Source organism: Artibeus jamaicensis, unplaced genomic scaffold (assembly GCF_021234435.1).
Source record: "Artibeus jamaicensis isolate MK-2021 breed Jamaican fruit bat unplaced genomic scaffold, CSHL_Jam_final scaffold_1283, whole genome shotgun sequence".
In the NCBI taxonomy this organism is placed as follows: Eukaryota; Metazoa; Chordata; class Mammalia; order Chiroptera; family Phyllostomidae; genus Artibeus; species Artibeus jamaicensis.
Genome location: NW_026522028.1, coordinates 354,069 through 426,157, shown reverse-complemented (window position 1 = coordinate 426,157; position 72,089 = coordinate 354,069).

The window sequence follows — 72,089 nt, the reverse complement described above, 5'->3', positions numbered from 1 at the left end:
CCTTCTTTTTATGGCCAAGTACTGTACCATTCCATTGTGTAAATGTACCACTCATCTACTGATGGGCACTTAGGCTGTTTTCAGATGTTGGCAATTGTAAATAATGCTGCACTGAACACAGGGGTGCGTTTATGTTTTTTGAATTAGCGTTTTGAGTTCTTTCAGATATATTCCCAAAAGTGGGATCACTGGGTCAATGGCATTTTCTCAAAAAATTAGAAATGGAGCTGCCTTTTGGCCCAGTGATCACAGTTCTGGGAATAATTTTAGATTTTTATAAATTCTCGATGTATGGGGCACTGATTTCTGGTAAATTCTAACCTCTTCAGTGTTTCATGTACTAAACCAAGTTTTATATGGGGACTATTTAAGAGAGTGGTCAATAAAAACTATATAATTCTATCTCCTCCCTTTGCTTTATTTACTTCCTAACATTGACTTAATTAAGTGAAAATAATGGATAAAAAACAAAGAGCACTGGGAAATTCCCTTGGCAAAATAAGCACCTGGGATGATTCAGTGCTTCATCTTCAGTTACACAGATTTCAGAAGTATATGGACTTGAGAAATAAAGATTTTACAGGAGAAATATTCAGGTTCCGGAAGAGTAGAGCTGAGCTCCTTTTGACTATTGCAGTAACAGTGGCATACATCACCCCATCAGAATGTGGCAATATAAGACCAAGGCCAGTTACAACACTAGAATAGCATGGAAACCACACTGATGGGTTTGTGAGAGCTCTTACAGGACAGCTGTGCCCCCCCCTGCTGCCTCTCCCTGGAATGCAAATCAATAGAAAACTGCACTTAAGCATTGCACTCTCGCAAATATTAAATATCAAATGCTTCCCCATGCTGGCAGTAAGTGGGGCACATTGATTTTTTGCCCCTCATTCTACTGGTATCCTGCTAATGAAGCCTGTCTCTGGGGACTTTTACTGTATACAGTGCATGTGAATAGGCACTATGGGAAGAATGCATCCTATAAGAGGCCCAACCCTGTGAGAGCTGTTTGTGGATAAACATTTGCTCTTAGAACCACAGCCCATGTTAAAGTATCTGGTGTAGGAAAGTATGATTCCTGCCACAAATGTATGTCCTATCAAAGTGATTTTGCATCTTTGGAGGTCTGCATGATGGCAGATTCATGTCCATTCCAGAAACAAACTGCTGTGATGGAAGATGAAAGCGATACACCTTGACAAGCCTTCAAAGCAGAGCACAAAGCAACAATTCTCACAAGTGCTTGCACATCAGAGTCACCAGGGGAGTTTATACAATGAAGGCTGACTGGACCCAACCCCCGGGGACTCTGATTTAATGGTGTGGGCTGTGGCCTTAGCATCCAGATTTTTACTGGCCTTCCAAGTGATTCTAGTGGGCAAAGTTGAATGCTACTGATGTGAAGAATACATTCTGTGGTTCAAGTTCAGAGAAGGCATTCTTCCACTGATTTGGTCACTGATAATGATTGCATTTATGTATTTTCTGGCTCACTCACACTCACGTTCACATGCTTGATATGCTTACTCAGCCTCTAGTAGTTATAGTGTATGTGTGCATGTGTGTGTGTGTGTGTGTGGTATGGTATGTGTGTAGTGTGGGATGTGTGTGTTTTGGGGGAGGAGATGCACATTTGGGAAGGAGTGAGTCACTTGGAGTATTTTGCTTTCTTCATACTTAAGTTGCTAATATTTTAATAGAAACTTAAAAATACCAGAAAGTTTTTCAGAAAATTGTTGGCAACAGATGCATATCTCTTTAGACTCTAGGTATAAAACTGAACTTGATTGTCAGGTTGAAAACTAAGGAGGCTGAGCTCTGGCTACTGTGGCTGTTTGTTGGAGCATTGTCTTGTACACTGGAAGGTCACTGATATCAATCCAGGTCAGGTCACATACCTAGGTTGTGGGTTCAATCTCTGATCAGGTCGCATATGGGAGGCAAGCGATTGATATTTCTCTCTCACATTGATGTTTCTATCTTTCTAAAATGAATAAACATATTTTATTTTTTTAAAGAAAAATGAGTAGGCTATTTATTTAAAATATGGTTTAGGGTAGTGTGAAGGGCTTAGTCTACTTCCTGGAATTCACAATATGGGCACTCAGCAGACCACAGAGGAAGGTGACTTAGAAGTGTGGAGAGGCCCTTCCACTCATTTCCAATGCTGTCTGGCCTGCTTTTCCCAGAATCAGAATATATGCTGACCCAAATAAAGCCATAAAAGGGTCACAACTGTATTAGATGATTATTCTAAAACCAAATAGATTGGAGTGGGGTGCAGTAGGGAAGGAATGCAGCCTTCTAGCAACACTCCTTGTACTGCAGAGATGCTACTGCCTCATCATGAGCCATGGGGAAGGATGGTTGTGGAGGGAGAGGGTCCTCCAGGGACACTCCTTAGACCTCCTTGAGCAAAACATGATCCTTCTGGATGCCCCTACTTTGCTCATTCCAACTCCTTTGTCTAGTCCTCTCTCATTCAACAATTGGCTTTCTGTGCTTTCTTTCACTTGCCCCCAAACAAAAAGTACTATATTCAATGGGTGAAGTCAGCCATGTAGTGTGTTGATATTGAAGGACCCATCTTCATTTAATTGAATTACTAATAAATTGCTTGCAATTGTATATGTGTATAGGAGGTAAAGGGTGAAGGAAAAAAACTATGAAATAAAACTGTTTAAAACCACCCACAAGAATAGTCTTTTCATAAATGAGGTCTTTATGGAGAAAATTCACTGATTTTTGAAAGAAACCAGTAGTCATTTTATTAGCTGTATTATATGCAGTACACTCTATAACCCCCTGTATGAAAAAAGAAATGGGTCTAAGAATGTTTCTGATAAATTACTGATTAGTTGATACTGGAAAAGCTGGAAAAGAGTGAAGCACATACCAGGTTACCTATATCTATGTGGTACTGACCAAGAAGCCTGAATTTATGACTCAATCTTAATGGAAGAATGTTTCTTTGACATGTTTTTATCTCAAAGTAACACAGAGAACAAGCTTAGCTGTATCAAATATCTGTTGTTATGATCCCTGCCTTATGTTAGTTATTTGCAACATATAACCAGAGACAACTATTTCTCCAAGGTGTCTGAATTTACCTGCATTGAGATTAAGGAAACCGCCAATAAGAAACTTATCTGATTTGTGATTGCTGTAACTCATCAACATAAACCATAATCCCTACACTCACACATGCATAGAATTTAGGCTAAAAGGTAACAAATTATTAAGGATGCCCTGGCATAGATTGTTGGTCATTAACACTTGATTTGTCATTCTATTCTACCCTTTGAGTCACTTCCAGTAAATGGCATTGAGTCTCAAAATTGGCTTCAATCATACGTTTCTAGTTTTACTTAAGAAGTTATGTAATTACAAAAAGTGAATTTTATGAGAATTAGTTTTCTTCTTAACCAATTTAAATCATAAGAATTAAAACTTCTTAAGAACTATGAATCCAGATAAGGTGGTTCCTGACACTTTAACTTTTTACTGTTGGAGGTTACTTGTAGGGAAAATATGCAGAAAGGAGTATGTTTGGCACCCTACCAGGGAGATATTACCTAGAAGTGTTATGAATGTGTCAAATATTAATAGAGAGATGAAAATCAACATGGAGAAAAGTTGAGGTTACACTCAGAAAATATGGGAGCATGAATAGTAGGAGAAAGAGAAATGAAAAGAAATGATGACACAATGGAGAAAAATGAATTGTTTAGGCAAAAGAAATAAAAAAGAGTTAGAAATGAGGTAGAAACAGAAAATAGTTTGTTCATTTATTCCTTTAACTACTGCTCTGTGTCAAGCTCTGTCTCAGGTATTTAGCAAAACTGAAAACCAAGAAAATTACAGTCTCTGTCCACAAATCCTCGGGTGAGTCTATTATTTAGACTCCTGCTTAGAGCATCTCTTAAAATCCAATGTGGACAATGCATTAGTTATAAGACCTGTTTCTTTCAAGAGACAAAGTGTATATGGGTCACCATACAAGAATTTCTCTAAAGGTGACTTGGCAACAGCAGTCCCATTGGTGACATCCCTTTTATAGTCATTAGACTTCTTTGTTGTGGTGTTGCTGTTGATTTTACATACCCCTAGAGAACTCACCAGGTGAGAAAGTAGAGGAAACAATTTTTCTTTACTACACTACAGCATCCAAGGAGAATTCCCGTGATACAATTCTGAGATGGTCTTACAAAAAGAATCTCTTTCATTGGAAAAAAATATTATATTGAATAAGAAAAAAGAGATACTACATATATTCAAGGTTACAGTGTTCACATTCTTCTGGAAGTTTATATGCTCAAAAGTTCCCATTATTGTTAATTTTAATAATTTTAGGAAGGTAGTACAAGGAATATACTAAGAATAAAATAATATGGTTTTGTTTTATTCTTTTAATCATTTCTTTACATCTTTTCTTCTTCCAAGAAAATCAGAACAATTCTTTGCTTGAAAATAAATTTTCATGATGAAGTACACAACTTTTAGGAAAATTCAGTAAATCTAGACAATTGGTGGTGTTATCTGGGTAGTTGGTCAGTCACTCTGATGAAAGTTAGACTTAGACTACATGCAGAGCAATGCCAGATAGTCCAATTTCCCATATGGCTAAAGCCATTAAAATTTTTCCCAAAGACAAGCACTTAGTATCCTCAACATCGAAATGCCAAAACACAAAATGTGAGATGAGAGTGGAAAAAAAGTTAAAAGTTCCCTTAAGGGTGTATTTCTTCAGTCACCAATAATCAATGAGGTTTGCATTATGAGTAAATTGCTAGTATCCATTTGGATTACTGATGAGTAAATATGGACCAATCATCATTCTATTCACTGCATCCTCCTCAGTTGAATAGTAAGTGCTCATCCCTGCCTTGTCAGAGCTCCACCCAACCTCATACACTGAGATTGCTCAAACTGTAGCCTCGGTCACATCTAGCTTCTGGTCTTGATTAAGATCGGGACCAAGGCTGGTGACATATTAGTCTCATACTCAGGTCTGTCAAGTATATTACCTCTTTAGGCCCTGGCTGGTGTAGCTCAGTGGATTGAGCGTGGGCCTGTGAACCAGACAATCACGGTTCAATTCCCAGTCAGGGCACATACCGGGGTTGCAGGCCGGTTCCCTGCAGGCCAGTTCCCAGCAGGGGATGCATGAAAGGCAACCATACATTGATGTTTCTCTCCCTCTCTCCTTCCCTTCCCCTCTAAAGATAAATAAATAAAATCTTTAAAAAAAAGTATATTACCTCTTTAATTCTTATATCTGATGTGCCAAAGATTTGCCAAGCTTTGAGATCCCCACTTTTTAAAAAACATATTTTATTTACTTATTTTTAGAGAGAGGGGAAGGGGAGGAGAAAGAGGTAGAGAAGCATTGATGTGTGAGAGAAACATCAATTGCTTGCCTCGTATGCCACCTAACTGGGGAATGAACCTACAACCCACCCAGGTCTGTGCCCTGACCAGGAATCAAACCAGTAACCTTTTGCTCTGTGAGATGATGCCCAACCAACTGAGCCACAGTGGCCAGGATGAAATCCCTACTTTGTAGTTTTGTAGATAAGAATTGACTTCACTGGTTTCCTATTTTACATGTTTTTTTTTTAAATAAGGTTAGTTTGCCTTTTTTCTGTTAAGCCCTGATGGACCTTCATTCTAGTTCTCCACAGTCCCACTCCTCTTCACATCTTGCCTACTTCAGTCTTTAGAGAAGAGATGCTGAGACACAGGAAGGGATGCTGAGGCAATTCTGGGCGCCAAGTTCTTCTATAACATTCCATGAAATGACTGTCTATAGACACCCTCCAACAGTCTTTTGATAGGCATATCTGAAAAAAACACTGAGGCAAAAACACCTCACTGAAGAGTCAGACAAAAGGACAACACCTTTATAGCCTACCATCAGTTTATGAAACACTTGGGGGCAGTATCCAAGATTGAAGATTTTCTACACTGTACTTAATTTGCTTCATTTCCTCATTGCTGAGTCTTTCCCTTCTCCTTTGCTCTGACTCTGCATAACTCCTCCAAGGTATTTTCTAGATTTCTTTTGTACCTCTGAGCTTCTATTCTGTTGTTCTGATTCCTCGATTTTGGCTCATTTTTTTCTGGTACAGCACTTTAGGAATTGAAACTACTTGTAGCAACATGCAGGCAGCAAGCCCTACTTCCTCCTTTTATTCCCACCATCAGAGGCAGTTTCTGTCACAGGAAACTCTGGTTTAGAAACTATAGTTGAAAAACTTGGAGCTTGAATTGGGGAAAGCTTCGTGGAAAAATTAGATAAAGTTAATGGTTGGACTAAACTACTACTAATTTGTTCAATGGATTCTAGATTCTGTAACTCTAAGTACAGAATTGTATTCTTAAAAGAAATGGATGGTCCTAGCCAGTGTGGCTCAGTTAGCTGGGCATTGTCCTGCAAACCAAAAGGTTGAAGCTTTGGTACATAGTCAGGCCATATTCCTGGGTTGTGGGTTTGGTCCCCAGTCAGGGCATGGGAGAGGCAACAGATTGATGTTTCTCTTCCTCTTCCTCCTTTTCCCTCTCTCTAGAATCAATTTAAAAAATTGAATGAGGATGTTCTGGAAATAAATAGGGAATTGTGCCTATAAATTTGTGATGCTTATTTATTCAGAGTTGAGGACGAATGTGTTATTAACACCTAATTTTAGGTGGCAATGTTGAAGGTTAGTCACAAACTTACATCCAACCTTGGGGTGCTCCTAAATTGCTGTGAGCAGCAGCAGAACTTATCTGAAATGGAAAGTGGAAAATTACTTAAATTTGTGGCTCCCTATGCTTTGGTTTAGAGAAAGTCAGAGACAAGACTTAGTCAAGGAACGTGGTATAAAATCTAGCATTTCTACAAAGTAAGATGACCAGATATGGCAATTGGCTGTTCATGTGATTATAAAGAAATTAATGTAAATATGATCTCAGGGCTATAGAACTTAGGACATCTTTTTGTAGGTGGTCCCTTGAACGTAGAGAGTAGAACATATAATAATAGCCGATTCTAAAGCTGCCTTTTTGTTTAAAAAATTTCTCCCGATATTTAATGTGTTCTCTCTGTGTGGCAGTTATTAATGAATATCTTAAAATCTACATTGTACTAAATAATGACAGCTCAATTTACACAGATTATATTATCTGTTTGCTTATCACCTTTGTACTAATGAGAATATCAGATAGACTCCCAGAAGAAGAGAAAGCCTCTCTCAAAAGGTTAAATTAAGCCCTGGCTGGTGTAGCTCAGTGGATCAAGCTCGGGCCTGTGAACCAAAAGATCACGGTTTGAGTCCCCGTCAGGGCACATTCCTGGGTTGCAGGTCAGTTCCCAGCAGGGGATGCATGAGAAGCAACCATACATTGATATTTCTCTCCCTCTCTCCTTCCCTTCTCTTATAAAGATAAATAAATAAAAAAATTTAAAAAAAGGTTAAATTGACTACAGTGAGATATCACCTTACACTCCTTAGTATGGGTACTATCAATCAATCAATAAATACATAACAAATAAGTGTTGGTGAGATTTCTGGAAATACATTTTAAAAAATGAATGTAGGATTTTGAAAAGATATTTGCACATCTGTATTCATAGCAGCACTATTTACAGTAGCCAAGAGGTAGAGCACCCAAAATGTCCATCATGGATGCATGAATAAATAAAATGTTCATTCAATGACAAGGAAAGATTACTCCACTTACCTCTTGAGCTACAAACCTTAAGTTGCTTACTGATCACCTGCACGAGTCATTTGTCCAACATACACACATATGCACAAACCTATACATGCACACACATTTAAGGCAGCTTAAAGTGGTTAAACTCTGGCTGTATCTCTAACTATAGGAACTTAGCCACATTATCTAATCATTCAAGGCCTCTATTTCCCCACTTAATGAAATGGAGATAATGCTATATCTACACATGCAGTTGTACAAAGGATAAAGTAGTTAATGTATTTAATATCTAAAACTGATCTGCCACAAAAAAACCCACTTAACCATTATTATTGGTATTGGTACTAGAGGTATTTATGTGATTATATGCATAAAATGTTAATATTGGTTAACTGAGTAATGAAGTTATGAGGTTATAGGTACATCTTTTAACTTTGTTTTTCTGTCTGTAGGTTACATAACTTCCCTAATAAAATTTGTCTATATAATCATGAAAAATCAATGTCTTATTTTTTTTAATTCTGAAGAACCACTCATTAAGTGGTGATCCCCCCTTGGACTCCAACACAGTTAGTTGGATCTATGATAATACATAGAAGAGTCTGAATGGTCATTTTGGAGGTAATATTTGAATAATTTCCACACTGTGGACTCTGCAAAAAGACACAAAAAATGGGAAAAATCACAAAATCCAAAGGCAGACACCATTCTATTTTTGATGTAACATAATTCCAGTGGTTCCTGTGTACTGTTCACACCAGGGTTTCCTGCGGTGTTGACTTGATGGAGGCAGTGCCTTACCCTCAGGACTTTCCAGTCCCATCTCCCAGAATTCTCTCCTGCAGGACTTTATCAGCAGCAGTGGGATAGTGTCTTCAGGCCAAAGAGGGAAATTCTTTCATGCTGCTCATTTCTCAGACTTCTTTTTTTACTTTAAATATTTTTTAAAATTTTAATTACAGCTGACAAATAATATTATATTAGTTTCAGGTGTACAACCCAGTGATTAGACATTTATGTAACTCACTAAGTGATCACCCCAATAAATCTAGTGCCCACCTGTCATCATACATACTTATTACAGTATCATTCACTGTATTGCCTATACTGTACTTTGCATACCAGTGACTATTCTGTAAGTGCCATTTTTATGGTTGTCAGGTAGGAGGGGGGCTGGGGGAATGGGTGAAAAGGTAAAGACTTTTAATTTATTTTTTAAATTTTATTTTATTTATTTTTAGAGAGAAGGGAATGAAGGGAGAAAGGGAGAGAAACATCAATGTGTGGTTGCCTCTCATGCACACTCTACTGGGGACCTGGCCCGCAACCCAGGCCTGTGCCCTGACTGGTAATTGAGCTGGCGACCAAAATACTGATTTGGAATCAAACCAGTGACCCCTTGGTTCACAGCTGGCGCTCAATCTACTGAGCCACACCAGCCAGGGTGGTAAATACTTTTTAAAATCAATTTTCCCTCATTCCATTTTCCTTTCCTCCCTACCTCTCTCTCCTCTACCTTGATCTCTCCATTTCTTATCTCTCTTGTTCTTAATTTCTTTCCTTTTTCTCCCTTCGAGCTAAAAGAATAACAACCCATTATTAAGTAAGTAAATCTCGTCTTCCAGACATTATTTAAATTAAATTTGAAAAATGTTAATACAACACAGTATCTACAGGGGGGTGTGTATGTGTGTGTGTGTGAGAGAGAGAGAGAATTCATTTCAGAGAATTTTAGGGGAACAACTGTTTATTGGTTGGAAAAAACTGTGGACAGAATTGAGATTGATGCTGCTCTAGTAGAAATTTCACAGTTAACATCCTTTGAAAAATCTGTCCTCTATTATAGTGAAATAAAATTCTACCCTGGAAATATTATACTACAGAACTCTGAAATATTGGAAGAGGGGATTAACTGCTGCAGATCAGGTCAGAAAAGGGCCAGGACACTGCTCTGCTTCTTGAAACTGGAAAGTGTCCAGTACACTCGGAAGCCAGAGTCTAACAGCAATAAAATGTATATAATGAGAATTCACATTTATAAAGAAGAAGGGGAAATGCATTAGCACTGTGCTGTTTTAGAAGGCAAAAAAGGCATTTGATCAGATGACTGATGCTCATCTGTCATGAAAAGCTTTCTTATAAAGAAAAAAGAATCTTAGTATATCTCTAATAGTAAAATGGCTGAATCTCATTTCCTGCCTAATGAATTATTTACATACTTTGCCCAAGGCCATTTATACTCAATGCTCCAGAAGATGCCATACTCATTTATAAATCTCTGCTTTCAGTATATACTCTTCATTTACTCTGTGGAAATGTTAGTGTGCTCCACCTCAAAGATGAACGAAGACACATTTTACCACACATCTGCTCTTCTATGATTACAGAGCATAATAGGTGAAGTGAATTTTTTGTGAGGATGCCTTTATTTGATTAATGGAAATAAACAGAATAGATAATTCAAGACCAAGCAAGTAAGAGCCATTACAATCCAAAGGCACAGCCCAGCCCTTTATTCAGGATGCTTTGAGTCCTGTTGCCATTTCCTGACTCAGGCTCCAGGGGCCTGCTCTCTGACCAGCTTCTCTGGACCCTAGCAATCTTTGACCAGGCAGATGTTGAAGGGAATTTGGAAGAGGTGCCATTCTTTAAACCAAGGATTATGCTTTAAATGTCTTGGGAAACCTTCCAAGTGACGAATTGGCTATTATGTTTAGGCTTCCTCCCTTCCAAACACACGTGTTGACAATACCTTGCTCATTCATATTATATATACAGCAGCATGCTTTCCTCTCACAAAAAGGCCTGTTTTTGCTCCACATGGTGTGTGGCAAAAAAGATGTGTCTTGAAAGATCTATAGGTGCTTCCAGTTTGCTTTTTGATACAGAGATGACCTGGGAAATTTATGATAACAGTAGTAACGGCTGTTCTCCAGCCAGAGGTCCCAGAGCAACAGGGTAAATACAAGTGAAAATGCAGACCAGCTGCCTCTCAAAATACATTGTGTTTCCTATGTCATGTTGCTGGCACAGTTAATTTCCCTATTTACACATTAACTGAAAAATGTTGATGAGCAACTGATTTTGGACAAATTTCTTAATTTTAGAGTGCTACCTCAGTTCCAGTTATCAATTTGATATAGGCATTAAAACAAAAAGCATCACTGTTTGGAGTCAAGGTATGACTCTGAAACTAACAGAGAAATATGGCAGCAGCATAGATACTTAGCTGGATTAAAACATTGCAGTAATGAGTTATAGTTCATTATAATTCACTAAAACCCAGGATCTCCTTATAGATAATGTTGGGCACATTTGAATGTGTCTAGGAATGGTAGTTATCTCTCAAGAATTTTACTTTTAATTTTTTTAAAGATTTTATTTTTTTAGAGAGGGGGAGGGAGGGAGAAAGAGAGAGAGAAACATTGATGTGCAAGAGATACATCGGTTGGTTGCCTCTTGAATGCCCCCAACTGGAGACCTGGCCTGCAACCCAGGCATGTGCTCTGACTGGGAATTGAACCAGGAACCTTTCTGTTTACAGGCTGGCACTCAACCCACTGAGCCACACCAGCCAGGGTTCTTGAGAATCTTATTTTAAAATTCAGCATTTCATTGTCAAAACTGACCTTTAAATTATTAAACCTGTGGCTTTATATTAGTAAACATTTTCTGAATGATAATAACCAAAGTTTTAAGATGGTGTCTATAAAGTTTTGCTTTTTATTATCAATAGTAAATTTAATAATTTCAAAAATTTCATTCTTAGACTTCCTGGGCTTTATGAGATAACTATAATTTCTAAATTAATGTTTCTTTAGAAATAAGTACTTCTAAAAATACTTATTGGGGTATATACTATGCATATAGTAAAATGCATGTATGTACAGTTAAAAGATTATAAGGTAGAAGGTAGTGTGAATCCCATCTGAGTAAGAAAATAGAACACCATTAACACATCAGAAGCCCTTTGTAAGTTCACTGCTTAGCATATCCATTCTCTTGCCACTGGAGTTAAATTCTTACTCTTGAATTCTGTCCTCGCTTTTACTTTTGGCATTGCCATATCCATATATATATGGAGGGAGGGAGGGGGAGAGAGAGAATACTATTTAATTTAGCCTGAACTTTATATAAACAGAATAAAGCTGGATGTGTTCTGTGGCCCCTGAGAAAGAAAATAGGAAGGGCCCTTGGTGACTAACTGGGCTAAAACTAAACAAACACAGCCTACCAGCCATTTCTACACAGGGGTCTCTCACACAAACTGCATGTCAGGGAGAAGTCTAAACTAAGCTGCTGCCTCAGTCACTGAACTGCCTGACTACACCGTGTTCCTGCTCTCTGAGCCAGCCTTTATAAAGCAGTTCCTGGAGTCCTATTTCAACCAATAGGACTGAGGCTTTCCCTATCCAATTGGATCTATGCAACTATAATCCCTCATCAGCATCTTTACTGACTAATCAGAGTGGCTCTTTTCTGACCAATGAGGACACTGCCTTTTGGGCCAATCAAACTGTGAGTATTTGAAGTCCCCATTTGCTTGAGAACAAACCAATTGAGGACCAGAGGTCCATTATTTCTGTCTATATGGCAGCTCCCCTCTGAGTCTGGGAGCACACTCCCTTTTCACTGAGACTGAAGACTGAGAGCTGAAACACTGAAGATGTCTCACTGAAGCAAAGCAGAGCAGTGCAGGGCATAGAGGAGCAGACCAGAGCAGAGCTGTCTAGTTGGAGAGGGGCCTGGTCCCAGGGCCTTCTAACTGTAGAGCTGTTTTCACAGCATGCTGTGTCACAATTGAATTTCTTTCTTAACTGCACCCCAAATTGTGAATTCCTATTCATGTTGAATTGATGCTAAGGACCTTTGGTTGACAGTCCTTTTGTCTTGTTTCTTTACTTCAAAATTGAATAATTTATAACTCCCTATGTGTATGTGTATGTACTTTGAAATAAAAAAATACTACATGGAACATACTTATACAAAAAAATTGTTGCTTACCTGAAATAAATTATATTAAAGGTACATATCTTTTCTGGAAGATCTTTTTTACTTTTACTTTTATAAGATGCTTTACTGTGTATATATGTGTACATTGACAGTGGTTTTATTCCAGTACTATAAGTATGTCACTCCATTACCTTCTGGTTTATATAGTTTCTTTTTAAAAAGTGTTTACTGAATTTATTGGGGTCACATTAGTTAATAAAATTATATAGATTTCAAGTGTACGATTCTATCATACATCATCTGTATATTGTATTGTGTGTTCACCACCTACATCTCTTTCTTTAGTCATACTTCCCTGACTATTTTCTGCTCTTTAACAGTTCCTTGTTTTGCAAAATTTGCTTATAACATGCCTTACAGTTACAGTCTACTTATAGTGTAGCATAGCGTCTACACTAGTAACTGCCAACTTATTTATTTAATTATTTTGTTCATTGAAGAATCATTAATAAGAACATACATTCAGTGTTCACATTATTAGCCAGTATAGAAAACATGTACTGACACAAACTTAATACTCTAAGAATTTTTCTTATAATTTAATTTAAACATAACATGACTTTTCCATTCTTCAAGATTGTGTTGTACTTATTGGTCAACTATTCTTTTCCATTATCCACTGACAGAACAGAACAGAACATTGTCATCATTATTTTATCCCCTTCTTTAACAGTACCCATTATAATTTCACTTGTTCCCACGCTGGAAGAATCTGTAGTATTATATATGTGAATAAATCAAATTTTTCAAGCAATGAAATTCATTTAGAAAGATAGTCATGACAAGTGCCATAATGATTATCCACTTTAAGTCAGAGTTTCTTGCCATTCCTAGGCAAAGTTGACCCTTTAAAGAAAAGTGTTTCCCTAGGCGGGTGGCTCAGTTGGTTGGAGCATCATCCCAAGAGTACATCAGAAAGGTTGCAGGTTCAATACTTGGTCAGAGCACACACCTAGGTTGTGGATTTGATCCCCAGTTGGGGCGCATACAGGAAGCAACTGATCAATGTTTCTCTTTCACATTGATGTTTCTCTTTCCCTTCCTTGTACTCTAAAATTAATAAACATATCCTCAGGTGAGGACTTAAAAAACCTTTGACACTTAAAGGAATAATTTTCCATCAATTATTTATTTAACATGTTCAACAAATTCCTTTAAGCAATGGAGTACTTCAGTAACCCTGCTTATCTTCCACTTTGCAAAATCATGTTGCAAAAGAGATATTGAAAAATATGAACAAGAAATAAGTAAGTGTTACTCAATGGATTATTAAAAAGTCAAAATGAAATTCAGTAGGGTTGTTTCTTCATGTCACATGAATTCAGTATTAAAAAAAATAGCCCTGGCTGGTGTAGCCCAGTGGATTGAGCGTGGGCCTGAGAACCAAAAGATCGAGGTTTGATTCCCAGTCAGGGCACATGCCTGGGTTGCAGGCCGGTTCCCTGCAGGCCAGTTCCCAGCAGAGGACTCACGAAAGGCAACCATACATTGATGTTTCTCTCCCTCTCTCCTTCCCCCCTTCCCCTCTAAAGATAAATAAATAAAAATTTTAAAAAACCCTAAAAAGCCATTCAACTGTATTTGTTGAAGAGAGCCAATGTATTTTTGAATGAGAGAAAAATTGAAGAATATTGAATGCTAATAAAATCACAAAAATTATTTGTTAAGCTCAGACAATATAAATGCTGAAATAAGAGAACAATTTTATGCCAATTGCTTCAATGTCAATAGAAAGGATGTCACATGCTATTTGAGTAGAATTGTGAAGAATATGAGTATGGCCAACATTTTCAATAGAATCATTCATGTTCTCCTTCAACTTTGAATAAACTTTTCACCTATATACAAATATCCACCAAACTACAAAGAGCAGTACATTTTTCTTACTAACTGAGAAATCAAAAAGTCTCTGAAAAATGTTTGTTTCTGCAGTTTCATCTGAAGGGATTTTACTGACAATAGCAAGCCTTTTTCATAAGAAAACTATTACACAAGCAAAGGAAAAATGTTTTCCTGCATTGCCATCACTTGCTTCTAAGGCCATGCCACAAAAACGTTTAGATGTTTTAGCATGAATGATTTAGATTTACCATTTTGATCTTTGATAATCTCTGTAATAATAAAGGGGACCATTACATTTTTATGCAAGCACTTTGAAATTTGCTTGCAATTTTGGAATCAGAAAATATTTTTGATAGAGGTACATTCAAACAGTCATTTGAGCTAGAGGACTGATGTCTTTCATACATAGTGTAGAAGGGCATTACAACCTCCACTGTGACTATTCTATCTTTTTGTGTGTGTTTCTCAATAAAAAAGCTATTTTTTCCCACTGTCTTTGGTACTCATTGAGGAATTCATACCTCTCTCGTGCTCAGCTGCTAGTATATGCTGGTTTATATCTGGATTTCCACCTTTTTCTGTATTGAATAAAGTATTGCATGTGGCACAAAAAGCTTGGAAAGGGCTCATTACTCATTTAGTAAATGTCCACCATTCTAAAATTTATCACATTTAAACTTATGCTTGGGCGTTTTGAGGTTCAAATACACACAGAGCTAGATGAAAGCTATCATAATAGGATTTGAAAAGACTGAATTTGAAAATCTCATGACCACAGCAATCAGTATGCCTGACACAAGCCCGAACAAATCTGTAAATAGGGTTTGTTGAATGGTTGAAAGTGTTATGAAACTGTGAATGAAGAATAACTTGAAATCCATATTTGATGCAAAAAAGAGAACTTCTCATTGGGTTGAGGAGATGAATGTATTTATAAGGCACATTGCTCCCAAACATAACCAGAGCTGATCTTTTATGAGGTTTTGGTTAGAGGGTTTGGGGATTCAAGAATGGGTGGACATTTGGAAGTGGATTGTTAGGGATCACCAGACTTTCAGCTGTGTTCCTACAGTTATTAAAATAAGGCTGTTATAAGCCTCAACAAATTCAAGAATATTGAAATCATACCAAGCATTTTCTCTGACCACAAGGGACTGAAACTGGAAACCAACCCCAAAGGAAAAAATCCAAAACACCCAAAATCATGGAGACTGAATGGTATGCTATTAAACAACAAATGGGTCAAGAATAAAATTAGGGAAGAAATAAAAAAGTTTCTGGAAACAAATGAAAATGATCTCACAACAACCCAAAACTTATGGGACACAGCCTAGGCAGTCCTGAGAGGAAGGTTATAGCAATACAGGCCGGCCTAAAGAAGATAGAAACATTTCAAGCAAACAACCTTACTCTACGCCTGCAAGAACTTGAGGAACAACAACAAAAACATCCCAAAGCAAGTAGAAGGAAGGAAATAACCAAGATCAGAGCAGAACTAAATGACATAGAGACTAAAAGCACAATTTTAAGGATCAATGAATCCAGGAGTTGGTTCTTTGAAAAGATAAACAAAATAGACAAGCCTTTAAGTAGGCTCATCAAGAAAAGAAGGGAACAGACACAAATAAACACATTCAGAAATGAAAGAGGAGAGATTACAACTGATAACACAGAAATAGAAAGGATTGTAAGAAATTACTATGAAGAACTATATGCCAAGAAATTTGAGAACCTAGGGGAAATGGACACATTTCTAGAAAAATATAATCTCCCAAAACTCAATGAAAAAGAAGTAGAAGACCTGAATAGACCAATAACAGCTAAAAAAAATTGAGGCAGTAATCAAAAAACTCCCATCACACAAAAGCCCCGGACCAGATGGGTTCACAGGAGAATTCTATAAAGCATTTAAGGAAGAGCTAACCCCCATTCTTCACAGACTATTCCAAAAAATCCAGAAGGATGGAAAACTCCCAAATTCTTTTTATGAAGCCAGCATTATCCTAATTCTAAAACCAGATAGAGATACAACAAAGAAAGAAAACTTCAGGCCAATATCACTGATGAACATAGATGCTAAAATCCTCAACAAAATATTGGCAAATCGTATCCAACAATATATCCAAAAGATTATACACCATGACCAAGTGGGATTCATCCCAGGGATGCAAGGATGGTTCAACATTCGCAAATCAGTAAATGTAATTCATCACATAAACAAAAGCAAAGACAAAAACCACATGATCATATCAATAGATGTGGAAAAAGCTTTTGATAAGGTACAGCACCCATTTATGATAAAAACACTCAGCAAAGTGGGAATAGAGGGGAGCATTCCTCAATATAATAAAGGCCATTTATTAGAGACCTACAGCCAATATCATACTCAATGGGCAAAAACTAAAAGCTTTTCCACTAAGATCAGGAACAAGACAAGGATGTCCACTTTCACCACTTCTATTCAATATAGTATTAGAAGTTTTGGCCACAGCGATCAGGCAGGAAAAGGAAATAAAAAGGCATCCAAATAGGAAAGGAGGAAACAAAACTGTCACTGTTTGCAGATGACATGATAGTGTACATGGAAAATCCTATACACTCTACCCAAAAACTGCTCAAACTAATTAATGAATTTGTCAAAACAACAGGATACAAAGTCAATATCCAGAAATCAAAGGCATTTTTATATACTAACAATGAATCAGCAGAAGCAGAAATCAAGGAAAAAACCCCATTCGATATAGCAAAAAGAAAAATAAAATATCTGGGAATAAACTTAACCAAGGAGGTAAAAGACCTGTATGCAGAAAACTACACAGCACTGAATAAAGAAATCAGGGAAGACACAAACAAATGGAAACATATACCTTGTTCATGGATTGGAAGAATTAACATCATCAAAATGTCCATACTACCCAAAGCAATTTATAGTTTCAATGCAATACCTATTAAAGTACCAATGGCATATTTCACAGACATAGAACAAAAACTTCAAAAATTTATATGGAATCATAAACGAGCCCGAATAGCAGCTGCTCTTTTGAGAAAGAAGAACAAAGTAGGAGGGATCACAATACCTGATATCAAACTGTATTACAAAGCCACTGTAATCAAAACAGCCTGGTACTGGCATAAATACAGGCACATAGATCAATGGAACAGAACAGAGAGCCCAGAAATCAACCCAACTCTCTACAGTCAATTAATATTCAACAAACGGGGTAGTAACATAAAATGGACTAATAATAGCCTCTTCAACAAATGGTGTTGGGAGAACTGGACAGCTACGTGCAAAAAAATGGAACTTGAGCACCAACCTACACCATACACCAAAATAAATTCAAGGTGAATAAAAGACTTAAATATAAGCCATGACACCGTTAAAGTCCTAGAGGAGAACATCGGCAAGAAAATCTCAGATATTCCACCCAGCAACTTTTTTACTGATATGTCCCCTAGAGCAAGGAATATAAAGAAAAGAATAAACAAATGGGACCTTATCAAAATAAAAAGCTTCTGCATGGCTAAAGAAAACAGTATTAAATTAAAAAGACAACCAACTGTATGGGAAAATATATTTGCCAATGTTACCTCAGACAAAGGTTTAATCTCCAAAATATACAAAGAACTTACACGACTCCACTCTAGGAAGACATCGAACATAATTAAAAAATGGGAAAAGGACTTGAACAGACACTTCTCCAAGGAGGACATACAGAATATCCAGAGACACATGAAGAGATGCTCAATATCGTTAGCTATCAGAGAGATGCAAATTAAAACCACAATGAGATACCACTTTACACCAGTCAGGATGACTATCATAAATAAAGCAACAAACAACAAATGTTGGAGAGGTTGTGGGGAAAAGGGGACCTTAGTTCACTGTTGGTGGGATTGCAGACTGGTACAACCATTATGGAAAACAGTATGGAATTTTCTCAGAAAAATAAAAATCGACCTTCCTTTTGACCCAGCAATTCCACTGCTAGGATTATATCCTAAGAATCCTAAAACACCAATATCAAGAAACCTGTGCACCACAATGTTCATAGCAGCACAATTTACAGTAGCCAAGAGTTGGAAGCAACCTAGGTGCCCATCAGTAAATGAATGGATCAAAAAATTATGGTACATATACACAATGGAATTCTATGCAGCAGAGAGAAAGAAGGAGCTACTACCCTTTGCAACAACATGGATGGAACTGGAAAGCATTATGCTGAGTGAAATAGACCAGGTGTTGAAAGACAAATACCATATGATCTCACCTTTAACAGGAAGCTAAACAACAAAACAAACAAGCAAGCAGAATAAAAACAAAGACACTGAAATAGAGAACAAGTGGGCAGCGACCAGAGGGGAGAGCTAAGGGAATTTAAGGGGAAAAATGGGGAGGGATTTTGAGGAACAAGTATGAAAGACATGGGGACGAGGACTGGCGGGGGGGGGGGGCGGGAAGACACAGGGACGAGGACTGGCGGGGGGGCGGGAATGGGAGGGAGGTGGGGAGACGGGGCAGGCGAGGCTGGGATGGGAGAAATAGACAAAAAACTGTACTTGAAAAATAACTAAATAAAATTTTTAAAAAATAAAAATAAAAATATTTATGCATGACAAAATAAAAGAAAATAAGGCTGTTATAGACCCGCTGACTTTCAGAAGTATGGTCCCTGACAGAAGAACTAGCTGATTGTATATTGACTGAAAGTGAGAAGCTATTGCCGATTGGCTGACTTTAAGGAGCAGAGTACAAGGGTGGGGTATAACTGATTGGCTGATTCCAGAAACCTGAAACTGTCATTGATTTGCTACTTTCAAAAGCTTAGTTACTGGAGAGAGGCAGTCATTGACTCTTTCATTATACTTATTGGAAGTTACATGAAATTAATGATGTTGAATTGTTCATGACTTGAGACTGTAGCCAAAAATATTCTTTCTTGAATATTTCCTTTCTTGGATTTAAATCCCCCCAACACCTTGATATTCCCTCAGCCAAACCTCTGGATAGACAAAATCTTTGATTGTGGAGATATAATTTTCCATGTAAGTGATTTAATCATTAATCACTATGGTTGAAAAATATCTCTACTGCTAAATTTGTGTAACTTTTTGAAAAAAAGCTCAATACAGGACATTGAGGGTATCCTGACTAAGTGCCAAGATATAAAATGCAGGACAAAACCACGTGGAGAACATGTTTTATGTGTTCAGGACAGCTGGCAATCCTAGATGAAGTCCATGTCCGAGCAGTGTTCAGGGGTACCCAAGAGTTTGGTGGTTACCAGGGTCCACTGTGCCCTGTGGGGAGAAGGGACTGAGTAGACAGGACTCTGGACTTGTGATCCCCAGTTTACACAGACTGCTTGGCCTTCCTTATGTTCATGGATTGGATTTCTGGGGAAAGCTTCAGCTCAAATAAAAGTTCATGTTTTCATGACCAGTGTCTGGCAGTTCGATACAGAATGCATATAGGTTCCTGGCCTCTAGAGACCTGTGCTCAATATTGCCTTCAGCCCCTTCCTCTGTGTGTGGTGAGGACTTGAGTTACTGGAGAGCTACCAGCTGCCTAAAACAAACAGTAATTATAGCAGAGAAGGGTCTGGGTATTGGTAGCACTTGTATTCTCAGCCCTGGACAAAGGCTATCAAGAGTAGAGTCCCAATAGAGACCTGAAACAGCAGATTTGAGACTGAAAAATTATGTTATACAACCACACATGTCTATAAGCCACAAATACACAGACATAGGCAATATTAGGCGAAGGCACAAGTATATGCTTAGCACAGGAAACACAGGAAAATTTCCTCTGATTGATAAATTTCTGGATTAGTATTTCCCCCTTTTAACCTCTTCCCTGGATTTATTAAGCTTTGTGTCATTTTGTTTTCCAAATGTGTTTTTTGGAGAGAGGATAACATCCTAGAGAATGTAGACAACACTTGATTTTACCCAAACTTATGGCCTTAAGTGATCTCTATTAATACATCCAAACTAACCTGCACCCTGGGCCCCTATCCTGGTAAGTGGACCCATGTTTTCTACTGCATATCACTTGGGCAGCCAGCGGACCCTTAAGTGGTCAAAACTAACCTCAGGTACCACACCTTTCCTCCTCTCTACCACTAACTGAAATTGCCACCAACTCTCCCTCCTCTATTCTCCACCTCAGCTAAGAAGAATAGCTTCAGCCAAAGTCAGCCAACATTTTCATTATAGACTCTCCCTCTATACACACTACTTCAACAGTCCCTGACTACCTAAAACTCTCAACTCTGTCTTCTCGCCATCCTCACACACACAGCTTTAATTGAGTGCCTCATTATTCCCTCTTGTTTTGTTTATTCAGTGTTTTTCCTCAGTTTCTGTCAGGATTTAACCAGAGAAGCAGAAATAATGCAGAGAGATACTATGTACCCTTTACTCAGTACCCCTGAATAACATCTTGCAAATGCACAGTAAAGAAATATAACCAGGATATTGACATTGATACAATCAAAGTCTGGAACATTTTCATCACCACAAAGATCCCTCATTTGTCCTTTTATAGCCACTACCAGCTCCCTCCCAACCCTACCCCTTCCATAATACCACCACTAACCTATTTTCCATCTCTATAACTTTATCATTTAAAAATTTATAGAAATGGACTCATACTCTGCATAATTCCCTGATTCACTTAGGTTGTTACATGTATCAGTAGTTAGTTCCTATTTATTGCTTATAGTATAAATGTACAACAGTTGGTTTAATACTTCATCAGAGTTCTTTTCAGTTTTTGGTTATTATAAATAAAGTTCCTATAAATTACAATGTAGAAGTTTTTGTGAGAACATACATTTCCATTTCTCAGGAATAAATGCTCAAAAGTGTAATTGCTAAATTGTATGATAGTTGTATATTTTGTTTTACAATAAACAGCTTTACCATTAACATCCCCACTAGAATGTATGAGTGATTCAGTTTCTCTGCATCCTCACCAACATATGGTCAGTATTTTTGTTTCACTTTTACTTATTCCAATAAATGTGTAGTGACACTTCATGGTGATTTTAATTTGCATTTCTCTGATGGCTAATGATATTGAACATCTTTTCATGTACTCATTTAACATATGCATATCTTCTTCAGTGAAATGTCTATTCATGCCTTTGGCCTGTATTCTAATTAGATTGTTCTTCTGTTGTTGAGTTTTGAGAGTTTTTAAAAAATCCATTGTAATTACTTTTTTTCTCACAAACATTATTTGGAAATATTTTATTACAGTAGGTAGATTGTCTTTTAATCTTCTTAACAGCATCTTTTACAGTACAAAAGATTTTAATTTTGGTGTGATATAATTCATGATTTTTTTCTTTTATGGACCTTACTTTATGGGTCAAGTCTAAAAACTCCTGGTGTAACCCTAGATCCTGAAACTTTTCTTCTTTCTTTTCTCAATGCTTTAGGGTTTAATATTTCATGTTTAAGTCCATATCTATTTTGAGTTAACTTTTGTATATGATTTGAGGCTTAAGCCAAGACTAATTTCTTTGCCTATGAATGTTCAAATAGTCCAGAAATATTTGTTGAAAAGGCTATATTTCCTACACTGAATTGCTTTTGCAATTGACAAAAATAAGTGGGGCACAATAATTTGGGTCTATTTCTTGGTTTTCTTTTATTCCATTGATCTGTATGTCTATCCCTCTGCCAGTACCACATAACCTTGATTACTGTGGCTATATAATGTCTTAAAATCTGAAAACTTGATTCCTCCTCTGTTCTTTTGTTCAAAATTGTTTTTAGCTTTCTTAGTTCCCATACCTTTCCATATAACTTTTAGGATAAACTTGGTTGGATTTGTATGGAAATTGCAGTAAATCTATACATCAATCAGGGGAGAATTGACATCTTTGCTATGTTGACTCTTCCAGTTCAGGAACACTGTATGTCTCTCCATTTACTTATATGTTCTCTGATTTCTTTCGGAGTTTCGGCATCACTAGTTTTAAGCATTCATGCTGTACATGTTTTGTTAGATCACATCTAAGTATCTCATTTTTAAGCAATTGTAAATAACATTGCATTTTTAATATTAGTGTTCATTGGTAGTATATAGAAATGCAATTGTTTTATTTATGTTTGCCTGTGTCTGGACCTTGCTGAACTTATTTCTCAGCTCAAAGAGATATCATATTTTTTGTAGATTCCCTGGGATTTTATATGTAGACGATTATGTCATCTGCAAACAGGGGTGATTTTATTTTTCCTTTCTAATCTATATTCCTGTTATTGCATTTTCTTTTCTTATTTCATTGCCTAGGACTGCTAGCACTATGTTGAACAAAAGTGTTGAGAGAAGGTATTCCTGTCTTGTTCTCAATGTTAGAGGGAAAGTATTAAGTCTTTCATCATGAAGCATGTTAGCTGTAGATTTTTTATAGATGCTGAAATTGAAGAAGTTCCACTCTATTCCTATTTTTCTGACAGATTTCATCAGGATGGGTGTTTTATTTTGTCATATGCTTTTCCTGCATCAATTGATATGGTCATGCTATTTTCTTATTTAGTCTGTTAACATGGTAGATTATATTGATTAATTTCAAATGTTGTCAGCCATGTGTCCCTGCAAACCTGATTTTATGGTCTTTGAACTGAATGAACCGAACCCACCCAGAGTATCCAGGATAATGTCTCTTATGTAATTCAACTGAATAGGGGCTTAATTATTTCTATAAAGTTCTGTATTAGTAAGAGATATATATCTGGAGAAAGAGAGAGGTTAATTTCAAGGAATTGACTATTGACTCTGGTGATTATGGAAACGGGCAAGAACAAAATCTTCAAGGTGTACTGGCAGACTCAGGAGCTGATGTTTCAGTTCCAGTCCAAAGGCTGTCTGCTGGCATAATTTCCTCTTGCTCAGGGGAGGTCAGATTTTTCTTCTATTCAGACTTTCAAATGATCGGGTAAGGCTCATACACATTATGGAGGGCAATATGCTTTACTTCAAATCTATCTATTAAAATTTTAATCTCATAAAAAAACACCCTCACAGAGACATCCAAATTAAAGTTTGACTACATATCTGGGAACCTTGGCTCAATCAAATTGGCGCATAAAATTAAAACCATAAACTTAACCATCATAAATACCTTAGCAACATGTGTGCATTGGTGTTTGAATAAATTGGAACTGTAGCCTAGCCAAGTTAACTTTTTGTTTAAGTTATTTAGAAAATAGGGATATGTAAATTAAAATAATGCTGTAACAATATTTTACCCTTAAATTTGACCAAAATTTTAAAAATTAACAAAATAAATGTATGAATTTAAAGTATTTACATATAATAATTGGTGAGGATATAAATTGGTATGACATTTTTGGAATGAAATTTTAGCAATATTTATAAAAATTTAAAGTAACTACATTTTCTCCTATAAAAAATTTACTTTGCTATATCTTTAAGAAAACATGTACATTTTCCAAAGAATTCATGTTCAAAAATGGTTATTGATCATAGCATAAAGTGGGAAGTAAATATGCGTGTACCAGTGGAAGAGTGGTTAAATTATGGCACACACTCACTGAGATTCTAGGTAGTGGTAACATGTGAAGTAGATCCATTTGTTCTGTTATGGAAAGATCATTCATTTTATTAGTTGATCATTTAGTTTATTAATTGGAAAAGGCAAGCAGGAGAATATGTACATCACTACCCATATATTACAATATGGGTCTATTCAATATATTTATGAATGAAAAACCTAGAATCAGCTTTTACAAACCAGATTGTTAATTGTGGTTAATTTTGAAAAGGGCCTGAATTTTGGAGTAAAATTGTAAAGGGTGGAATTGTGATTTATCTATATTATTGACCTTTTTTGCAACAAGAATCTTTCAACTCCTACCTTTGTAATTAAAATACTTCAGTAAGTTGAACAACAAGAATAGTAGTTGTATATGAGTAAGATACACTTTCTCCACCTGATAAAACAGACAAAGTCTGAAATCTGAATGGCTAAATACAACAAACATTTATGCATTCTGCACATAAAAGTAGATGAGGATTAGCAAGGACTCTCTGCTATTAGTTGAAGTAGAGATCCAAGCTGCTTCCATTTTGTAGTTTCACAATCTCACAATAAGTTCTCCATGCTTGTTGCTGAATAAAAGATAAAGACATGGAAGTGTCAAAATGATTCTGAAATATGTTAGCCTCGAACTAGAAAACATTGCTTTACTTCTATTTCACTATCAGTAGCAAGCCACATAATCCTTTCTAGCTATGAGTGCACTTGGTAATACAGTATTTCCAAGGACTAGGAAGGGATGAAGGAAGATATGGATGAGCATTTGCTGTCTCCCCAATAAACTGTTAAATGGTATGTGTTCAATAAAGTGCAACTATTACATAATTTGTTATGACATCAATTTTCTTTATTTCTTGGAGAAGTTTCTGCAAAGTGCAAATTCATGTTGCATTTCAACTTTCTGAAGGACCTAAGATGTGATAGGTGCTTTCAAATACAGGATTACATCTAATTTCCAAAAGGACCCTGAAGGTCTCTGAAAGTTTCACTATTCTTCACTTGATGGCCCTTTTCTCCACCGACCTTTTCAATATCCTTTATAGTCTCAGTAGGCAGAGAATTTTCTTCTTCCTTTTGGTGTATGATCAGTATCTAAAGTTGAGAGTCCATGCTACACACTACCTGACTGGACATGCCTGAACACTTGTACAGGTGCCATTAGGCACACTGAAAACTGTTGCATCCTCCGTCACGAGAAACAGAGGTCCGGAGACTTTCAGAATTTTCAAGATGTTACTTTATTGGCCAAGTTTTACCTGCGCAGGGGCGAGCTCTCTGAGTGTCCGAGGACACTATGCTCAGGAGAGCTGCAGATGAGAGCTGCGCCCCTGCGCTTACAGCTATGTCCTTATATAGGGGTATGCAAGCAAGCTTTGAACAGAAGCAGATGTGGCTGTTAGCTATTGACTAGCTCTAAACAGCTGATTGCCATTTGCTTATTAGGGAAATTCAAAAGGCTCTTTGTGTAGTTGGTGGTTAGCCCTTTTAGGAAGTAAAAATTTCCCTGTTCCTGGTCAGCATAACTTTATCTGGGGCTCATTCAGGATTGTCCCTTTTCAACATCTGTTTTGGACCTCAACAAAACCAGCGGGGAAAGTACAGACAAGAGCAAGGGAAGGATGCTGATTTATTTTTTGTTTAAAATTGAAAAATCTTTGCCAAAGAACCTCCTAAAAGGACTCCAGAGTTTTTAGAAATTGAGCTTATTTAATTGTTTGTTTATACAGTAGTCTTTCTTCATCTACCATTCATGGAAGAGGCTTTGATTTTAACCACTTAGCCCTTCTCACTTACAGATACATATATCCAGTTTCAAGTAAAATACTCTGTTAAAGTCCTAATGCAATTATTAGGGTAGCTTCAGAACACCCCAGTCTAAGTTTAGAGTTGTATCCCCTAAACTGGTTTGTCCTATGCCAAATCATATTCTACTAACCAGCCCATTTGGAAAACACCTTGAGTGTGGTGAATAGGCTGATAGAAGGGGCTGTTGCTATTAAAAGGATTCTGTGGATAGGGTCAGGACTGCAGGGAGTTGGAATATTATTAGGGGGACATCAGGTAATGCTGTACTCTTTGTTCCAGCAGGAGCAGAGCTTGGCTTCTATAGTGGGGTGCAGTGAAGAGCTGCTAAGTAGTAGATCAGGTTCCAAAATTGGGCAACAGCCAGGGGAAGAGGACTGTAACACAGGAAATAGCTGGAACTAGACAAAAATGCTGGCCCCTTGGCAGAGGTAGCTCTCAAACCACTAGGTAAACAAAGCCCACAGAAAATCCCTAAGTTGGGTTTCTCATTTTCATCTTCTTTCTTTAGGTATGCTTTTAGTGGTTTGACTGCAGCATCATTCTTTTTTTATTACCCAAGTGATCTTTTGGAGTAGTGATGCTAGTATAGGTAGCTAGTTAGGTATTAACAAAAGAGAAGGGAGAAAATTGGCTAAGCCTCATTAGGTTGAAAAAATATGGTTTCATGGAAACTCCAGGACTACAACATCTGTGTATTCCTGCTCAGAGCTTCTCGGGACTCACAGCTGGACTGTGGCTCTATAGGTCCCCCTCTCTTCTGGGGTGAGTGACCACCATCAGCTCCCATTCAGGGTCCTTGGATTGTCTTTTTGATTAATTACTTCTTTGATTAAGATTCCTTGATTAGGCCCTGACAGGCATGGCCCAGTTGGTTGGGCGTCACCCTACAAAGTAAAAGGTTGCTGGTTTGATTTCTGTAGGGCGCCTGCCTGGGTTGCAGGTTCAGTCCCCACATGGGGTATGAATGAGAGGCAACTGATTGATGTTTGTCCAAGAATATTTCTTGATTGATGAAGGAAGTAATCAATTTCTGTGCACTTGTCAACTCTCATAGAGATTACATGTGAATCACAGGCTACATTTTAGTTGGGGAAACTAACACAATACATGAGTCCAGAACAACTGTTGGACTGTCAGAGTAAACACACACACCTTTCCATCAGAGTATTTATCTCCAGCCAGACTTAAATGCTTGGGACTATTCTGTTCCAAAAGATTTACTTTCTACAGCATAGAGACTCATGTAGACACATTTTTAAGGTAGTTTTGTCCATATCGCTTGACTTCATATAATCATGAAGTGAAAAGTTATAAATGCCAGCATAGGCCCGCTGGGTGGATATATACCTGGCTTTAGATGTCTAATTATTTGATAAATAATTGATATGGTAAGTAGAAAGAACCTTAGATATTGTCATTTTATGGATGGGGAGCCTGGAGCACAGGGAGGTGGTGATTTGTGCCATATTTTACACCTTGTGCCAGAAGGAGGATTCACACTGACAAGAGCTATTTCCATCCATGTTCCTGCAATGACTGGGGCATCAGCGTGAGGGGTGGAGTGGTTTGCAAGTGATTTGTTGGTGATCAGTTAAAATTCTTACTGATCAGTAAGTATTCTAAACATAGTCATAACAAACTTCTCTTTTGACTTATATTCAGTCCCTTCACTCACCCCACCACCATATAACCTTACTATAAGTTTATTTTAAATGGATGCAAATATGCATGTGAGCATTACACTAATGGAATAGTAAAGTACACATTGTTTTTCGGTTTTCTCACCTCCCCCAATTAGTAATGCACGTGGAAGTATGTACTATATCAATCTTGAGAATGGTCCTAAAGTCTGGAAACTCATGTAACATTATTTTATTAATGTTTTACAGATTAAACATGTTCTTCATAATATTTTCTATATTTGTCTATGTTTTGAGACATTATGGCACTCTCTATACAGATTTACCATTTTTATTTATTGAAAAAATTAAAAGTGACTAAGCCTATAATTAAAACTCGAATGCATATTTGTCTGAGAATATTATCTTAAGGAAGCAAGAATGTTCAGATATAGAATCTGTGTTCTAAGTATTGGTCTTGAGAATTAATTAGCCATTCTTTCCCTGGATCATGAGAAACATGAGAAACAATTAAGTTAAAACGTTTAACATTTTTATACTATCCCTCTCTGCCTTTTATAGACTTGCCTTTGCATTTTGCCTCTCGATCTGTAAGGTCAGCCCACAAATCCCTGTTGATCACAGTGATTAAATACCAAGTAGCATATTATGAAGTGCAAGCAAAGCTTAGTCTCAAGCACAAGGTTGAGTGAGGGGTTTTTCATTTGCCCTTTGAGAGATTATTCTGTTAAACAGTTTCATCACCTCATCCACTTTGCCTTGGAATTATTTTACAGCTCTTTAGATTGATTTGGTTTATTACTTGCATTCCTTTGTTGTGACTGGGATATGAGAGTAAGGCACATTGAAGTTTTATGTCTTCATTTGATTCTTTTTGTCAACTCTCATGCACTATATTATTAACATAAAATGTTTTTTTTGTTCCTGTGTTTCCTATGTGTTTGGGGGTTTTTAGAGAGGGATTATTTATTGTGTATGTAGAGTTAATGTCATTGAGAATTTTAAAGCTTCCTTCATTTCATTCACAATTTGAATCTACACCATACCTCATTTTAAAGCAAAAGTACTTTAAAATGTGTAAGCATCTAAGTCACACTAATGCGGAGTATTTTAATAAAACAAGCACAACTGCCAAGGACCATGATATATATTAAGTCAAAAGTTGAAATAAAAATATAGTTCTTTAAATGTAACAACTGGACTTCCAATAATGCATTTTTAGTTTTGTGTTTCTTTTTTTTCTTTTAATTTTTTAAAAATTATTTTTCAAGTACGGTATTGTGTCTTTTACTCCCATCCCATTTTTTTGTGTTTCTTTTGTTAATTGATTTGAGAGAGAGAGAGACTGAGAGACAGAGAGAGAAACAATGATTCATTGTTCTACTTATTTATGCAGTTATTGGTTGATTCTTGTATGCATCCTGACTAGGGCATATTAGAATGTCGCTCTAACCAATCGAACTACCTAACTGGGGCCTGGTGTTGTATTTCTTTAATATTTTTATTTTATAAGAGTTTTAGATCTAGAGGAAAGTTGTGGGAAGGGTAGAGAGATATTCCATATACATATACTATGAGGGAGGACCCCACAAAATTGAGAATTTGTTTATCAAAAATTGTGTATTTATTCTGACATATTTAAACTTCAGTCACTTTCAAAGTACTCTCCATTTGATGCAAAACACCTGTCAAGATGTTTTTTCTGCTTCTCAAAACAGTTTTGGAACTCATTGATTTTGATGCCTTAGTGCTTCTGTTTTTTGTTTGTTTCACCTCTTCCACATCAGCAAAACATTTCCCTTTGATGACTTTTTTTCATCCAGGGAAACAAAGAAAGTCAATTAGGGTGAGATCAGGTGAGTAGGGAGGGTGGGGCACAGGGGTCATGTCATTCTGAGTGAAAAACTGCTGACCACTCAGTGCAGTATAGGCAGGTGCACTAGTAAATCACCCATCATGAAAGTTTAAAAAGAAAATTCACTGAATCCGAGCCAGCCTCTCACAACAACACCAGCTAGTACACTGACACAGATGGATTCCTAGAACACTCACCTAGTGGGGGAAGTCTGTACTACAAGGGGCTTGCCCTTCAGAAGATAACTATGGAATTTTTGGGGTCCCCCTCATATATATAGTTTCCTCTATTGTTACTATCTCCTACTGGTGTGGTATACTTGTCACAATTAATGTACCAATATTGACACGTTATTATCTACAATCCATACTTTTTCCAGATTTCCTTAGTTTTTACCTAATGTTCTTTGTATATTCAAGGATTCCACCCAGGGTAGCATATTAGACTTAGTCACTGTGTCTCCTTAGGCTCTTCTCTAGCTGTGATAGTTTCTCATGCTTTCCTTGTTTTTGACCACTTTGACAGTTTTGAGGAGTACTTGTCAAGTATTTTTTTCAATGTCCCTCAATTGAGATTTGTCTGCTCTTTCTTACCAATTTTTTTCATCTTTTTAAAGAATCAGCTTTTGGTTTCATTGATTTTTCTCTACTGTTTCCTCATTTCCAATTTTGTTGATTTCTATTCTAATATTTATTAGGTTCTTTTCCTTACTTAAAACTTAATTTCCTCTTCTTTCATTTCGTAAGGTAGAGACTTACATTATTGATTTTAGATCTTTCTTCTCTTCTTACATAAATTTCTCTATGTATTGCTTTAGTTGCAGCCAACTAATTTTGATAAGTTGTAGTTTCATTTTTATTTAATTTATAATGCTTTAAATTTTTTCTTAAGATTTCTTCTTTGACTGATGGTTTATTTATAAGTTTGTTGTTTAATTTACAGTTATTTTGGGATTTTCTAGCTATCTTTCTGTTCTTTATTTCCAGTATAATTTTATTGTGATCTAAGAACAGGTTCTGTATAATGTATGTTATTTTAAATGTACTTACATGTGTTTTATGACCCAGACTATGGTCTATCTTGGTGACTCCCATGTAAACTTGAAAAAAATGTATATTCTGGTGTGTTGCAGAACTGACAATTAGAGCAAGCTGATTAATAGTGTTTTTCAGGTTATCTACATCCTTAATGATATTCTGCCTGAATGATCTATAAATTACTGACAGAGGCCTGCTGAAGTCTTCAAATGTAATAGAGGGTTTCTCTATTTCTCCTATCCTTTCTATCAGTCTTTTTTTTTCCTCATGAATTTTGATGCTCTGTTGTTAGGTATATACACATTAAGGGTTGCTATGTCTCCTTGAAGAATTGACTCCTTTATCATTATACAAATTTTATCCCTCATAATTTTTCTTGTTCTGAAGTTTGCTTTATCTGACATTAATATACTACTCTGGCTTTCTTTTGATTAATGTTAGCATGTTATTTTTCTCTATCTCTTTATATTTAAGCTCTTTGAATCTTTAAATTGAATTTCTTATAGATAATATATGGTTGGTCTAGTTTTTCTACAGACTCTTGACAACCTCTGTTTTTCAGCTGGCATGTTTAAACCATTCACATGTAAAGTATTTTTATATAGTTGGATTAATATTTACCATCTAAATAGCTGATTTCAATGAGGTAAATTTCCTCTGTTTCTTTTTTCTTCTCATTTGCTGACTTTTCTGGTTTAATTGAGCATTTTACTTATTCTTTTTCATATCTTTTCTCAGCATATTATTTATATTTCTTTTATTTATTTATTTATTTATTTATTTTTTATTGAAAAATGTTTTTTCTTTTATTTTTGAAAGATACTTTTGCTGAGTATGAAATTTTATTAAGGTTGCCATTTACCCCTTCAGCATTTTTTTAGATATTACTCTATTGTCATCTGACTTGCATAATTTCTTTTTTTTTTTTTTGAAAATTTAAATATCTTTTTTTTTTTTTATTTAGTTACTTTTCAAGTACATTTTTTTTCCCTTCCCCCCCCCGCCCGGTCTCCCCCTCCTCCCATTCCCCCCCACCCCCAGTCCTCAACTCTGTGTCTTTCATACTTGTTCCTCAAAATCCCTCCCCCTTTTTCCCCTTAAGTTCCCCTTCCCTCTCCCCTCTGGTCGCTGCCTACTTGTTCTCTATTTCAGCGTCTTTGTTTTTATTCTGTTTGCTTGTTTGTTTTATTCTTTAGTTTCCTGTCAAAGGTGAGATCATATGGTATTTGTCCTTCAATGCCTGGCCTATTTCACTCAGCATAATGCTTTCCAGTTCCATCCATGTTGTTGCAAAAAGGTAGTAGCTCCTTCTTTCTCTCTGCTGCATAAAATTCCATGGTGTATATGTACCACAATTTTTGGATCCATTCATTTACTGATGGGCACCTAGGTTGCTTCCAAGTCTTGGCTATTGTAAATTGTGCTGCTATGAACATTGTGGTGCATAGGTTCTTTGAAATTCATGTTTTAGGATTCTTGGGGTATAATCCTAGCAGTGGAATTGCTGGGTCAAAAGGCAGGTCAATTTTTATTTTTCTGAGAAAATTCCATACTGTTTTCCATAATGGTAGAACCTAACCAAAGAGGTAAAAGACCTGTATGCAGAAAACTACACAGCACTGAAGAACGAAATCAAGGAAGACACAAACAAATGGAAACATATACCGTGTTCATGGATTGGAAGAATTAACATCATCAAAATGTCCATACTACCCAAAGCAATATACAGATTCAATGCAATACCTATTAAAGTACCAATGGCGTATTTCACAGACATAGAACAAACACTTCAAAAATTTATATGGAATCATAAACGAGCCCGAATAGCAGCTGCTCTTTTGAGAAAGAAGAACAAAGTAGGAGGGATCACAATACCTGACATCAAACTGTATTACAAGGCCACTGTAATCAAAACAGCCTGGTACTGGCATAAAAACAGGCACATAGACCAATGGAACAGAACAGAGAGCCCAGAAATCAACCCAACCCTCTACAGTCAATTAATATTCGACAAAGGGGGCAGTAACATAAAATGGAGTAAAGATAGCCTCTTCAGCAAATGGTGTTGGGAGAACTGGACAGCTACGTGCAAAAAAATGAAACTTGAGCACCAACCTACACCATACACCAAAATAAATTCAAGGTGGATAAAAGACTTAAATATAAGCCATGACACCATTAAAGTCCTAGAGGAGAACATTGGCAAGAAAATCTCAGATATTCCACGCAGCAACATTTTTACTGATATGTCCCCTAGAGCAAGGAATATAAAGGAAAGAATAAACAAATGGGATCTCATCAAAATAAAAAGCTTCTGCATGGCTAAAGAAAACAGTATTAAATTAAAAAGACAACCAACTGTATGGGAAAACATATTTGCCAATGATACCTCAGACAAAGGTTTAATCTCCAAAATATACAAAGAACTTACACGACTCCACTCCAAGAAGACACCCAACCCAATTAAAAAATGGGAAAAGGACTTGAACAAACACTTCTCAAGGAGGACATACAGAACATTCAGAGACACATGAAGAGATGCTCAATATCGTTAGCTATCAGAGAGATGCAAATTAAAACCACAATGAGATACCACTTTACACCAGTCAGGATGGCTATCATAAACAAAGCAACAAACAACAAATGTTGGAGAGGTTGTGGGGAAAAGGGGTCCTTAGTTCACTGTTGGTGGGATTGTAGACTGGTACAACCATTATGGAAAACAGTATGGAATTTTCTCAGAAAAAATATATTTCTTTTAAAAAATTTTCAGTGTTTGTCCTGTGTTAAATTTTTTTTAAATTAGTCTTAGTTTATTTGAGATAACACTGTTTCACATGTATCACAGGTAACTTCTAGTAGAATATTCTCGATTTCTGCCTCCTTTTCCCTGAAACTTCACATTTATTAGTTTAACTTAACTATATAATTTTATCACCCAATGCATTGTTAGTATTAATGCTTTAAAGAAAGTTATATTTTAGGGAAATTAATAATAAGAAAAAGAGAAGATTTTATTTTATTTTTGCTTATTTCTTCTCAAATTCCCTTTTTCTCAATTAAAACCAAAACTTCTGATATACATTAAATATATTATATATCACATATATTATTTATTATACACAAAGATCTTTTAACAGTACTGGCAGGGCAGGTCTACTGGCATTATTTTTCTCCCTTAGAAGTTCTTTATTTCTCCTTCACTTTTGAATGATAATTTCACTGAATGTAGAATTCTAGATTAGTGGGTGTTTTTTCCCCAACACTAAAATACTTCATGCCACTCTCTTGTTGCTTATTTGTTTTCTGACAAGAAATTCACATTGTATTTCTTCTCCCTATTCCTGTATAAATAAGGTACTTTCTATCTTTAACTTCTTCACAGATTTTTTTTAGTCACTGTTTATGTGCAGATTGAATATATATCTAGGTGTAGCTTTTTAAAGATTTATCTTGGTTAGTGTTCTTTGAGATTCCTGGATCTGTGATTTATCTGTTATTAATTTTAGAAAGTTCTTAGAAACTTTGAATATTTTTTCTACTGAATTCTTTCTTCTTCCAGTATTCTAATTGCATATATGTTACACTTTTTAAATATTGTTCTGCAGTTCCTGGATATTCTGTTCTGCTTTGATTTTCTTTATTTTCTTTGCATTGCACTTTGGGAGGTTTCTACTGACCAATTGTAACAGGACATCCAATGGGGTCCCACAGATTGCCACCCATAGGCAATAACTGTAGAGACAGAAACTGGTGGAGAATAAAATGGAATTTTTATTTACATATATATAAACATATAGTAGATTTCTTGATATCCACTCCCCCCAGGGTGGGGAGTGCAACAGCAGTTTCCCACAGCATCACTGTGGGGAAGGGGCGTGGGCCTTGTTGCCAGACTGCCTCCTGGGACCTGTGGGCCTCAATCTCCTTTTTCTACCCTGCTGCCCACTACTTACTGGCCTTGCTCATACTACCTGCAGTGCTCCTGGTCAGGCCCTAAGTGCTCAGGGAGGGGCACGGGGCCTGACCCTCCCTGACTGCACTTGGGCCGCAGCCAACTGGCCTGTACCTCTCTTCCCTCTTACTGGAGTTCCCAGCACTCCAGGCCCTCCCTCCAATGCTCAGGGAGAGGCCCTGGGGAAATGCTCCCAGGCCTCCAAGGTCCAGGGGCCCAGGAATTCCAGCCCCCGTAGATCCAGAAGGAGGGGAGAATCCGAGAGAGCAGTGGTCTGGTGTATTCTCCTTTTAAAAGCTTCCCTCCCCATGCTGACCCAACCCAACCCAACCTCTCCCCCTGTCCCACCCACCACCATGCTGTGAAGCAAATAGGAGGGTATATGCCCCCATCCAATCATCTTCCTGGATTTTGGCACCCGCATTGTGCCAAATAACCTTTTTTCATGTGTTATGCACCCAGTGTCCTGGTTGCTGGGGTCATGCACACCTGCGCCCATCTTCAGCGCTTCTCCACCCTTCTCTATTTTGGGGGGAGTACCCCATTATGCGCTATCTTCGAGTTTTTCCTCCAGATATGTTAAGTCTACTAATGAGCCAGTGAAGGCATTTTTCATTTCCATTTCTGTGGTTTTTATTTCTAGAATTTCTTTTTGATTCTATCTCACAGTTTCTATCTCCCTACTTAAAATACACATTTGTTCTTGTATGTTATCTACTTTTCCTATTAAAGACATATTACTCATGGTTAGATTAAATTCTTTGTTAATTCCAACATCTGTATCATACCTGAGTATGGTTCTGATTTTTGCTTTGTCTCTTCACACTATGTTTATTTCTTGCCTTCTGGTATCCTTTGTATTGTTGTTGTTGTTGTTTTATTGAAAGGTAGCTCTATTGTGTAATAAAATTAGGGTAAGGTAAATAGGCTTTGAGTGTGATGATTTATGTTAATATGTCTAAGAGTCTGGCTGTGTTCAATGTTTATTGTAGCTATGGGTACTAGAAGCTTCAAATTTTTCTCATATCCTTATTTTTATTTCCCATCTAGGCTTTGGGTCTTGTTTAGGCCCTTCTCCTCAGAGTGTTTCTTGCAGCTTTTTCAGCTCTCACCCACTGTTACTTGATTAGAGCTTTGTTGTTTTGGTTGTAGGGTTTGGAGGACAGGAAGCATTCTGTAACCTTCTGATTAAGTTTCAGTCTTTTAGACACTTTGTGTCTCAGTGCTGTGTCTTTCACAAATGTTTCTGTCCCTCCTCCAGACACATATTTTCCTTCTTTCCTACTACTCCTTTCCTAGACTGGAACATTCCCTGTCTATTTCCTTCAAGCCCTATTCCATGTTGACTATTATCCCTCCCGCAGTCCTCTAGGTAAGAGACCAGGAAAGCTGTGAGGAATTCTCCTTCCCATCCAAGATACAGTTTCAAAATTATGCTCTGGTGAAGTATTTTACCCTGAAGAGTAGACCTTTGTTATGGAGTTTATGAGAGTGTTTAGTAATGGTTACTTTCCCCCTTCCTCTGCCAGAGCCAGGGAAGATTTTTTTTTAATTAGATTCTTTATCCTCAGAACTTAATGGGGTTCCTGGAGGGACAGTCCATGATTGTGTAAGCAGACATTGGCAGCTCTATAACTCTGCATGTGCCTGTCTGTCCATAATTCAGAACAGCAGTTTTAAAAGGTAAAACTAGAACTTACACTCAGGAAACCTGAGTCAGAAACTTCGCTTCACCAGCTAAAAGGAGAAAAGAAAACAAAAGAAAAATGTTTTGAAATTCTACAACAGAGCTTGAAGTTCTCTTTGTGGAGCCCAATCTATTTTAAAGACAGGAAAGATAAAATATAGAGATAAAGCCATATTTCCCAAAATTAATGTTGCCTGCATCCTTCAATTAAGTGAGTCAAATACTTTATTGTCCCATAACTTTCTCAAGATTCCCTACTGACCTATTCTTTACTGCTAACCACCATAGATCCAACCCTTGATTAGAGAAATATGACAGGGATTTACCTGATAAAAACATCAGAACGTCCTGCTTGAACTCTTTAGGCATAAAGGAAGAGTTAACAATCTGAGTGAATTGTTGGAGGATTGAAGTTCTTCTAGTAAAGAAAAGGGCTTTAATAAAAGCCTTTGGTTACTTTGAAATAGACACAGGGGTTAACAAGTATGTGCAATCCATACAGTTAATGTCTAGGTATTCTGCTTGCATTTACTTTCTCACTCTTCATGTTTTACACAGCCTAGTTCCAGTTCTGCTTATGAACTTTAATAAGAAAATTGCAAACTTGGTCCAGTGTGCTTTAAATTCCTTCCTGTACAAATTGTACATGGCTTTTCTCCCTAGTGGGAAAAATGATATTTCAAGACCCTGGACTCCATTCTTTCCCAGTCCAAGGTTGTGGTCTGGCTGTGAATAGTCTCAGGGGATTTCATAAAAGCTCTGTAAATCCAGACTTCTGTGTTTGATATTGATCTTGCTCTCTGGCAGATTTTACTTTTTATTTACATTTGATTTCACTTGTGTTACAGATCTTTTGTAACACAAAAGATCAAATGTCAGTCAAATGAAGGTTGACTGACTAACCTGTAGTTAAAAGTGAGTTGGAATCCTGTACATACCCATTAGAATAGTGAAAATTTGAAACAGCAACAGTACAAATACTGCAGAGGATGTGGAGCAACAGGAAGCCTTATTCATTGCTAGTGGGAATGCAGAATGGTACAGCCCCTTTGGCAGATGGTAGGATGGTTTCTTACAAAACTAAACACACTCTTACCATACAATTCAGCAGTCACACTCCTTGGTATTTATCCAAATGAGTTGAAAGTTTATATCTACACTGAAACTTGCACATGGATATTTATAGTATGTTTATTCATAATTGCTGCTAAAACTTGGAAGATGTCCTTTAGTAGGTGGTAGATAAATAAACTGTGGCACATCAGACAATGGAATATTATATCATTCAGTGTTAAAATGAAAAGAGCTATAAAGTCTTGGAAAGACATGGAAGCAAACTTAAATGTATATTACTAAGTGAAAGAAACCAATCAGAAAAGGCTACATACTGTATGATTCCAACTATATAACATTCTGAAAAAGGCTGAACTATGGAAGCTAAAAATGGTCATTGGTTTACAGGAGTTAGAAGGGGAAATGATGAATAGATGGAGTATAGAGGTTTTTCAGGGCACTGAAACTGCTTTCTCTGGTACTGTAATGGTAGATTCATGTCATTATACATTTGTGTAAACCTATAGAATACACAACACTGAGAGTGAACCCTAATGTAAACTCTAGATTTTGGGTGATAATACTGTGTTAATATAGATTTATTGATTGTAACTAATGTACCACTCTGGTGGGGGATGTTGCTGGGGGCAAAGTGTGCATGTGTGGGGAGAGAGGCTATATGAGAACTCTATAATTTCCCCTGGATTTTTCTGTGAATCTTCAAGCACTCTAAAATTAAAGTCTGTTGTTTTTTAAAAAGTAAATGAATACTTTTAGTCTGCACCAGATGGTATAGACCCATTTCTCACTGTTTTCCCTATTAAAAACATCTGTAAACCCTGGAAATGGTACAAGAGATAACCAAAGGAGAATTCTGAAAAGTAGAAAAAAGAATGCAAGCTGGTTTGGAACCCCAGGACCAGAAGAAGAACACAGCAGCAAAGTGTATCATGGACCCCCAACCAAAAGAGGAAGGCCTTCATATTCTCTGACCCCAACCTAGCAACAGAAGATCTGTCAGGTTTTGTCCTCCCACAGATCAAATGAGTTTCTTCAGACAATATTAAGGGAGCCTGACAGCATTGGCAGGGTAGGGGTGGAGGGTACCAATTGGGAGCCTCTTCAGAAACAAACAAACAGAAATACTTTGTCTTTCTTCTGGGATTGGGACCACACCTTTTCAGGGAAAATACTGAATCCATTTGCAACAGGGGGGGGCTGCAGCGGGAAGCTTCTTTATCCTGAAGGGTCTGAGTTTCTTCCCCACCTGGAAACACTGAGACTGGTGGATCAAAGGAGGAAAGAAGAGGCTTTATTGCAGCACACAGTAGCATATGGCAAGCCTATTTGTCCCTGGGGGCCTGAAATTCTCCTCTCCTCTCAGAAGCACTGGGGTGTGCAGGGGTAGGAGGGTGGCAAGAGAGGAACAGGATAAAGGGGACTCAGTCACAGCCAACAACTTGATCCTGGACACCTCTTCATCCGCATGAGACCCTTCTAACATAGCGACATCAGGGTGGTGGACATACCAGCAAAACAGACCCAGTCACAACAAGCAGCTCAACTTGGGAAGTCTCAGTCTCCTTGAGAGTGAGACTCTCCTACCTCAGGGATGGGCAAGTGGCCCACCTATAGCATGCTGATGCCCCTTCCACTATCTCCTGACTCAGGTGCTTGTGGGTAGTATTTTCCTTTATTTTATACTTTTTATTTTATAGTGTAAGAAAACATTCATGAAGTCTACTTAGCATCTGCCTTTAAATGCTTTCAACAAATTCTACCTGGGAGAGTGATTTAAGCCACCAAATTTATGGTAATTTTTTATAGCAGCCAAAGGAAATTAAGATATATGATGGATAGATACATAGACAGGCAAGTAGATACATCATTAAATATATGTAAATATTCATAAGTGAATACAACAATCATGTTTTTAAATTATGTAATATCATAGCTACTTTCCTATGGCATTAAAAGTTCTTCAGAAACATCATGTGGAAGCTGCATAAGTTTATTCTAAAAACACCCAGTATCCTCTTGGGAAATGAGGTTGTTTCAGACTTTTGAAAATAATTGACATTATAGTAATCACCTTTGAACATATAACATTGGGGGTATATATGAGATTTCTTTAGAATGAATACCTAGAAAATGAATTTTAGTGTCAAAGGGATTTCATGTTTATAACTTTACATATATATTGCCAAGTTTCCATTTGCCAATATGCTATGAATTAAAACTCCATTTAGTAACAGGAAAGAGCTTAGCTAGTAACATCTAGTAACATGAAAGAGCTTAGCTTCTTACAACAGTTTAAAATTTCATTAAACATTTTAAATTATATTTTCCTCAAAATGCAAATACATGTGTTATTTTTCTGAATGTGAGTAATGTATGTTCATGGGAAACATAAAATTCAAGTATACAGAGAAGAAAAATCATCCTTCCAGAATTTTCTTTCTCTTTGAACACATAAATACTGTCTAAACAGCAACAGTGAGAAAGAAAAAGAGGACATTGAAGAAATACCAACAGAGTTAAAGAGAGGGTCTTTCTTAGAACAAAATTTGAGATCTTAGAGGTTCGTCAAATCAATATATATATGTTTTCTTTCACTATTTTTAGTCTTACCCTCATTTAAAGAAGTATATATGGAGAAATATATATAATTTATTTACAGATAGAAATATATGGGAAATTTATATACATAATTTATTTAAAAGTTAAGAAAATATTTTAAAATAAAATTTTATTTATGAGTTATATTATTCTATATAAATATATAATATATATAAAGGTCTATATAAATTTATATAAAGAAAGATATATTAGGGAATATATAAATTTTATATTCATACGTAAAAATATGTATGTATGTATGTATGTATGTATTTATGTATTTATGTATTTAAGTGAGGCCAAAGATAAGAGGAGGCATTTTAGTTATTAGCAAGTCAGGGGTCATAACTAAGGCCCAGAAAAATTCAAGAGAAGAGGAAAGGATAGATATCAGAGAGTAAACTAAAAGGGTGCCCAGAGGAATATTGGGACCATGAAATTGGTGAAAGTTGACCTCTAGGGTTAATGGAATTCTTATAAGTTGGGCTTTATTCACTTAAATGACTAACACAACCACACAGGTTGTAGTAGTCAACATGGTCAGTACAAAATCACCAGTTTTCTCTGTCTCCCCAATCTGTTCCTTTATTGAAGAAGTTTTTCCTGTTTTAGTGAATGGCACCACCAGCTGCCCAGATTCTCTGGCCAACTGCACAGAGTTATCACTGATTACTGCTCTTCCCTCATGACCTCACAGGCATTTAAATTTTACCAGTTTAGGGCCTAGATACAGTGGAAAAAAGAAGAGCCATTCCTGCTCTGCCCTGTCTGAATTCCAGATGTACAAATGCCATGAACATAATAAAATGGTTGTTGTTTTGTAACACCAAGTTGTGGAGCAGTAATTGAAATGCATTCTATTAATATATTCTTCATTTTAGTTCACCCTCTTAATTCATCAAATTTTTCCATGTTACATTTCATTTTATTCAATTTCTGTTCCACCTATCAAAACCTTGTATTCTATATTTCATTCCAAATTCCATTCCACTTTTCCTAGTCCACTAGCTATTTTTAAATTTATAGTGCATATTTAATAGTCCATTTATTTCATGCCATTGCATTTTCAGTTCATTTCTACATTCCTTCTAATTTAATTTCAATTTCCACTTTTTGAAATTATTTTAAAATTTTTATTTATTTATTTTAGACAGAGGGGAAGAGAGGAACAAAGAGAAACATCAATGTGTAGTTGCCTCTCACACACCCCCTACTGAAGACCTGGCCCACAACCCACACATGTGTCCTGACTGGGAATCAAACCAGGGACACTTTGGTTCACCAGCCATCACTCAATCCACTGAGCTGTACCAGGCAGGGTTCAATTTCCTTTTTCTTTAAAATTCTATCACTACATATTCCATTCCGTTCCATTCCTTCTCACATAACATTATATCTTTTATTCTGTATGCCATTATATATTTATTTCCATTCTCCTTTCCACTCCATTTTCCATTGTATTTCATTCAATTCCATCATATTCAATTTTTTCATTCCAGTCCCGGCTGGTGTGGCTCAGTGGATTGAGTGCCAGCCTGTGAACCAAAGAGTTGCCAATTCAATTTGCAGTCAGGGCACATGCCTGGGTTGCTGGCCAGGTCCCTAGTAAGGGGCGCATGAGAGGCAACCACACTTTCATGTTTCTCTCCCTCTCTTCCTCCCTCCCTTCCCCTCTGTCTAACAATAAATTTGAAAAATCTTTAAAAAAATATTTTCATTCCATATCCTATTTAGGTCCATATTCTGCTCTTTATTGCAACCATTTTCCTCTGCAACCAGTCTCTGTTTCATCCCATTCTGCATTGTATTTTACATCTATTTTCCATTCCATATTACTTAACATTCCAAACACAATTCCATTCTATTTTGTGTTGTACTTCCAGTTGCTCATCCATTACATTAAACCTCCCATTCCATTTTGCCAAAATTGTTATAGCAATGACTTTCAGGAGATTAGCGTGTCAATATTTTTTATCAAAGAATTACAAATGTGCCTGGCCTTATACTAAGAGCTTCCACTTCTTGGAATTTATCCATCAAAAGGACAGACTTAGGATATGAACAATTTTTTACAAGAAGAATGTGTTTCACAGTGATGTGCTAGAGTGTGAAAAATTGGAAACAACATATATGTTGGTGATATAAGAATGTTAGAAAATGTAGGCTTTCTTTATAAATGGAATATTTTCTAGTTAAAAATTGGCCTCTTTTAAATTTATTTATTGAAATGGAAATCATGTTTTCTGGATGCAAAACAGGTTACAAAAATACACATGGATAAAGCATTCCATTTTTATACGGCAAATCAAAACTATAAAATACTTATGAGTGACCATTCTGCCAACATATAATTAAATATTTCCAGTAGTTACCTATGGGAATATGAAAATTAAGGTGCAAGTTTTCCCACATTTGCTTTTCTGTTTTGAGTACTGAATATGAAACCCTTTGCAGTAGTCAGTAAAAAAATAAATGTCCAAATATTAAACTTCAAGTCTGTGCATCACAACAAATTTATATCAACATAAAGTAGACTTCTGTGACCAAGAATGAAGACTAGGTCAAATAAACTAGCATACATTCATAACCAGATTACCATGTAGCCTATACAAATGTTGATGTGCATTTAAGGGCAGTAACACTCTTAATTCCAGGCAATCCTCACCTGTGCCTCAAGGAGCACATTTCCTGAAAATATCTAAACCCCCTTCTAGTGCTTGGGAAATATTGAAGGCAGAACTGCTGAATATTTCCAGCAGCATGGGCCCTATCCCATTTACCCCCTTTCAGCTACTGTCTAGCACTTAAACCCACCCCACTCTGGTGTGAGATGATCCAGATGTCAAGGGGAGTCCCAGGACTGTACGGTCTAGGGTCATCCATGGACCTGGTGGCCTAACTAGATTCCATGAGGGTGACTTGGCTAGAGGATAATCTCTTTCTGACCAGTGTAGCATTCCTTTTAAAGTAATTTCTTGAGTTTGAGCCACCAGAATGGTGCTGACACACTGATTTTGGGTCACTCCAATTATTTATAAAGTGATCCCAGCCCTGGCTGGCATAGCTCAGTGGATTGAGCGCGGGCCTGTGAACCAGAGTATCGCGGTTCGATTCCCAGTCAGGGCACATGCCTGGGTTGCAGGCCAGTTCCCGGCAGGGGACGCATGAGAGGCAACCACACATTGATATTTCTCTCCCACTCTTTCTCCTTCCCTTCCCCTCTCTCGAAAAATAAATAAAGAAAATATTTTTTTAAAAAGAAAAAAAATAAAGTGAGCCCACCCCCTTCTACACATACTCACATACTTTAAAGAGCTATATTTATAGATGAAGAAATTTGTGTCATTGACAAGGCCAAAGATGTGGTGCACACTCTCCCTCCTATTTGCCACCAGGTAGATGGGATTGGACAGCTCTTCGAAGATGAAAGGTCATGTGACATCCAGCTTGCCAATCACAAATGAAGATTTGACTGTGGTCGCCCCCTTCCTCTACCCCAGGCTCTACTTGAGATGGTGTTTGCAGCAGTGTTCCTCTGTTTCTGAGAATCTGGCATTATGGCCATCCAGTCATACCTGGTAATAGGAGAGAAGCAGGAGCAGTTTGAATACATGCAGGGTGAGGGACCAGAGGGAAGACCTAGGAAGGAGGTGGCCCCTACCACTATTGATTCAAGCAGGCCTGGAAACCCAGATCCTGCTGCCCAGAACCCATAGTCTCATGAGCTCCCCAGCAACATTGAAATCTTCCCCCACCATAGCCTCTATTCTGATCATTGTTGGGGGCCCTCACCTTCCTGCATAAACTTGCAACTGAAGAGGCAGCTAGAGTTCCTATTTTGACTTTAGATGCATGGTGGCTACAAAGGGCCAGGATATAGACCATGCATTTTGGGCAGTAAGGCTGCCATGGGGCAAACCACAAGGAGACTTGGCCTGGTAAGCAGACCTGCTTAGGCTGACAAGGTAGAGGGGAGCATGCCAAAAAGCAGTCCGCACCTGGAAGAGACTGCACAGACACAGAAACTTTCCAGAAGCTGTCTGTTTCCTAGAGATTCCAGAGCTTAGGTCTGAGTTTTTGTAGCCATCTTCTCCAAAGTTGCATCCAGGCAGCAGACACCATTCTCAGGCTTCTGTCTGGAGTCCAACACCCTGGCCAAGCCCTGCTCTCTGAAGCCATGACAAAAAAATCAGTCCTTGTTCTTCATAGCCACTGGCACCTGGCCAGGCCCTGCCTGGGGAAGCTGCACCACCCAGGCAAGCCCTGAAATTGGCAGTGGCACAGCAAAACTTTCCCTTCAGAGCCATAACCCCACACCAGGCCTGATCTTGCTGAACTACGCTGCACAGGTTAGAACCACACTGTGCAGCCGCCCTATCTACCTGAGTTGGGTGGCCTGAGTCCTTGATTCTCTCCCTAGGTTCACCCAAGGAAGGCTTGTCTTTGGGAGTCCTTCAAACTCTCCTGACCCTGAGATACTATACCTTGCCTCCCAGCCTAATGGTAATGCCATCTGCGTTAGTGCCTCCTCATCCTGGTCTCCTAACACATTCTGATGCACACTTCGGCCAGCAGAGTCTGTGTTGTGGATGCGGTAAACAAATTCACATGGACTACTGAAGTCCTGTGGAGAAAGGGGATGGCATGGCCACTCTGAAAGAGAGAGCACCTTGGCCACTCTCTCGAGGGGGTAGCGAGTCAACCCTTGCTAGACAGGCTTTTATTGCTTTCCAGTTGCATTACATCAAAGAAGCTTCTCATTCATTATCCTTAGATTTATGTTAAGTGATTACTTTTTACAGGTAACAAAAAAGAAAAAAATGTTGCAAATGCTAGGGAACAATAAAAATGATTGATTTGGTTACATCTCATCCTTGGGATGACTTAGTACAGACTTTAGGGAGTGGCTTCAGAGATATACATTAAACATCTATAGTCTCAACTCAGGGTGAGGGAGTTTTAGCAAAAGCAAGTCTCATAGCAGCCTAGGTACAATGCATGCCTGATTCCCCATGGGAAAGCCAATCTGCAAACCTGGCTCCTGTGTGCCGCCTTGCCTTTGATTGGTTTTCTGAATCAATGCTGGGCTACATTTGCCACTGCCATGTGGATCGGTTCCCTGTACAGTCTCCTTTCATTTTGCTAGCCAATGCGGAGAAAGCATCTTCCCTCCTTCCTTAGGTCTCTTGGCCTGATCCCCTCTCCCTGCCCATTGAGTTTCTGTCCTGCACCTTTCTTCAGCCCACCATGATGATGATAATGATTTTTTTTTTTTTTGGTCTGAGCTCCAACTCCAAGCCTAGCTCTCCCAGACCTAGGTGGGCCTTGCTGCCTGAGCCCGATATTCTGAGCCCTGCCTCTCCAGCAGAGCAGGCCAAGAGAAAGAGCATCCTTATCCCCCCAGTGCTGTGACACACTGTTAGGTACCTCTAAGAGGAAAAGTTGTAGTGAGTATCCATCCACTGCAGTGAACAGGTTGCCTGCTTATGGTTACCTGTGAGGTTTCCAAGAGTGCTGCTAGCCACTAACCAACATTATAAGAAATTTTAAAGCTTCCTCTCTCTGGGACTCCACAACTAAAGTGCACTCAATCTGCCGTTGGCCCTTGATTCCAGGTGCTCTGCTCCCTCAGAATGGCCCACCTTTGCTCCTGAACTGAAATTTCCCTTTTCCAAGCTGCCTTTTATAGAATAAGTGCCTTAGAAAATAGTATGTCATCCTGGCTCTTCTATAATTGCACATAAGAATGAACACTTTTTTGTTGTTGTTTTGCACATTTGTGTTTCTGTAAAATGACTGTTAATACCTTTTGTTTACTTTTCTCATTGCCTTAAAACTGTACATTATTATTAATGGGTGGGGTAGGGGAGAGCAGTGGGGGAAAATTGGGACAACTGTAATGGAACAATAAAAAATATGGAAAATATACATTACGAACAATACCCCCTTTTTTATTAATGTGGGCAAATACTTTTCCCAGTATTTTGTCTTGTTCTTGAACCTTTTGAATACTCTTAAACACCTGAAAGTTTTAAAATTATTGTGATGCTGAATTTGAATATCTTTTACAGTCTGTGCTTTTTATATTTTAATTAAGAAATCCTTTACTAACCTCAATTTATATAAGATAGTCTTTTGTTCTGTGCTTTAAGTCCTACTTTTCACAGAAGGTACTCCACCTGAAATTTGTTTCCATATACAGTTTAGTGTAGAGAGTCCCATTGTACTCTGTTTTTCATATTGATCATCTGTTGCACAGCAGCATTTAAAATTTCCACTCTTTCCTATGATCTATTGTGACAACACTGACATGAAATGGATTTTAATGTATGCATGGATCTAACTTTAGACCCTGTACAATAGGGTCATTCCTCTATATCTGTGCTATACCACACTGTGTTATAAAAAAAAAAACTACCATCTGCTTTAGGACTAGTATCTCCATTCTTTTACAGAAATGTTTTTATACTTTTCATATTTCACAACCCTGTACTCTTTTATATTCATCTTGGAAATAGCTTGTCCAATTGCATGAAATAGCCTATTGGGGTTTTGTTTGAAATTGCTTTGAATTTATAGGTTATTTGGGGGAGCCTCTATTATTGGGGAGTCTCTACTAATAACAAATTTTCTTGTCCATGAAAACAGTGTATTTTACCATATATCTGGGGATTTTTGTTTACCTATGTTTCACTGACATTTTTATAATTTTCTCAGTTTTACCCTGATGTTTCTAGGTATGGTTTTCTTTGAATCTATCTTGCTTGAGGTCTATAGGATTTGGTATCTTAAGCCAGTTGTGAAAAATTCTAGGCTATTATTTCTTTGTATAGTGAATTTTAAATAAATAAAACAAAAAATCTTGGTTCCATTTTTGTAAAACATAAGACGCTTTCTATTGTCTCCAAAATTGTTAATTTTATGTTATATTTGGAGGATTAAAAAAGGAGCATGCTAGTGGACTCTTTAGAAGGGACAGAAAGTAATCTTTTATTTCCTTTATTTAAAATGGAGTTATGACCATAAAATTCCCATTTAGATAGTTTATACCCTCTTAGCATAGGTGATTAATAACTTTGACAAAAGAAGTAGAGTTTAACCCAAGGTGGCTGGAGTATGGGAGGGATGATGGAGGTATCAAGAGTAGGAAGACACAGTGCATGATCAGGTGGGTAGGGGAGGAATATAACCCAGATGGGAAAACAGGAGTGCTAGGAGAAAGATTCAGAATCAAGAAGGAGGAAGCAGTACAGGTCAGAAGACTAGAGCGGGAGGGCCTTGGTTTTTAGAGGAGGAAATGTTTTTCTGTTGAGAACAGGGACCTCTAAAGTCTGCAAAAGGGGGAAGGAGAAGACTGGGGAACCACTTAAGGTTAATGGTTGACATGGGACGGTGGTGAAATATTAAGTGAAAAATATATTAATGGGTAATTTCATTTTTAAAAATAGGTGTGACTGAGTTTGTGAGCAGGTATGTGATGGTGAATGTGCAGGCATATTTGTATATAATTGGATGGGCAAACACCATACTGTGACCAAGATGTATATAGTATCTGGTTGTTTTTCCACCTTGACCATATCATCACTTCTATGATGAGGCACAACTTAGCTGTTTTTCAAGAAGTTAAGTTGTGGAAACAGAGTGGGAGACCACTTTAAAGTAAATGGAGTGAAAAATAAATAAACAAAACTACTAAAAAGAACTTCCTGTCCCTCTTTCCCCATATTTCTCCTCTTCTTTGCTTTTCTGATATGTGGCAAATATGATAATTAGACATGGTCAAGAAGGGCCCTAGTCCTGAGCCCTATATTTTGAAGGTCTCTGTTTGCCCTCCTCGTTTGCTAAAAGTCTACAGGAATGAAGGGGTGAGATTCCAGGTCCACCATGTCTGGGAAGACATCATGCCTGGGAAAAGAAAACACCAGAACCTTTCTAGGCACCTTTATAAGAAGTATTCTCTATCCTGCTCAGTAAGAGCCAAGCTGCAGTTCTCTGTTAGCTGCATGTACCACCTCCTGCAAAAGGATTGTTATGTTCAGTGCCTAACCTTGTCCATAACCATTTTCCTCTCTGGCATTCTTGAGTACCTGGCAGCCAACATCCTAGAGCTGGTGAACAAGGAGGCCCACAACCACCAGAAGATACACATCACCTCAGGGCATATAAAGAGAGCTGTGGACACCAACCTGCACTTCAGCTACCTCTTTGTGAATAACACCTACACTTGAGTTGATGGGATTCCCTTATTCAGGAAGATGAGTGACCCAGTGATGGTGTGTGAGTCCCAGACCCTGGTGACCACATCACCAAACTCATCTAGTCCTCCAAATTTCCCATAGGTGAGAGAGGCCTAGTTGAGAATCTAGCAGGAAGTGCATGGGTGCCACAAGTGTCCAGTCTAGGTAAGGACTCATCAGGAAATTCATGAGAGGAGGATGCAGCCATTCTAGGGCACATGTCAGAAGATGGTGCATGTGTGGAAGGTGCAGTCACCTATGGGCTGATAGATTCAAAGGTGCATGGGAAAAGGGAGAACACAGCTTAGAAAAGGCTTTGTCAGAAGTTACATGAGTGGAGGAAATATCCAGTCTGTGGTAAGACCTGGAAGGCCATGCATGGTGGAGGGAAAATATAGCCTGGAGGAAAACTTTGGGCTATGCATAGTACCAATGCAGTGAAGTACCCATCAACAGGAGCATTCATGGGGCTATAGCCAACCCATGAGATGACCTTGTAAGAAGTCCTTGAGTGGAGGGTGCAGATAATCTTGGGTTAAGTCTGACAGGAAGTGCAAGGGAGGAAGGAGTATTCTGACTACAGGAGGTCTTGGTAAGATCAAAATGGTAGGTGACCACCCACCCTAGGGGTAAACATAGAATGAGGTGCACAGAAAAATGTAGCATCTGGTCCATGGGAGGACCAGACAGGAGGTGCATGGGTTCGATAAGAACCATTCTAGGGGCAAGTCATGTAATATGGCACAAGTGGAGGATTCGGGAAGCCAGGAAGAGTATTAAGCAAGAGGTACAAAGATGGAGGTTACAGACAAGCTATGGGAGTATCTGACAAGAATTGTATGGCTGGTAGGAGCACTCAGCCTATGGGAGTACTCAGCAGCTGGATATGAGTAGTAGGCTGTAATGACTTAACTGGTTTTTATTTTTGTGCAACTGATGATTTGGCATCGTAGAGTCATTGGGTTATGCTAACAGTGCAAAGTTGTTTACATGTCCATTATCCCAGTTTCTTCTTGAGCATAGAGAAATCTTACATACCCTCCAACAACAAGCTTCAATATGTTTTGCTTCTTGCCCGATAAGGGTTGTCCTCACCTTGCTGCTTCTGATGAGTATAATAATAAAGGCCCCAGTTCCTCTTTCTCTCTGTCTCTGCTTCTCTGTGTGCGACATGCCATGCCTCCCATCCTCTGGGGAAACTGTGAGTAGTAAACTCTTCTTTGAATGTCAGTTGGCTCCATGCCTGTTATCTTAGCATATACAACTAACACAAATCTTGGGTACATTTTAAAACAGTTGGTGTGGTGGGCAAGGTAGTTGGGTTACAGATGGAGATGACATGCCTCTTGGTTTGCTAACCGAATCCAACAGACAGAAAATACTGTGTAAAAAGGTCCTGTTGGTTGTCGGCCACCTTGTGCTTAAGTGGCCATTGCATTATATTGCATCCATCTTATATTGTCTTGGTTCTCCAATCAAAATTATAGCAGAGATCAAAAAGCTGAGTTCTCTGTGAAGATCTGTCAGACTTAGGAAGCTATAGTATAGGCAAAGTGATCCTCAATTGGCAACGTAAATGTTTACAATGCACCAAATCTGGTGAGCTCTCCAGGAGAGCATAGTAGAGTTGGCAATTGTACTATGTGAAGGGTTTCCCAAAGAAAGAGGAAGTGGTTACAACTCTCCTAATACAAGTGAGTCTGATCCACTGAACATCCACTAGGGCTAAAGTCCATGGGGCTCCTCAGCTTAAAGTGACTCCCTTCCTTATATGTGCTAAGCACATTGGCTTGTCTCTTCTACTAGCTGGAAACTACCCACCTAGATATCCTTATACTGAAAGGACCTGTTAATTACTGATGTGTCCTATGTTCTATTCTTTGCATAGAGACCACGGTTCCCTGCAAATATTGTGTTGTTCACAAAGTCCTCCATTGTTGTCTGTCTTGCTGCTATGTTGTACTCTATCCTCACATCCTGTGGGTTATAAGAGTATGTATTCTTAGAGACCCTTGGCAAAATATTTAATGAAAAATATAAGAATATGAAACATTGGGTTCCAGTATCTCCAAACACTCTTTGATGAAGTGCTCAATTTAATTAATACTTGTAAAATGCCACAATAATGCTCTTGAGTGTTCCTCAGCCCCACAGTGTATCAGCACCCCAAGACCTTTGACTTTAGGAAAAAAGTATAAGAGTAAATCAGCCCCTGGTTGGTGGGACTCAGTGGATTGAGCATGGCCTGTGAACCAAAGGGTCACTTGTTCAATTCTTAGTCAGGGCATGTGCCTGGGTTGCAGGCCAGGTCCCTGGTAGGGAGCGTGTGAGAGGCAACCACACATTGATGTTTCTCTCCCTCTCTTCCTCTCTATGTAAAAATAAATAAATAAAGTCTTAAAAAAAGAATAAACAGGTAGTGCAGCAATTGCCCTCTTGTAGGAGGAACTCAACTCCATTGAGGTTGACACTAAATACACAATGGGTAAAAACTATGGAGAGTGAACAGGAAAGAAACAGAGAGAGAGAGAGAGAGAGACAGACAGAGAGACAGAGAAACAGAGACAGAGAGACTGACTGACTTGAAATTTTCCCAAGCTAGAAATAAAAACCATATTAAAAGACTTAGCCCAGAGAGCTCATATGGGCATCTAAGGATTTTTACTACTAGCTCCATGCTCTGGCTTATGGTCTAAGAAATGAGGCAGTTAATAGGAATAGCCTGACATCCCTAAATACATGCTTTACTCAGGGAGCATCAAGTTCTCTGAGATGAGTTTTTACACAGGGTTGCACTCCTCCCTGTACACTCTGGCTAGACTCACAGCTGTACTCAGCACACCTGCAAAACAGATTAATGTGGTACTGATGAGCCAGATCAGAGCACACCCCAGAAAAATGCTATGCCCTATGCTGATTGAGGCCCTTCTATCATTACATGGGATATTTTTGGCCTGGGAATGGGCTTACCCTAACATAGCCATGATCACTGCTAAGGTTGATGCTAGATGTCAAAGAGTACAGGATGCCAGAACATTATTACATGAAATTGGCATGGTTCAGTGGTTTAGTATTTTGTAGCAAACCTAGATCCTACAGATAAATGAAGCCATTTTAAACCCAGAGTCTTCCCTCCTTGACCCATAATCCAAGGAACTTTTCCTAAAGGGGACTCCACCAAACTATAAATATGTCCTTCTTTCTATGAATAGCTTAGCTACACAGTTAGGGAAGCCCTAGAAGGAATAGACATATAGTTGGCTTGAGAGCAACTCACCCAACAATAAATATGTTTTAGTTTATCAGAGCCAGCCATTGGCTTGACTGTCTAGATGTTTTCCCCCTACACCCCCTAACTCCTGAGCTTCTCCCTCAGAGGCTCTCACATAAATCTCTTTGGGAGAACTCCAGGAAATGGAAGTTTTATGGACCTCATGGCAGCACAACCATTTCAAAAACTCAAACTATGCCAGGGGGAATTTCTTAATTTAGGACTTTTTTTCTAAGGCACAGCCAGGCTCTGCTGAGGCACTGCAAGGGCTCTCAAACATCATCCCTGGACAAACCTATATATTGGCAAGCTAAGACATGCGCATCCCTCAAGAAGAAATCTCAGACCAATCTATCTATTAATTCCAACAATTAAAAAACCTGCTATATACAAGTATCTTTGGCACTCAGGCAAGAAGGAGTGAGTCCTTTCATTGGATTAGGGCAAGCCCCACTCAGCCAGGGGCAGACACTGTGTCCTAATGCCTCCTGCCCGGTCCTGACCTTTAATGACAATCCCATGACCCCCTCCCCTAGGGTCATGGTGACTCCCTGAAGCTTGTTCCACTACCTAGGGAAAATTGCATATAAGCTACTCTGATGGTCCACTGGAGCCTGCAAAATAACCAACTTTTCCTGGCCCTTTAGGTATTGGGACACGGATCACAGTTATTCTGGGTAACTCTTCTCTTTTCAAAAAATATGGCAACCCATGTAAAATCTAGGTCATATCAGTTCACCCCATTAAGGGCATAATTTGCAGATCTATGAAATTAATTAAATTACCAGTGCTGGTAGCCCCTCTGTCTCTTGTCCATTTAATTATAGGCATGGGTATTATTTGGGGGCATCTCTTAAATTGTAATGAACTAAAATAGGTATGACTTGCTCAGTGGGAGCCCATGGACCTCTTATTAAGGTTGTCAGTATGCCTCAATACAAGCTACAACAAGGTATGGCACATTATTTTGTTATCTCTTAAAAGCTGGCAGTGTGGTTCCTACTGTCTTGCCTTTTAATAACCCTATATAACCAGAGCTAACAGTAGACAAGAATGACACCTAACTGTAGATCATTGCCATCTCAGGGCAGTTCTGCCCATCAAGGCATTGTTTCCGAATATTATCAAGGGTATTGATAATATTCAGTATGCACCCGGTACTTTCTTTGCATGGCAGACAGGAAGACTAACATGTCATCATACTAGAGGAACTGGGTGGGCAATGCAAAGGGAGCAAAGAAGAACATGACACCATCAGTGCAGTAGAGTAACTGGGCAGGGTGTCAACAGGGCAAGGAAGATAACTGACTGTCCATCAGTCCATTGACTTATCCTGGCAGTGAATATGAATGCTACCTGTCCCATGAGGGCAGCGGAATAACAAAGAAGGGCATGTGTATGAACACGGCAAAGGGAAGGAATCACATGCTATCAGTGCCTTGCAGTATCTTGGCAGAAAATGTGGGGAAAGAAATGGAGCTTACACAATCAGGGTATGGGTGTAATTGAACAGAACGTGTGAATTGGGAAAAGAAAGGAGTTCTGCCCACTGTGTACAGTGCTGTTAGGGCAGGGGAATGTGAACAAGGCAAAGAGGAGGAGCACTGCTCCAGGATTAGAGTGCTAGAACTAGACAAGGCTGTGAACTGGGAAGGGGAAGGCCCAATCTTTCAGTCCAGTTGAATAACTGGGAATGTGTAGGAATTATAGACACCATGAGTCAGCAGTGAAACTGCACATGGTATTTGATCAGTGTAAGAGTATCCCTGCCCCATCAGTGAGGTAGTTTAACTAGAGAGGTGATGTGAATGGTATAAAGAGAGGGATGCTGCACCATAAGAACAGTGCTTTCCTTGGTGGGGAAGTGAATTGGGCAAAAATAAAAAAGATTCCTACAGTATGACTTTATCCCTACATTATCAGTAATGTTGAATGGAAAGGTAACAGGAATGGTGCAGAGAAGAACAGCCCAGCATCATCAGTGTAGTGGTAGAAGTTTGCAGGGCATGTGAAAGGAGACCTTGAGGATCCTCTCACCCTGAGTACCAGGAAAGGATGGAGCATGGTATATGAACAAGGCCATGACAAGGGGGACCACACATCAGCACAGTGGTTACTTAGGCAGGGTTGAAAATGTAACCAACAGGACTCATGCACCAACAGTGCAGTGGTGGTACAATAATCAGAAAGGAGAAACAAACCACATGAGCAAGAGCAGCCTCACTTCATCAGTTTGGTTGTAATGGATGTAAAAAAAAAAAGGAGCAAAGATGATCCCTACATATCACCTAATGGAGTAACAATACAGGGAAGCTGAGAAGGACAAAAGTTGGAACACTTCCCCATCAGTGCATTAGTATAACTGGAAAGGTGATGTGAATACAGTGAAGGAAGGATTTGCACCCCATGAGTGCAGTGAAGTAACTAGACAGTTGATACAAACTAGACAAATAATGAGGACCCCAAAACACCAGTCCATTGGTGTAGCCGGAGAAAAGATATAAAAATGACAATTAGGAGAAGCCTCAAGCCACACATGCAGTGCTGGAACAAGAATGGGATATGAACTGCATAGCAGGAGCAGCTTGCATCATCTCTTGTGGATGTGGATGTAGAGGGGGAATGTGAAAAGGGCACAGGAAAGAAAGTGCATCATCAGTGATCTATGTACCTGGGAATAGAGAGTGAATGGGATAAACAGTAAGACCCTTGTATCACCACTACAGCTGTGCAAATGGAAAGTTGCTCAGGACATAGTGAAGAAGAACCTCCCCAAACCATGGGAACAGTCAGGAATTCATCAGTGCCAAGATGGTAATTCCCACATCATCAGTTTAAGGCTATCACTGAGACATGTATGGGAATGGGACAAGGAGCAGGAGCCCTCCTTCATCATTGGAGTGGTGTGACTGCATAATAATTTGGACTTTGAACCTTAAAGTAGTAGCTTACTGTGCTTAAGAGGTGAACAGTGCAAAGAGGTGGAGCCCTACTACATCATTGGAATGGTACCTGGACAGGGGACATGAACAGGACACTCATGAGTAAGCTAATGCCAGCAGCGCAGTGGTATTGGTGGACAGGGCATGTGATGGGGCAAAGACAGGAACCCTTCACCATCAGTACAGATCAGTATGGTAGGGTGATCAGACAGTGGATGTGGACATGACAGGGAGAAGGAACACCAAACTAACAGGGCAGCGGGAAAACTGGACAGGGCATATGAATGGGGTAAAAAGCCAGTTTGCCTTCAAGATAGCATTATTTATAGTCCCAGTGTCCTAAACCTTCCATCTGCAGTAGATGAATCTGCTTTCCAGAACCTGAGGTGACCTTTCAGACACTGCTCAGCTAGTTGGTGGAAAGCCGATTCTCCTGCAGTCTCATTCAAAGCCTATCATGTGTCTCGCAACATATATCACTGAGCACTGTGAAAGCAGAGGCCCTAAATCTGCAGACACTCTAATTGCCCAAGATAACTACCTTGATAGAGATAGGCATGATGGTTACACTTGGGAACATGTTCTAACTAATGTGGAAACCAGGTCAGTGACCCAAATCCAGCCCAAGTGAGAGTGACTAAAAGTCGTCATGGGTGACTATCTGGCAGCCTTGACAAACTGAGTTCCAGCAGCAAAGGGAAGGGCTCACAGAGGGACCCCTGCTGCAGCTGGAATCTTATTGACATTTCTACAGCCACAGCCAGGAAATCAATGGACTGTGAACACTGAATTATCCTCTTACCCAGGACCCAATGCCCTCAGGCCTCACTGCAGGATGTTAGCTCAGTGACTTGCAGGGATGTACACCGTTCCAGGCTGCTTCTCCTTCAGCCCTGGGAATGCAGAGTCTTCCTTGAGTTCAAGGTTTTGGACCTGACTTTTGAAAGAAGTACTGTGTTCACCATGGAGCCATCTAGTCAGTCAGCTGTCTCTCTCCCTGTATGGCTGTGCTACTTTACATGCACCAAAGGTAAAATACACTGAAAAAGAGAAGCCAAATCAATTTTGATGGGTAGAAACTCTAAATTTCTTGACAAAATTTAACAGGTAGGTGTGTTGTGCTCAAGGGAGAAAGGAGAGGAAGTGAGTTTGAGAGATAAGTTTGAGAAGTGTGAGCATGATTCAGTAGGCCACCTGCAAGAGCTGTGCAGTTCCTGCACTGCACAGAGTACCTAGGAACTCGGTGGGGGTGTAGGGTGGTGACAGCCTGGTCCATGTCTTCTCCAACGTGCAAACCTCCCATGCTGTGTGTGCTGGAGGGAGCATTGCTTTGTGAGTCCTCTTCTCACAGGGGGACATTTTCCATGGGGTGGGGTAGGAGCTTTTCCAGTTCATTCTCCTAGAGAGAGTACCTTCTCACTCACTCCCATGGGACAAAGTGTTAAGAGGATGCTTTTCTAGAACTATTCCTGCTCTGGGGAGCCCAGCACTGATAGATACGTTTTCTAGGTCTCTTATGCAAAGACCGCAGTAATACACATGTTTCCTTCCTCTGCCAACAACACGGTGCAGGGACAAGTGCACTGAATAATGGCAAGTTGCTGGAGGTCTTTCCCTGCTCTCTGTGAGCAGCCATCCTGGTAGCCACAGCTCTGTGCAGGGGCCACACTCGGCCACATCCTCCAAAGCCAGGAGTGCTGGCCCATGTGTACGTCCCAGGGTGGAAAGTCAGTCACACTCTATGCAACTTCAAACCACTGCTCTTCCCAGCCCACTGATGTCCAGGGGCAAATTCGTCATGACAGGCAGTGCTTTTCAGAACCAGTACTGTCTTCAGGCCTGAAAGTCCTCAGGAACATAAACAAAATCCAGACCATAAAATACCACTTCTTTAGAGAGAAGTTTATCTCACACCTGTCTATGTTTCATAAGGCCTCCACTGTCTTCCTTCCAGTGATTTGTGTTGCTTCTTCCTCCACACTCTCACCCTAGAATTCAGTTCCATTAAATGTCTAAGTACAGATACAATGAATTCATACTACAGAAACAGTTTCACAGGACTTTGGATATTATAGGAGGAACTATCACAGATCAGGACCTGTTGGAAAACCTGTAATTTCCCAGGTAACTTTCATTCATATATACATTCATTCTACAAACATTTCTTTAGTATAAACTATGCTAAGACACTGTTGGAGGCAGAGGTGAGAAATGTATATTGTAGGTAGGGAGTTAGAAATTAATAAAGAACTCAGTGCTTCCATCATAATCATTGCTATAAATTAGAGAAATGAAGTTTTAAAATCTCAACAAAATGAAATACCGTTAAATGTTTTTCTGCACAGTCACTCTTTGCAAATGTATGTTATTAGTGGACATTTGGTGGGGAGGGATTATCTAACCAAATAATTTTTTAAAATATTTTATTTATTTATCTTTAGAGGGGAAGGGAAGGAGAAAGGGAGAGAAACATCAATGCATGGTTGCCTCTCATGCGTCCCCCGCTGGGAACTGGCTTGCAACCCAGGCATGTGCCCTGACTGGGAAGCGAACCGCAATCTTTTGGTTCGCAGGCCCACGCTCAATCCACTGAGCTACACCAGCCAGGGCACCAAATAATTTTTTAAAAGATATTTTAGGGCCCTGGCTGGTGTAGCTCAGTGGATTGAGTTCAGGGTTGCAAACCAAAGCATTGCTGGTTTGATTCCCAGTCAGGGCACATGACTGGGTTGCAGGCCATATTCCCAGTATGGGGTGTGCTAGAGGCAACCACACATTGATGTTTCACTCCCTCTTTTTCTCCCTTCCTTCCCCATCTCTCTAAAACAAATAAATAAATCTTTTTAAAAAAGAATTTTTAGAAAACAAAATAGGTTATAATTTGAATTATTAAAATTTGCAGTTTTTAAACCATATTTAAGGTAATTATTCAGACTTAATTCCTACATTTATTTGATTTACACACTGACCTTCAAAACTTCCACTTCGGAAATTTACTTTTGATTAATTTCTTTGAATTTTGATAAATTTTTTGGAAAGGGTGTAATCTTCCCCATCCATATATATTGAAATGAGTTCTATGGCTTTCACATGTGACTTAATATAGAATGATTTAGTCTCACACAGCCCTTTGCCTTTAACATTATATACTGTTCCTTTTTCTTATGATTTTTTTCATTTAGTTATTTTTCAAGTACAGTTTTCTATTTCTCAAATCCCAGCCCACCCTGCCCCATGATCCCCACCTCCCTCCCATTTCCACCCCCCCCCCTAGTTCTTGTCCCTGTGTCCTTCCAATTTGTTCCTCCAAATCCCTCCCCCTTTTTCCCCTTAAATTCCCTTCCCTCTCCCCTCTGGTCACTGTCTCCTTGTTCTCTATTTCAGTGTTTTTGTTTTTATTCTGTTTGCTTGTTTGTTTTATTGTTTAGCTTCCTGTCAAAGGTGAGATCATATGGTATTTTTCTTTCAACACCTGGCCTATTTCACTCAGCATAATGCTTTCCAGTTCCATCCATGTTGTTGCAAAGGGTAGGAGCTCCTTCTTTCTCTCTGCTGCATAGAATTCCATTGTGTATATGTACCACAATTTTTGATCCATTCATTTACTGATGGGCACCTAGGTTGCTTCCAACTCTTGGCTATTGTAAATTGTGCTGCTATGAACATTGTGGTGCATAGGTTCTTTGAAATTGCTGTTTTAGGGTTCTTAGGATATAATCCTAGCAGTGGAATTGCTGGGTCAAAAGGCAGGTCGATTTTTATTTTTCTGAGAAAATCCCTTACTGTTTTCCATAATGGTTCTACCAGTCTGCAATCCCACCAACAGCAAACTAAGGTCACCTTTTCCCCACAACCTCTCCAACATTTGTTGTTTTGTTTATGATAGCCATCCTGACTGGTGTAAAGTGGTATCTCATTGTGGTTTTAATTTGCATCTCTCTGATAGCTAACGATATTGAGCATCTCTTCATGTGTTTCTGAATGTTCTGTATGTCCACCTTGGAGAAGTGTCTGTTCAAGTCCTTAGCCCATTTTTTAATTGGGTTAATTGTCTTATTAGACTGGAGTCATGTAAGTTTTTGTATATCTTGGAGATTAAACCTTTGTCTGAGGTATCATTGGCAAATATGTTTTCCCATACAGTTGGTTGTCTTTTAATTTAGTACTGTTTTCTTTAGCCACGCAAAAGCTTTTTATTTTGATGAGATCCCATTTGTTTATTTTTTCCTTTATATTAATTGCTCTAGGGGACATATCAGTAAAAATGTTGCTGTGTGAAATATCTGAGATTTTCCTGCCAATGTTCTCCTCTATGACTTTAATGGTTTCAAGGCTTATATTTAAGTATTTTATCCACCTTGAATTTATTTTGGTGTATGGAGTAAGTTGGTGTTCAAGTTTTATTTTTTTGCATATAGCTGTCTAGTTCTCCTAACACCATTTGTTGAAGAGGCTATTATTACTCCATTTTATGTTACTGCCCCCTTTGTTGAATATTAATTGACTGTAAAGAGTTGGGTTGATTTCTGGGCTCTCTGTTCTGTTCCATTGGTCTATGTGCCTGTTTTTATGCCAGTACCAGGCTGTTTTGATTACAGTGGCCTTGTAATACAGTTTGATATCAGGTATTGTGATCCCTCCTACTTTGTTCTTCTTTCTCAAAACAGCACTTTCTATTCGGGCTCGTTTATGATTCCATATAAATTTTTGAAGTGTTTGTTTTATGTCTGTGAAATATGCCATTGGTACTTTAGTAGGTATTGCATTGAATCTGTAAATTGCTTTGGGTAGTATGGACATTTTGATAATGTTAATTCTTCCAGTCCATGAACAAGGTATATGTTTCCATTTGTTTGTATCTTCCTTAATTTCTTTCTTCAATGCTGTGTAGTTTTCTTCATATAGGTCTTTTACCTCCTTAGTTAGGTTTATTCCCAGATATTTTATTTTTGTTTTTGCTATAGCAAATGGGATTTTTTCCCTTGATTTCTGCTTCTGCTGATTCATTGTTGGTATACAAAAATACTTTTGATTTCTGGATATTGACTTTGTAACCCACTGTTTTGCCAAATTCATTAATTAGTTTGAGCAGTTTTTTTGGTAGAGTGTATAGGATTTTCCATGTACACTATCATGTCATCTGCAAACAGTGAAAGTTTTGTTTCCTCCTTTCCAATTTGGATGCCTTTTATTTCCTTTTCTTGCCTGATCACTGTGGCTAAAACTTCCAATAGTATATTGAATAGGAGTGGTGAAAGTAGACATTCTTGTCTTGTTCCTGATCTTAGTGGAAAAGCTTTTAGTTTTGCCCATTGAGTATGATGTTGACTGTAGGTCTCTCATAAATGGCCTTTATGATATTGAGGAATTCTACCTCTATTCCCACTTTGCTGGGTGTTTTTATCATAAATGGGTGTTGTACTTTATCAAAAGTTTTTTCCGCATCTATTGATATGATCGTGTGGTTTTTGTCTTTGCTTTTGTTTATGTGATGTATTACATTTACTGATTTGCAAATATTAAACCATCCTTGCATTCTTAGGATGAATCCCACTTGGTCATGGTGTATAATCTTTTTGATATATTGTTGGATGCAATTTGCCAATATTTTGTTGAGTATTTTAGCATCTATGTTCATCAGCAATATTGGCTTGAAGTTTTCTTTCTTTGTTGTGTCTCTATCTGGTTTTGGAATTAGGATGATGCTGGCTTCATAAAAAGAATTTGGGAGTTTTCCATCCTTCTGGATTTTCTGGAATAGTCTGTGAAGAATAGGGGTTAGCTCTTCCTTAAATGCTTTGTAGAATTCTCCTGTGAGACCATCTGGTCCTGGGCTTTTGTGTGATGGGAGTTTTTTGATTACTGCTTCAATTTCTTTTGCTGTTATTGGTGTGTTCAGATTTTCTGTTTCTTTTTCATTGAGTTTTGGAAGATTATATTTTTTTTAGAAATGTGTCCGTTTCCTCTAGGTTTTCAAATTTCTTGGCATACAGTTCTTCATAGTAATTGCTTACAATCCTTTCTATTTCTATGGTATCTGTTGTAATATCTCCCCTTTCATTTCTGATTGTGTTTATTTGGGTCCACTCTCTTCTTTTCTTGATGAGCCTACTTAAAGGCTTGTCTATTTTGTTCATCTTCTCAAAGAACCAACTCCTGGATCCATTATTCCTCAGAATTGTGCTTTTAGTCTCTATGTCATTTAGTTCTGCTCTGATCTTGGTTATTTCCTTCCTTCTGCTTGCTTTGGGCTGTCTTCGTTGTTGTTCCTCGAGATCTTGCAGACGTATGGTTAGGTTGTTTGTTTGAAATGTTTCTATATTCTTTAGGTAGGCCTGTATTGCTATAAACTTCCCTCTCAGGACTGCCTTTGCTTTGTCCCATAGTTTTGGGTTGTTGTGAGTTCATTTTCATTTGTTTCCAGAAACATTTTGATTTCTTCTCTAATTTCATTCTTGACTCAGTCGTTGTTTAATAGAATACCATTCAGTCTCCATGAGTTTGGGTGCTTTGGGTTTTTCCTTTGGGGTTGGTTTCCAATTTCAGTCCCTTGTGGTCAGACAAGATGCTTGGTATGATTTCAATTTTCTTGAATTTGTTGAGGCTCGTTTTGTGTCCTATCATGTGGTCTATCTTTGAAAATGTTCCATGTGTATTTAGCTTCTTTGGGATGAAGGGCTCTCTCTCTCTCTCTCTCTCTCTCTCTCTCTCTCTCTCTATATATATATATATATATATATATATATATATATATATATCTGATATATCTGATATATATATATCAGTTAAGTCCATTTCATCTAGGGTGTTGTTTAATGCCACAATATCTTTGTTGATAATTTGTTTGGAAGATCTGTTCATTTTTTATAGTGGGGTGTTAAAATCCCCTACTGTAATTGTGTTGCTGTCAATATCTTTCTTGAAGTCCTCTAAGATTTTCTTTATATATTTAGGTGCTCCTATGTTGGGTGCATATATATTTATGATGTTAATGTCTTCTTGGTGGATTCTTCCCTTGAGTATTATGAAATGACCTTTTGGGTCTCTTTATGGCTCTTTTTTTGAAGTCTATTTTGTCTGATATGAGAATTGCTACCCCAGCTTTTTTTTCTTGTCCATTTGCTTGGATAATTTGTTTCCAGCCTTTCACTTTTAGTCTGTGATGGTCTTTTGTCCTGAGGTGGGTCTCTTGTAGACAGCATATGTGTGGATCATGCTTTCTTATCCATTGAGCTATTCTGTGTCTTTTGATTGGAGCATTTAATCCATTTACATTTAAGGTTATTATTGATAGGTACTTATTCATTGCCTTTTTTGTACCTGTGTTCCTCTCTGTCTCTCTCTTTTCCTTCCTTTCCTTAAAGCAGTCCTTTTAGTATTTCTTTTAGGACTGGTTCGGTGGAGGCATATTCTTTTAGACTCCTTTTGTCTTGGAAACTCTTTATTTGGCCTTCTATCTTGATTGAGAGCCTTACTGTGTAAAGTAGCCTTGGTTGTAGGCCTCTGGTTCTCATTACTTGGAATATTTCTTGCCATTCTCTTCTTGCTTGAAGTGTTTCCATTGAGAAGTCAGTAGCTAACCTTATTGGGGCTTCCTTGTATGTTCCTTCTTTTTTCTCCCTTGCTGCCTTTAAGATTCTCTCTCTCTCTTGGAATTTTGCCATTTTAATGATGATGTGTCTTGAAGTGGGCCTCCTTGGGTTCCTCTTGAATGGGACTCTGTGTGATTCCTGGATTTGTGTTACTTTTTCTCTCATCAAATTAGGGAAATTTTCTCTCATTACTCTTTCAAATATGTTTTCTATCCCTTCTTCTTCTTCTTCTTCTTCTTCTTCTTCTTCTTCTTCTTCTTCTTCTTCTTCTTCTTCTTCTTCTTCTGGTATTCCTATTATTCGGATATTATTACGTTTCATATTGTCTTGCATTTCTCTTAATCCCTCTTCATTCTTTCTGAGCCTCTTTTCATTTTCTTGCTCTTTCTGTGAATTGTTTTCTACTTTGGCCTCCAACTCACTAATCCCATTCTGCACCTCATCAATTCTACTTTTGAAACTTTCTACTGTCTTCTTCAATTCGGAAATTGTATTCTTCATTTCCTCTTGTCCCTTGCTGATATTTTCTATTTCCTTTTTCATGTTGATGTAGTTTGTGGTGAGATCATTGTAGCTACCCTGTAGTTTCTGGTAGCTCATTGTGAGCTCTTTGAACTTTGTGATAACCAGTGCTTTGAATTCAATATCTGATAGTTGATTAGCCTCTATTTAATCTAACATTCTTTCTGAAACTTCTGCTTTTTCTTTCATTTGGGGATTGTTTCTTTGTCTTCCCATTGTTTGTGAGACTCTTCTTGTTAGCCTCGGCTTCTAAAGTTGATCTGTTTTGACTCCCAGGGTTTATGGTGTGAACTTCTGTCGTATAATACCTGTGAATTTCAGTGGTGCAGACTCCTTCAGGTATCTTGATGTTTTCTGTCTCCACCTATTCCGTTTTTCGTGTGTGTGTTATCAGTTGGAGGGGGAGGCAAAGTGGTTTATGACAGCAGAAGAGTATTTTATGATATTTACAGTCACAGCCAGTATAGAGGAGTTAGGTGATCTTTAGGCTATATATAGTGTTAACTGTATTCTTCAGGCCAACTTGCCACTTTTATGAAAGGATGGACAAAAGATAAGCCTCTCGTTGGGGAGAAAAGGATTGTGAGTTGGAATTAGAAAGCAGTGAGGTTGCAGACAGTCAGATTTTGAGGTAAGGTAAGAGTAAGGAATAGTAAATAGGTGTAGTGTGTAATCAAATAGAGTTAACTACTCCAGTAATAGAATTCAGGAACTTGTAAAGTGGGCTAAGTTCTAGTAGATTTGTTATGAAGTATTTACAGTTATATAGAATAGCTGTTATTTACATTTTTAGTAGAGCAACAATCATATGACCGTCTCTATGAGATCTGTCTAAATAGGGGGTGTAGAGCTTCAGGTAGTGTGCTAAAGGAAAACAAGAGGCATAAAGTATAGAAAATTAGAATATATTGTGGAGGAAAGAACAGAGGAAACCTGTCTAATAATACAATAAAACCAGCCAAGACTAAGAAGTCTATATATAAGGAGGAGGAATACAAAGATACTATTAGAATATATAAGAAGTGAGAATGATGAAAAAAATAACACAGGTATGCAGCAACTTGTGGCTTCTCTGCTATAGCAAAGCGAACTTTGTCTCTCTGTCTCTATTGTTGAGTTGCCCTCTTCTTGAGTCCCACTCTGCTCTTTCAGCATTTCCCAGTTGTTTGTGTCTCTTCTGGCTAAAAGAAAACAAAGCAACAAACAAACAAAAGAAAACAACACAAAGAAAAGGCAGGAGAAGGGAGGAGAAAGCGATAAGGTTTGGAAGAAGAGAAGAACTAAAACAGGAAAAAAAGAAAAAAGAGGATCAAACTATTGAAAGATATAGCAATAGTAAAATTAAAGATCTTTAAGAATACTAAAACCCCCCCCAAAACCAAAAACCCCAAACAACCCCCCCAAAACAACAAAAAAAAGCCTTCCCTTGTTGGTTTTAAACTGTCCAAACCGGTTTTTCTGGTTGCAGCAGGACCTCTCTGTGGGCTGGGTTGCCAGCGTGTGCCAGCCAGGCTACCAGACTGGGATGCGGGCGCCAGGGCACCCGCCAGACTGCATGGGCCCCTTGGTCTCTGGCTCCTTATTTCCTCTCTGCAAGGCTGGGTGGGATGCAAGCCAAGCCATCCCAGGAGAACATCTCAGTCCACTTTCAAAACAACAATAACAACAACAACAACAAACCTCTCCCGACAGCCTGCCTCTCAGCCCAGCCCAATCTCCAGCCAGACCGGTGACAACAATTCGCCCCCTTTCAAATCTCCCAGGCTGATGACTACAGAGTCAGAAGACAGACACGGCCCTTTGTTCTTGTTTCTCTCTGTGTAAACTCAGGCAAACAGGCCTCTGCCTGGCACTGCCCAGTTGGGGAGAGAGAAAGCTGCTCACCCGCTGGTCCCCGCGCGGGTCGCCTACCGCCACTGAGTGTCCCGGCTCCTGTAGGTGACTCCTCTGGCGCACAGGCCCACTGCGACACCACCAGCGGCAGCACTGGGCAGCTGAGTCCGGGCTCAGGTGGATGACTTCTCTGGCACCAGTTCCAGGCCCGCCACAAGGGCAACGGCAGCAGCACCGGAATACCCAGCCCCGGGCGCTGTCCCCACCGGGGCTCCTGTCTCCACTCAACTCCCCGATAGTCACTAACCTGCCACTGACTGGACCCTAAATGTCTGTCACAATTTCATAAATGCTGTGGATCTGTTAGTTGATTGCGCTATTTCTCAGTAGCTCTGCCAGGATTTTCACCCACATGTATGGGAGCTGGAATCCACTCCATCCTACTGGGTCGCCATCTTCCTTCCTCTATATGCTGTTCCTTTGTAGCCTATTACTCTGTGACACTCAGGAAAAGTCTGATTTTGTATGTCTGTGAAATTTTTTTCTTCCCTGCAAATCTTTAGCATTCTTTATTTCTGAAATCCAAAATGTTAACCATCTACCTTCATATTTTGGACACTTTTTGTTAATTTTGTTTTGACCATCACAAAGCCTTTTAATCTGATATTCATGTTTTTCTTCAGCTCAAGAAAACTTTATTCCCTTATCTAAATATCGCTTTCTTCCTTTTGTTCAGGAATTTTCTTTCAAGCATTCCTGTAATGTACATATTGGACTCCATTCTCCGTCTTTAGTATCCATCTGTTTTTCTTGGGCTGCTATTGCATAGCTTTTAGGATAAAAGTGCTTATCCATTGAATAGTCCCATGCATACTATAAAGATAGAGCCATGGTACAATATCCCTGAGTGAAATTTTCTGCCTTCCTTCATTTTTTTTTTTTTTTAGTGGATAAATGATTTCCTAAAAAGTATGACTCCTTCAAGTACAGTTTATCTCCTGGGAACAGCCTCTGCACCCATCATCAGTTTTTGTCATCGGCAGCCATCTTTCCCTCCCTTCTAATGTACCATTCCAGCAAAACTGTGAAAGTCATTAAAAAAGGTAAAGTTTTCTAGTCTTCTTTTTTCATAGGGCTATGGGGCACCAACCTTATTTCTTTCAATAGGAAGCTTTCAATAGGAAGTCGTCTCTGATGGAGATGACCACCAATAAAGCTGCTGGAAGGATTAAAGAGTTAATACAAGTAAAATGCTCAGGACAGAGTCTGACACCTGATGGGTGCTCTGCATTCCCAGAGACTGGATTGCCCACCCCACCTGATGGCACACTTTGTGGGGTACCCTTGATAACTGTGAAGCCAGAAAATTCAGGAGTGCCTCACAGAGGTCATGGCTTTGGCCTTTGGAGTGAGTGCCAAACCACCTGGGCCTCATCCCCACTGAGTCTCTTACTGTCTCTATGGCCCTGGGGGAGTTAATTCCCCTGCCTGGGCTTTTACGTCTGGAGGTTACAAGCACATCTCCTCTACAAGCCAGAGTTCTCATTCTCAAGTTTCTGAGGGTCTGTATACCCAGCCATGGGAATTACCATGTATCCATCAAAATGGCTGACATCCAAAATGCTGAGGACAGTCCACAATTTTACTCCACAGTCAGGTACCTTCACCCCACCCAGGCAGATGAGCGGAGGCTCTTGCAGACAGTACTGGAAGAAGGCCCCATTGAAGCCATGATCACTTGGGTCACAAACTATGTGAATGGTGCAGCAGCCAAATATCAATCATGAAGTTCAGGTATCCATGCAAGTGTGGTGGGGGAGCAGGTCTCATCATAGGCAGGCTTGCAAGACATCCAGGCCTGGTGGTGGTGCAAGAACCCAGGGGCCATCAGGCTGCTACAGAGACACGGCAGTTGTACACCCACCTCATGTAAGGCCTTTCCTGATACTTAATAAATTAATAGATTTTATTCTTTTGAATATCGGGAGGTTTACAGATAAATTGAGTAGAAAGTAGAGTTTCCATATACCCACCTCACAGTTGTTCAAAATGATGACCAAGTATTGATACATTATTGCTAAATCCATACTTTTCATTAAGATTCACTCTGTGTGTTGTGAATTCTATGGTTTTTTAAAAATGTATAATGACATGTATCCACCATTATAATATCATACAGAATAGTTTTACTTCCCTAAAAATCCTTACTGCTCTGCTTATTCAACCCTACCCTGCCCCTTCCCTGGCTGAACTTTTCACTGTCTCCATAGTTTCTCTTTCCCCCAATGTCATATAATTGGAATCATACAGTATATAGACTTTTCAGATTGTATTTTTTCACTTAGTAATATGCATTTAAGGTTCCCGTGTGGGTTTTCATATCTTGATAGTTCACTTTCTTTTATCACTGAATAATATTCTATTATAAGGACATATAATTTGTTTAAGCATTTGTTTGTTGACGGTCATCTTGATTACTTCCAAGTTCTGGCAATTATGAATAGAACTTTCACAAACATTCATGTGCAGGTTTTGGTATGGATACATATTTTCAAATTATTTGGCTATGTACATAGGAGCACAATTGCTGAATCATATGATATGATTAAGAGTATGTAAGAAACTGACACACTGAGTTTCAGAGTGGTTGTTCTATTTTGCATTCCTACAGCGATGAATGAGACTTTCCATTGTTCCATGTCCTCTCTGGGATTTGATGTCATCAGTATTCTGGATTTCAGCCATTTTCATGGGTATGTAGTTATATATCATTATTATTGTAGTTGGCAGTCCCTAATGGCTAATGATGATGGGCATCATGTCATGTGTTTACTCACTATCTGTACATTTTCTTTGGTGAGATATCCGTTCATAGCCCTTACCCATTTTTTAAAATATATTTTATTAATTATGCCATTACAGTTGTTCTATTTCCCCCTTCATTCCTCTCCACCCCTGCACAACCCCCTTTAGTTTATGACCATGTGTTCTAAGTTCTTTAGATTCTATATTTCCCATACTATTCTTGCCCTCCCCCTATCTATTTTCCATCTACCATCTATGCGACTTATTTTCTATACCTTCTCCTTCTCCCACTCCCCTGTTGCTAACCCTCCTTGAGATCTTCATTTCTATGTTTCCACTCCTGATCTAGCTGTCCTTTTAGTTTGCTTTTGTTTTAGGTGTGGTTGTTAATAACTGTGAGTTTGCTGTCCTTTCACTGTTCATATTGTTTATCTTCTTTTTCTTAGGTAAGTCCCTTTAACATTTCATGTAATAAGGGCTTGGTGATGATGAACTCCTTAAATTTGACCTTATCTGAGAAGCACTTTATCTGCCCTTCCATTCTAAATGAAAGTTTTGCTGGATAGAGCAATCTTGGTTGTAGGTCTTTGGTTTTCATGACTTGGAATACTTCTTTCCAGCCCCTTCTTGCCTGTAAGGTCTCTTTTGAGAAATGCGCTGACAGTCTGATGGGCACTCCTTTGTAGGTGACTATCCCCTTATCTCTTGCTGCTTCTAGGATTCTCTCTTTCATTTTAATTTTGGCTAATGTAATTATGATATGCCTTGGTGTGTTCCTCCTTGGGTCCAACTTCTTTGGGACTCTCTGAGCTTCCTGGATTTCCTGGAAGTCTATTTCCTTTGCCAGATTAGGAAAGTTCTCCTTTATTATTTGTTCAAATAACTTTTTCCACTTGTTGCTCTTCCTCTTCCCCTTCTGGTACCCCCATAATTCAGATGTTGGAACATTTAAAGATGTCCTGGAGGTTCTTTAGCCTCTCCTCATTTTTTTGAATTCTTGTTTCTTCATCCTTTTCTGTTTGGTCATTTTTTCCCTCCTTCTGGCCCACTCCTTTGATTTGAGTCCCAGTTTCCTTTCCATTACTATTGGTTTCCTGTGTATTCCCATTCATTTCAATTAGTTTAGCCTTCATATGTTTCTCTAATTTGTGGCTAAAATCAACCAGTTCTGTGAGCATCCTGATCAACAGTGTTTTGAACTGTGCATCTGAAAGTTTAGCTATTTATTCGTTGCTTAGATTTATCGGCTCTGGGGCTCTGAGTTGTTCTTGAGCCATGTTTTGATCTGTTCGTGCCTGTTGCATATGAGGAGCGGAGCCTTGGGTGTTCACCAGGGTGGGGCCACCCAGGTCGCTGGTTTGTGATGCTGTATGTGGGGGTGGGGTCAGAGAGGGACAATAGTTTTCCTTTTGCTGCTTCTTGCTGCTGGGGCCTGTGTGGTCCATCTCCCTGTTAGCTCCTTCACTGGTTTATCTGTGTGTGAATGTGTGACCGTGGTCGGCCCTCAGTGAGTCCACTGCCTTGCACCTTCAGTGGGTCTGCCCGGTTCTCCACACCTGGGATCCACCCACGGCTGCTGGCGCACCTGGGTCACATGCCTGGGTCAGTCTGGTGGATGTTTCCTGCCTGACCCTGCTCTGCTGCTGGCTCTGCCCCTGTTACCAGTAAGGCTGAAGGGTTTGTTGTTGTCAGACTTCTGTGTAGTTCAATTTTCTGTGGTTTGGATGCATTTTTGTTGCTAAAACTTTGTTGTTTTTAAACTTGGTTGTGCGAGAAGGTGCAGTGCTTCCACCTACGCCTCCATGTTGGCAGAAGTCTTTACCCATTTTTTAGGGCTTTTTTTTGTTTTGTTTTCTTATTGCTCAGTTATATATATTTTTTATTTCAGCAAATAATTTTTTAAATTTTTTATTGATTATGCTGTTACAGTTGTTCTATTCCCCCCTTCATTCCCCTCCACCCTACCCCCCCATCCCCACCATTACCCCCCTTTAGTTTATGACCATGTGTCTCATGTCCTTTAGATTCTATATTTCCCATGCTATTCTTGCCCCCCATCTATTTTCTATCTACTGTCTATGCTACTTATTTTCTGTACCTTCTCCCCCCTTCTCCTCTTCCCACTCCCCTGTTGCTAACCCTCCTTGAGATCTTCATTTCTATGTTTCCACTCCTGATCTAGCTGTCCTTTTAGTTTGCTTTTGTTTTAGGTGTGGTTATTAATACCTGTGAGTTTGCTGTCCTTTCACTGTTCATTTTTTTATCTTCTTTTTCTTAGGTAAGTCCCTCTAACATTTCATATAATAAGGGCTTGGTGATGATGAACTCCTTGAGTTTGATCTTATCTGAGAAGCACTTTATCTGTCCTTCCATTCTAAATGAAAGTTTTGCTGGATAGAGCAATCTCGGTTGTAGGTCTTTGGATTTCATGACTTGGAATACCTCTTTCCAGCCCCTTCTTGCCTGTAAGGTCTCTTTGAGAAATCCACTGACAGTCTGATGGGGACTCCTTTGTAGGTGACTATCCCCTTAGCTCTTGCTGCTTCTAGGATTCTCTCCTTCATTTTAATTTTGGCTAATGTAATGATGATGTGCCTTGGTGTGTTTCTTCTTGGGTCCAACTTCTTTGGGACTCTCTGAGCTTCCTGGATTTCCTGGAAGTCTATTTCCTTTGCCAGATTGGGGAAATTCTCCTTTATTATTTGTTCAAATAAGTTTTCCACTGGTGGCTGTGCCTTTCCCCCTTCTGGTACCCCATATAATTTGGATGTTGGAGTGTTTAAAGATGTCCTGGAGGTTCCTAAGCCTCTCCTCATTTTTTTGAATTCTTGCTTCTTCACTCTTTTCTGTTTGGCCATTATTTGCTTTCTTCTGGTCCACTTCATTGATTTGAGTCCCAGTTTCCTTTTCATTGCTATTGGTTTCTTGTGCAATTCCATTCATTTCAATTAGTTTCGCCTTCATATATTTGTCTAATTTGTGGGTATAATCAACCAGTTCTGTGAGGATCCTGATCACCAGTGTTTTAAACTGTGTGTTTGAGAGTTTTACTATTTCTTCATTGCTTAGATTTATAGGCTCTGGGGCTTTGAGATCTTCTTGAGCCATTTTTGGTCTGTTCACATCCTTTAAGTGCAAGCAGAGGAGCCTTGGACTCCGAGGTCGCTGGGTTGTGATGCTGTATGTGGAGACGTGGTCAGAGCAGGGAAATGGCGGCACCCTCTGCTGTTTTGTGACGCTGGGTGAGGAGCAGAGCTTTAGGTGGTTCACCAGGGCCGGGCCACTCAGAGTCGCTTGGTTATGACACTGTATGTGGAGGTGGGGTCAGAACAGGGAAATGGCGGCACCCTCCCTGCAGCTTGCTGAGGGAACCCGCTGGGTCCCTGTCCAATCGCCCACTCCCTCGCTTGTCTATGCGTGCACACAGTCAACCCGCAGCCCTGCTCCCTTGCTGTTTCCCCGTGGTTGCTGGCTTGGTCGCTAGCTCGGTCGCTCACTAGGTCCAGCCCTGTGCCTGGATTCCGTGAGCCTGAGTCTGTCTGATCGAGTTTTCCTGTGGAACCCTGCTCCACCAGCTGCTGGTTTCGCCCCTTACCGGTCAGACTGAAGAATTTGTTGTTAACAGACTTCCGAAAAGTTCAGTTTTCTGTGTTCTGGCTGTGTTTTCTGTTGCTAATATTTAATTGTCTCTAAACTTGGTTGTGTGAGAAGGCACGGCATATCCACCTATGCCTCCGTGTTGGTGGAAGTAGCAAATCTGCTCAGTTAAATTTTGGATACAAGTTTTTTTTTATCAGGTATGTGTTATGAATATATTTTCTCCCAATGCATGGCTTGTATTTTCATTCTTTTGGCTGTGGCTGTTTGTTTAAAGATTTTATTTATGTATTTATTTATTTATTTTTAGAGAGGGGGAGAGAGGGAAAAGAGAGGGAGAAAAACATCCATGTGCAAGAGATATATCCATCAGTTGCCCGTCACACACCCCCAACTAAGGACCTGGTCTGCAACTCAGGGGATGTGAATGGAACCAGCAACCTTTTTGTTCTCAGTCCAACACTCAGCCCACTGAGGCACACCAGCCAGGGCAATTCTCTTAGCTGTGGCTCTTTAAAAACAGCTTTATTGAGGGAACATTGATATATGAAGAACTGCATGTATATAATTTTATGAGTTTGGTTATATGCAAAGAGCTCTGCTACCATCATCACAGTTGAGGAAATAGACATATGCAACACCTCAGAATTTCCTTGTGTCACTTTTTGTTAAAGTCATAGCTAAGCATTTATTTTTAGTTGAGGATAATGTAAATAGTATTGTGTTTTTAATTTCAAATTTAATTGTTTATTGTTGGTGTTTAGGAAAGCAGTTGACTTATATATTAACTTTGTATCCTGAAACCTTACTATAGTCACTTTACAGTTCCAGGAGTTTTTTTTGTTCATTCTTTGGGATTTTCTATACAGAAAATTATGTCTTTTGCAAACAAAGGCAGATTTATTTCTTCCTTCCAAATCTGTGTACCTTAATGATGTTATTTTTTAGCATTAAGAATGCCTTTTCGTCTCATTCTAGCATTTACTATGACTTCCAGTGCAATGATGAATAGGAGTAGCAAAAGCAGACATCCTTGCCTTGCTCTTGATCTTTGTAAGAAAACATCTCATTTCTCAGCACTAAGTGTCATGTTAGTGGTAGGTTTTTATAGATGATGTGTTTAAAACTAAGGCAGTTCTCTTCTATTAGTTTTCTGAGTTTTTATCATAAATGATTGATAAATTTTGTTAAATGCTTTTTATGCATCTATTCGTGTGATATATATTTTTCTTTATTTAGCCTGTTGATATGATGGATTATTTTAATTGATTATCAAATATTGAACCAGCCTTGTGTACCATGAATAAATCCCACTTGGCCATGGTGTATTCCTCTTTTTATACATTGTTGGATTTGATTTGCTAATATTTTGTTGACAAATTTTACATCTACATTCACAAAAGATATTGGTCAATAGTTTTGTCCTTTCTTGTAATATCTTTGTCTGCTTTTGGTATTTGGGGTAATTCTGGCCTTAGAATAAGTTAACAAATATTTCCTGTTT